The sequence below is a fragment of the Musca domestica genome, unplaced genomic scaffold (assembly GCF_030504385.1).
Source record: "Musca domestica strain aabys unplaced genomic scaffold, Musca_domestica.polishedcontigs.V.1.1 59, whole genome shotgun sequence".
Classification (NCBI taxonomy): Eukaryota; Metazoa; Arthropoda; class Insecta; order Diptera; family Muscidae; genus Musca; species Musca domestica.
This window is the reverse complement of record NW_026712362.1, coordinates 632,955-705,043: the sequence shown is the minus strand read 5'-3', so window position 1 is coordinate 705,043 and position 72,089 is coordinate 632,955. Positions and strand designations below refer to the sequence as shown.

The following is a 72,089-nucleotide window of genomic DNA, read 5'->3' as shown; positions in this document are numbered from 1 at the left end:
CGAGCTTCAGTCCAAGATTAATAATTCTTCAAAGTCTTCCCAATTTAAAAACAATTTTTTTGTTGGATTTTTAGTCGAAACATAATGGAGCTCAATCGACATGGCAAATTATTGTCCGATGGCACACATCAATGATTTTGCAAAGGAAATGTCAAAGGTCGAGTGGCTCTTCCTCTTAAATGATGGTAGGCAGATCTTCAATTTTCACCACCCAATCTTATAATTAACCCCCATTCAAATTTTCCACAGCATCTTAAGAAAATTTTCTCGATGCGTAGAAACTTGACCTATGAACTGTTATGTTTATGTTTAACTGATCAGTCATCACAGTTAAGGGTGTGGGGTCGATCTTCAGCTTTCACCACCTAACCAAACGTCTTTCAAATTTCCAGCATCCGAAATTAACCCCTAGTTTTGCATGTCTAACATCTTAAGACATTTTTTTTTTGGCAAAATAGGGAAAAGTTGACCTTTGACTGGCTGTGATAATTATCTAATAAACAATTAACCCCCCTCCTTGGCTCTTGGCAAAAGGTCAGAAGGTGGGATGGATGCTGGTTAGGTAAATTTTGAGATCAGATAATCTTCAAGATTGATGCAAATATTTTTGATATAAAATTAAGGAGGTGGTTAGGAACAAATAAAAGACTATCAAACATTTTCAAATGCAACAAATTCCGCTTTCCTTTGGGAACTAGACTTACCCTTATCTCTCCTTTAAGAATATGATGATCACTTGGATGGAGAGAAATTTTTAATTTAAATTTAAACCCAAGAAACCAGTTTCGAGGCAGCCCAATGGTCAAGTTTAAATCTACACCGTGTCAATGACCAAGTCACTGACCGATGATCGCTGAAAGGAAAAAAGGACTTCTTTTACAAAAGGGTGGAAATTTCTCTTTTGAAAAATGAATTCACAATTAAATTATTTTGAGACCTTCTATTACCTCCTTTTGATAAATTATAAGAAAAGGCGATGAAAATTTAGGTGGGAATAAGAAAAAGCAACCCTTTTTGGCAAAAAAAGAGAACTGACCATCTGTGCACCTTTTGTGTGAAAATATTTTGTAAATTTTGTCTTTTTTTACTGGGGATTAAAAAACCAAAAATTCAAAACAGGACTTATTATCATAAGAATGCAATGATTTCACCTAAAAACATATCCCTGCAAACCTGATTTTCTGGTTTTCTTTTCTATGACTTTTTTTTAAAGAAAAGAAATATAATTTTTTCTCAGAAAATGTCACGTTTTGGAAATTTCCTTAAAGTTGCAGTGTCCAGCAAAAGGATCCCATTGAAGGACATTAACTGGTTTTTGGAAACTGGACATGATAATGCTTTTAGTTTAGTTGGCTGTTTTTGGGATCGTCTTGGTAGTGATAATGTTGTGATCGGTTGTCATGGCCATTGTTTGTTTTCAATTTTTGAAAAAAAAAAAAGACAAGAGTTACGGCTGGACAATGGATTTTCCCACGGCAAAAGACATTGGTTTTTATTTAACAGAACTAGAATCAAAAATCCTTTTTTTATTTTTTTATAAAAGGGCTTCATGTATTAAATAACACGGAATAGGTCAGAGGTAAATTTATGCATTTCTATACTCTGCACCATAACTTGCCTGTTTGTCGGACTTTTTATACCCTTTCACCACTTGGAAAATAAGGATGTGGTCTATAAAAAACGTTGAGCTATATAGAATTTCTTCTGCTACAAACGAAATACAAAACCCGAATTTTAAGTAATTTCCTTACGAAAATCCGGTCAGGCCAAACTTTTTTAAGTAATACCCCGAAAAGCAATAATCGCGAATTGAAAACAGTGGTTTTCGCTTCTAAACGCTATAATAATGACTTTTAAAGAACATTTTTTCCAGGACCACCCAAAATTTTAATACCAGATTGAAATCGCATAATCAAGTTTTTTTAAAGAAATCATTTTCAAGGCCTCCAAAAACAGCCATTAATTTTGGGATTTTTAAAAAAATGTTTTTGATCATAGGATAAATAGCTTACCAGTGCTTCTCTAGGTCACCGGAGGTTCGCAAGAGGCTTACAAGCTCATCAGAGGCTCAATAGCTCATCAGAGGCTCACTAGCTCAATAGTGGCTCACTAGCTCATCAGAGGCTCACTATCTCAATAGAGGCTCACTAGCTCAACAGAGGCTCACTAGCTTACCAGAAGCTCACTAGCTCACCCGAGGCTCACTAGTTCACCCGAGGCTCACTAGTTCACCCGAGGCTCACTAGTTCACCCGAGGCTCACTAGTTCACCCGAGGCTCACTAGTTCACTCGAGGCTCACTGGTTCACCAGAAGCTCACTAGCTCACCAGAGGCTCACTAGTTTACCCGAGGCTCACCAGTTCACTAGCTCACCAGAGGCTTACTAGCTCACCAGAGGCTCACTAGTTCACCCGAGGTTCACTAGTTCACTAGAGGTACACTAGCTCATCAGAGGCTCGCTAGCTCACCAGAGGCGCACTAGTTCACCAGAAGCTCACTAGCTCACTAGAGGCTCACTAGCTCACCAGAGGCTCACTAGCTCACCAGAGGCTTACCAGCTCAAGAGTGGTTCACTAGCTCACCAGAGTTCCACTAGCACACAAGAGTCTCTATAGCTCACAAGAGGTTCACTAGCTCACCAGAGCCTCACTAGCTCACAAGAGATTCACTAGCTCACCAGAGGTTCACTTGCTCAACAGATGTTCATAAGCCCCCCAGTGGTTCACTAGCTCACCAGAGTTCTACTAGCTCACAAGAGTCTCAATAGCTCACAAAAGGTTCACCATCTCACCAGACAGTCAATAGTTCACCAGAGGTTCACTTGCTTACCAGAGGTTCACTTGCTTACCAGAAGTTCACTAGCTCACAAGAGGCTCACGAGTTCAATAGAAGCTCAGTAGCTCACCAGAGGCTCACTAGTTCACCAGAGCCTCGCTAGTTCACCAGAGGCTCACTTGCTCACCAGAGGCTCACTTGCTCACCAGAGGTTAACTGGCATAACAGAGGATCACTAGCTCACCAGAGGTCCCCTAGCTCACCAGGGTTGATGAACCATCAACACACCAGAGGCTCACTAGCTCACCAGAGCCTTACTAGCTCACCAGAGCCTTACTAGCTCACCAGAGCCTTACTAGCTCACAAGAGGCTCACTAGCTCACAAGAGGCTCACTAGTTCACCAGAGGCTCAATAGCAAAACAGAGGATCACTAGCTCACCAGAGGTTCCCTAGCTCACCAGGGGTTCATTAACTCACCAGAGGCTCAAAAGAGGCTCTATAAATCACAAGAGGTTTACTACCTCACCAGACTCTCAATAGTTCACCAGAGGTTGCTGGAGTCTAAGGGCTATAATTTGTGAGATTTTTCGACTGATTTAAGAAATTCCTGTTAGGTTTCTAAATTCTAAAGAATAACTTTTTTTAAGGCCTCATGGTTTTTTTAATATTTCATTCAAAGCCTTCCGGAGCTATGATCGTGTAATAAATGATGTTCAAAGAATATTTTCGAGACCTTCCAAAAGAGTTATAATCGTAGAGGTTTTAGGGAATATGTTTTTCAGGTCTCCAAGAAACATCAACTCGGACTTTTGAAAAAATATTTTAGTTATAATCAAGTATTTTTTAAAGAATAATTTTTCTATGCCTCTACGAAGAGGATGAAACACAGATTTAGTACAATGGCGCCCAACGAGGGTTTCCGTTATAAATACATCATGTTCATTTTTTATAAATACAGAGAATAATTTTATCCAGAACCGGATTTCATATTTAACATTCTAGAAGTTTAGCACCATTTTAGAACTTTTCGTAACCTTAAAGTTCGAATTTGCAAAATCTTTTTGATACATCTGCACCCTGCACTCTATCAGTGACTCTCATTAGAAATTTCAGAATTCTACTTCATTACGTTTGTCCAATATGCAATTTTCAATTCAAGCTCTTTTAAATCGTGAACTCAAAAAAATATTCAATCTTTTTATCCATGTAAACCTAAGCCATTTGGGAATCGTGGTTTAGAAAAAGAAAACAATTTTTCGAACTCTTTCAGAATCCCGAATCAAAGATTCAAAAGGTGTAGAAGTCCTTCAGAAGAACTTTTACATGTGGAAGACCTCTAAATGATGTTCTCTTGATAGATCAACACCTAGAAGATTTTCTGTATCTAAAACTAGAATCTCTTCTTTTTTTGGGAGTTCTGTAGGAGATATTTTCTAAGGAAGACCCTCTGAGTACGTCTGTGTATTCAACGGTGTGGATATCTTTCTAATCATTTCTTAATTATAAAAATGTTACTTTAATTTTTTTTTTAAATTTTGACAGGCATATGATGGCGTAACGGATGCCAAATGTCAACATCTAACATCAAGATTCTGATTAATGATCTATCTGTGAAGGCCATCGAACAATTATGGAAAATGTGCTCAATCATTAGCTAATCACTTTGGCCTCAAGAACCTTTGCACATTGAAGTTGTCCTTGGAGTTTCTGTTTTTTTTTTCAAAGAAAGCCAACATCAAAAAATTATCTGCGGGCTACCAGTGGAACAAATGCTATTCCACACAAAAAAAAGGAATGAAAAAAACAAATAAAGAAAAAAACTGTCATGCCAAAGGACACTTGGCCATGAGATGGCACAAAAACTCTTAAGTATGTGGTCCTTGGAACTGCTAAGCATCGAAAATAAAAACAAACATTTGCCAATATTGTGTAAAATTAGAAAAGGAAACTCCTCTAATAACCGAAAGAAAAAATACTCAACATACAAAGATTGTTAGAAAATTATGAAAATCTCATAAGAGCCTAGAGGAAGAAAAAGAGGGAGAGAGATGGAATTTGAAAACTGATCAATCATCTTTGGATAAGAAAAAAACAAAACAAACAATTGAACAGATGCTAAAATGCTCAAATGCTTTGAGAGCCAAATTGAAGTGTGGCAGCCACCAGAACCGCTGGCAGGAGCCAAACTGTTTCCATCGCTCACAAGGGGAATGTTAGGGATTCTCCTCTTTTTATTTGCTCCCTCTCCAGGGGGAATGAATGTTGACGCCTTCCTTGGGCCTTAGAGTAGCTGCGCAGCCTCCTACTCCGGCATGTGACAATTCAAGGCAATCCCACAACAATTCATAAAAATTTTCTGCTTTCCTTGCAATGACTATTCAAATTTCTCATTTTCAGAATTTTTTTGGTATTCTTTTCTTCGGTGGTTTTCCCCAGAAATTTATGACGACTTATTATCCTGTGCCCAACACACTTTTTCGTTGGCTTGTTCTCTTTTGAAATTGTCTCTTTTCTCGTGGCGAATTGTATGTTTTTTTTCTTTTCGTCATATTTGGTGGGAGTAGCCTGGCATATCCTTATACTATGCTCTCCTGAGTGTGGGTACGTTATGGTGTGGTGCTTGTCTGTGTGTCTGAGAGTGCGTTGTGCAAGTCCTCATTTCTGATTTATGAATAACAACAATGTGTCAATTGTTTGGTTTATTTGTTCTGAGATTAACCTTCGGTTTTGGTTTCATTTTTTTTTTGGTTGGACTACCACAAGCAGTTGGAACGCCCATTGGAGAATTAATATATTCATATTTTATTTTTGAAATTGGAAATTTTAAGAATTTTGAAATTATTTTTTTTTGATATATTACACATTATTATTAGTTGCGGATTTGGAAATGTGATGTAAATGTGGAAATATTTTCGAAAAAAAAACTCTATTCATTAAATTTTAAAAAAATCTGCTGTGTATAGAATACCCTGAAAAGTCTACCAACTGGTATTCCATGTATAAAAATTCTCCACAAGGTTTTCTATGTCTAGGGGATCTATATGATGTCTATTTGGTATAGAAGGCCTGCAGAAGGACATTTTGAAATGGAACATCTCCATAAAGTTCCATAAGTAAGGAAATATTACCGAAAGGATAATATGGATAGAAGACTTTCGGGACACACCTCCTCCCCTCACTTGTTAAGAAGACTCCAACATAGCTCTCAAAGATCTTCAATGTGTTCCTAAGAGACCCCCAGAATATTTTCTCTATAGAAGATATCAACAAGAAAAAAGCTGTAAGTTCGAACAGATCGAACTTTGAATACCCTCCACCATTAGGTACAAATTTGGCAATTTTCAAAATTTAATAAAATCCGTTAAAAATTCTGTTAAAATCTTAAAAATACCGAATGTAGCCGTATATAATGGTCAATACGGCGACGTGGACCTGCATAGGCAACTTTTATCACAAGCTATTACAATATTTAAATACGAAACTTGAAAAAACAAAATCTGTTTATATTGTAGCTAAAATCATCAAAATACCGAATACAGGGCGGTACCATGGAGGTTATAAAACGTGGACCTGCACAGACAATTTTCTGCCATAGGCTGTAGTATCCATTACGAACTTCAAATTCAAAATTTGAAATAATTTCGGTAAATAATGTCGCTAAAATCATCCAAATACCGAATATTGGGGGAGCACCGTTATATGGGGGCTATACGAAGACATGGACCTGCACAGACAATTATCTGTCATAGGCTGTAGTATTCATTGCGAACTTCAAATACTAAATTTAAAATAGTTCCGTTAAATAATGTCGCTAAAATCATCAAAATACCGAATATAGAGAGGTGCCATGGAGGTTATAAAACGTGGACCTGCACAGACAATTTTCTGTCATAGGCTGTAGTATCCATTACGAACCTCAAATGCGATATTTGAAATAATTTCGGTAAATAATGTCTCTAAAATCATCAAAATACCCAATATCGGGAGGTACCGTTATATGGGGGCTATACGAAAACGTGGACTTACATGGCCCATTTTCAATACCAAAAGTCCTGCAGATATAATACACATTTGAGTAATACACATTTGAGTACTTCATTTCGTTCGGAAATTGGAGTGATTTCCACAGAAGGACTGACAGATAGACGGACAGAAGGACGGACATTCGGCATTTCGGACGGAATCGACATAGAATTTGAAGGTGATCAAGAATATATATACTTTGTGGGATCTTAAACGTATATTTCGAGGTGTTACAAACGGAATGACAAACTTAATATAACCTCCATACTATGGTGGAGGGTGTTAAAAAAAAATAGAATATTTCTAGATTTTATGGGTATGGAGAACAAAAAATCCTCTCCATCTCTCTTAAGAAGAACTTTCTCACAGTAGGTCTTTTATTTTGGGAAAACGTCCAAAACAAAATCCTCAATGCCTTAACCCCTAAAACAGCCTCCATATCTCAATTTCAGATGCCAACAGAGATCTCAACATAAACTTTGAGGATTCCAGCCCTATCTGTTTTCCCAATACCATATTTAATACAATTTCGTACTTTTCTTACAAATATAGGACTCATTTTCAAACCATTGCCAAATTTCAAACACATATTCCATTAATAATCTAAATATCACAAAACACCAAATATAGTACCCTTTAGTACTATTCGTACAATTGTGGCACACATTTCTAGATACCCAGGCTATATATAAACAGTGTTGACCCAATCCCAAATTGTACCAAATATGATACTATTTAGTGCTTTTAATGCACTTGTGGTGCACATTTCCCCAACCACCTTTATGGCGCATAATACCAAACGATATCATTTTGGAAATTTGGAAGCATCTTAGAAATTTGGTAACATTTTAGATCATTTTGTAACCCTAAAGTTCGAATTTCTAAAAATCCTTTTACTATCTATCCATCACTCCATCAGTGACTCTTATTCTAAACGTCAGATTCCTAGCTCATATCGTTTGTTCAATACAAAGTATTTCATTTCCAGTACATGTCGTACCCCTTTAGTACGAATTTCCAAAATATCCTTATCACACACCTTTGTGAGACTGACCCTCGTGCAAAATGTCAAGGTCCTAGCTTGAGCCGTTTCGTCTGGTCGTTGAATCTCTGTCAATTAATCAGTCAGTTATAGATGAGTTCTTATGAAAAAAACACGTTCAATTTTGCTTCCTTTAAGAAAAACGGAAGTTTTCCTCTTGATCCAAATACTGTACAACACTGACTGAATAGAGATTTTTCCTTCGGAATAGTATATTCAGGTTGGACTGAATCGACATTTTCTTAAAACAAGTGGGCATGAATACAAAATTTTTTTCGGCACGCACTAGGCACTTGTTTATTTACTTCCGGAGTTACTTTGGTACCATATCATGGTAAAATACCAAGTAACGAAAATGGCGCCCAACGCGGGGTTTAGTAATCAAAATTGTCAAAAGCGAGTGATTTCCACAAATCTTTTAAAATAAAACCACAAAACCTCATCTGTTTGTCAAATTCTATGTTCAAAGCCGAATTTTAATATGAGGATGAAACAGCGATTTCATCCAATGGGGGGTTTCAGTTATAGTTTTAGCGATCGATACCACCAGGTCCAGGACTTGTTGTACTGTTTTCATCTATGTGACAAGTTATTGCTCAACAAATCTTCAAAAACAAAAAGTCAAACCGGATAATATTGTAATCAGATGATAAAAGCTGCATGGCGCCCAACGGGAGTTTTTGTTATAGAAACAGCCATCGATATTACCAAGGTCAAAATTTTCTAGGGAAATTATTTAATTTTGAATTTTATTGTAGGACTGACGAAAGTAATTTTTGCAACAATTGTCGCATTTTCCTCTTGTTAATGGCGCCCAACGTATGGCTGTTTGGCAAGAACTCAACTATTTCCTGCATTTTCATTGTTGTTTTCATTAGTACGATGAAACTGTAAAAAATATTCTGGAACTCGAATACCGAGATCTATCAATGGCGCCCAATGTGGGTTTTAGTTTCAGATATAGGCATTAATATGCCGCGACTAAGAAATGTTTGTACAAATCTTTAATATCAGGGTAAAATACAGATTTTGTACAAAGGCGCCCTACAAAAGGAAGGACATTTCACAAAGTTAAAAAAAAAATTTTCCAAGAAGAGAAAAAAAAGAAAAACTTATTATTTATTATTTAAAAAATTATTATTTAAAAAACAAACTTGAATAATATTTTCACCAAGTTTATTAAAGTCGCCCACAGCGGGTTTCAGATATGACCAAAAATAAAGTGATTTTCACAGACCAAAAAAATAAAAACTATAAAAACTTAAGTTAAAATTTCTTTTCTCATCAGTGGCGCCCAACGTGGATTGTAGAATTAAACACAACCATTAGCTGAGCTAAGACCTAGGAACTTTGTAAACATTTTCAAATATTATTTATAACTTTTTCAACCTTATTTTAAGGTAAACTGTCAATTTCGCCTAATGGCGACCAACAGCCTTCATTATGGCCAAGGTGAGATTTCAATATGATAATGAAACCATTCTTCCATAAATGGATATATATTTTCTAATGCAAAATACTAAATGGCCGGTTTCAATAGAAATTTGGATTTACCATAGGCCTTCAACTCTTCTTGCTATGAAATATCGTCTCGGTGTCCACATTCAAAGATGTCCTTTAGGAACTTTCTTTGTACGCGTTACATTTAAATGTTCGTCAATAATACATCCTAAAATTATTTTTATTAAAAAAGTTAACGTTTATCACAAGTAACATGTTTTGACCATGTTTTATCAATGGCGCCCAACGTATGGTCCAGTTCTAATGGTCAATGTTAGTAATCCGAAAAAATTTTGTCCAAATCATATAATTGAAACTTCAACCAGGGCTGTATTGTTAGCTAAAGGTAAATCATGATCAAGTTTGATCAATGGCGCCCAACGTGGGTTGCACCTATTCGTATGGCAAACACAAAAGATAATTTCAAAAAAGTGAAAAAATGGAACTAATAATTTTATCAATGGCGCCCAAGGTTGGGTCTCAGCCAATCGTATGTCAAAAAAAAAAAAAAAAATATTAAAAAAGTTAAAAAAAATTACCAAATTTACCAATGGCGCCCAACGTGGGTTTCACCTATTCGTGTGGCAAACATAAAGGGTGATTTCAAAAAAATGAAAACAGATGCTAAAATTTTTTTTAATGGCGCCCAACGTAGGGTTTCAGTCAATCGTATGGCCAAAATAAACAATTATTAAAACATTTAAAAAAAACTACCAAATTTATCAATGGCGCCCATCGCGGGTTTCTATTGTAGATATTAAGATACTTAGCCAGGATGGATTGTACGTTTTTATGATCGATCAATGACACCCAACATGGGTTTCAGCCATTCGTATGGTCAAAACATTAAACAATGAAGTTTCCCAATGGCACCCAACGTGGGGTTTCAGTTATTAATACAGATATTTAGCTCAGGCTGGTTCGAAAATTTACTTATGGACATTATACTACTCAGCTCGGGCTCTTTACTTGCAGAATTTTATGGTGGTCCTTTTTACACAGAAGACCTTCTGTTAGTCTTTTATACCAATAAGGACTTTGGAGGGTCTTCTAAATACAGAAAGCCTTTTGTGTTACTATAAACAGCCCTTCAGGTGCTTTTCTTCATAAAGGATCTTTGGAGTTCTTCTATACATTGAAGATCTTCCAAGGGTCTTCTATAGCTGTACCTATGCACAGAACATCATCAAGATATTCGCATCCATAGAAGACATATCCGGAATTCCTCTATGAACAAAAGTGTTTTGAGGTTATTCTTTATAAGGAAGAATATGGAAGGATGAAGTTTTTATTTTCTTTATACAAAATATTTATTTATATTTTCTTGGAGTGTTCTGAACACGGACGACCTGTTGGGGGTTTTTTCAACATGGAAGTCCTTCGAGATATTTTTATACCCTACACCACAAGGTGGGCAGGGTATTATGTCTTTGTGCATTTGTGCAGGCAAAAGGAAACGAGATAGACCCATAGTTCCTTTTGATGATCTGCATAGAATCACATTCCGAGTCGATTTATGCATGTCCGTCCGTCGGTCTGTCCATGTATTTTTGTAATCAAAGTACAGGTCGCATTTATTGTCCGATCCAGATGAAATTTTGCACAAATCATTTGTTTGGCCCAAGGACGAACCCTATTGAAATTGGAGATAATCGGTCAATATTTAAATATAGCTCCCATATATATCTTCGTCCGATTTATATTTTTGTGCACAAGACGTGTAATATCAGCCTGAATTGTATGGAATTTTGCATATACACCCAAAATAAGTATGCCAAATTTGATCGAAATCGGTTCAGATATAGCTATAGCCCCCATATATATTGTTCATCCGATTTGTTATTTTGTCCTCCGCAGCCGTAATATGCACTCTGTAACCATGATATTTGGGGAAATATATCAAATACAGCTCTGAAATATATTTGCCAAATTTTATCGATATCGGTTCAGATTTGGATATAGCTCCCATACATAACTTCGTCCGATTTACCTTTTATTGAGCACCAAACGTTTAGTGTTTACCCTAATGGGATGACATTTGGCACTTACGGCCGAATTGAGTCTAGAAGCTAGTATGTCAAATTTGGTGAGAATCGTTTCAGATATAGCTATAGCTTCCATATATATTGTTCATCCGATTTTTTGTATTTGTTACCCACAACCGTAATATGCACTCCGTAACAACGATATTCAGGGAAATATATCAAATACAACTCAAAAATACCTTTGCAAAATTTTATCGAGATCGGTTCAGATTTGGATATAGCTCCCATATATAACTTCGTCCGATTTACCTTTGATTGTGCACCAAACGTCATATATTTGCCCAAATGGGCTGAAATTTGGCACTTACGGCCGAATTGAGTCTAGAAGCTAGTATGTCAAATTTGGTAAGGATCAGTTCAGATATAGCTATAGCTTCCATATATATTGTTCATCCGATTTGTTATATTTGATCGCCACAACCGTTATATACACTCCGTAACAACGATATTCGGAGAAATATATCAAATACAGCTCAGAAACATCTTTGCCAAATTTTATCGAGATCGCTTCAGATTTGGATATAGCTCCCCTATATATATTTTTATCCGATTTTAAATTATTTGTGCACCAAATGGGCAACACAAGTCCGAATTTAAAAGATACAAATACTTCGGCATAACTTTAAATTATAATTATAGCGCGTGTGATTGAATTCTCCCATAAAAACTTTTTATTGTTATGCAGAGCTCTACTAAATTAGCAAAGTGGTGTAGGGTATCATAAAGTCGGCCCCGCCCGACTAAGACTTTCTTTACTGGTTTTTTATATAGCATAACTTCTAGTTTGTTAAGACCTTAGAGAGGAATCGCAGGAAAAAGCAGCCTTCTAGACACAGAACAGAATATGGAATTTTTATCTTCGAAGGAAATTTTTTTTAAATGACGTCTTTGTTCCAAATACCTCCAGATGACCCGCTATGCTAATAATACCTCCTCTAAATATTTATATTTAAATAACCTTTCTTAACCAATTATCCTTTTCCCCCACCTTTCTTCTTATCACCTCACCGATATCATTAGCCTATTATATTATTAATAAAAAAAATAACTACTTAACTGTTTATCGCCAAGATACAATCTACCGCTAACCACCTTATCTTGCCACAAAAATCACCTCGACTCAACTGCAATGACCTGACCACAGCTTAAGTCAAAACCTAACCCAAAAAACGTTTTTTTCTTTCATTTTTTCCCCCAACTAAGGAAGTGTGGCAAGCGCATGGCCATCCAAATGCATGATCAAAGGACAGCATCCTTTCTTTTGTGAAAACGACAAACAAAAGAACTGATCTTTTCTAAGATTTTTCTAATGCTCGCAAGCAAATGATCTTTGACGTAACCTTTGGTTTAGGGGTGGCTGGCTGCCGCATAAGGTAACCTTCGGGATTCGTTGTTGAAAGACATTGGCAGACGTCCAGCCATCATCAAGATCTCTATCTGTTGAAATTATAATTTGGAAATCATTCATGTGTTTTTTTTTTGGTCGGGGCAAAGGATGCTGCTGCTGCTAGTCGTCAAACAAATGTTTTTTTTTTCTCTTCGTTTTCTTGGGCATAAAAATGACCCCTGACGTTGGCTGAAAGACAACAATGGCCCGCAAAAGGTTCTAGGAGGTGGCTATTGTTTTTGGTTTGTTTTTGACCAAAATGCTAGATCCTTGTGATCTTATCTCAGCTTGTGGATTGTCTTAGTGGAAAAAAAAAGAACAACAACATGTTAATGGAATGTAAAGGACATGGGTGATTTTTGGGCTAAAGGACTAAAAACCAATTGAATGTTTTATTTTATTTTTTTTTTATTTTTTTTTTTTTTTTTTGAAAAAAAAAAGACAAAACATTGGCCAAAGGTGTAACTAATTTTGTTGCTGTTTTTTTATGGCCCAAGGACCATAGGAAACCTCCTATGCGGATTCTTCCTTTATTTTTCCTTCCTTTTAAATTAACATTAATGGCTTATATTTTTTCTACCACTTTTGCCACTTTTTCTGGCCATTATTGGTCTGTTCGTTTTTTTTTCAATTGAATTATGGATTTTCTTTCTTTCTTCCTCCTTCTCTCCCTCTGGGTGTTTATGAAAATCATAATTTTTGCACCTTTTCCTCTATTCTTTGGAAAATTGCATTTTAGTTTTTATTCTAATTTGTGAATTGTTTTTTTTATGGGCCTTTCGTATTTCAGTCTTTTCTTTCTATGACCGACCACCCTCAGAGATGTGCAACAATTTTCTGCTTTAATTTCCCATATTTGTCTGTGTGCGTGTGAGAGTGTGTGTGTGTGTGTGTTTTTTTTTTTTAGCATGACACATGAGATCTAATTGACAACAATTGGAAACGGAAATGAGTTAATCGAGTTCCGATACGTATTTTTTTTTGCACAATAACAGAAAAAAACTTGCATGGATAAGTATAATTCGCATGAAATGGCACACACACACACACCATGCTTAATGGATGAGTAGGGGAAAATGAGGGTGTGAGTGAGTGCTGTAAGGTGAAAATGTTACAGAAATAAAAAAAATAAAATAAATAAAAAATAAATAAAACCAGTAAAGAAAGTCTTAATGTCGGGCGGGCCCGACTTTATGATACCCTACACAACTTTGCTAATTTAGTAGAGCTCCGCATCACAATTAAAAGCTTTTATGGGAGAATTCAATCATACACGCTATGATTGTGATTATAATTTAAAGTTCAAAAGACTAAATATGCCGAAGCATTTGTATCTCTCAAATTCGGACTTGTATTGCCCATTTGGTGCACAATTAATTTGAAATCAGATAAATATATATACAGGAGCTATATCCAAATCTGAACCGATCTCGATAAAATTTGGCAAAGATATTTCTGAGCTATATTTGATATATTTCCCTGAATATCGTTGTTACGGTGTGCATATTACGGCTGTGGGTAACAAATATAACAAAACGGATGAACAATATATATATGGGAACTATAGCTATATCTGAACCGATCTTCACCAAATTTGACATACTAGCTTCTAGACTCAATTCGGTCGTAAGTGCCAAATTTCATCCCATTGGGACAAATATTAGACGTTTGGTGCACAATAAAAGGTAAATCGGACGAAGTTATATATGGGAGCTATATCCAAATCTGAACCGATCTCGATAAAATTTAGCAAATGTATTTCTGAGCTGTATTTGATATACTTCCCCGAATATTGCTGTTACGGAGTGCATATTACGGCTGCGGAGGACTAAAATAACAAATCGGATGAACAATATATATGTGGGAGCTATAGCTATATCTGAACCGATCTTCACCAAATTTGACATACTAGCTTCTGGACTCAATTCGGTCGTAAGTGCCAAATTTCATCCCATTCGGACAAATATTAGACGTTTGGTGTACAATAAAAGGTAAATCGGACGAAGTTATATATGGAAGATATATCCAAATCTGAACCGATCTCGATAAAATTTAGCAAAGGGATTTCTGAGCTAGATTTGATATATTTCCCTGAATATCGTGGCTACGAAGTGCATATTACGTCTGTGGGTAACAAAAATATAACAAATCGGATGAACAGTTTATATGGGAGCTATAGCTATATCTGAACCGATCTTCACCAAATTTGACATACTAGCTTCTGGACTCAAATTTCATCCCATTCGGACAAATATTAGACGTTTGGTGTACAATAAAAGGTAAATCGGACGAAGTTATATATGGGAGCTATATCCGAATCTGAACCGATCTCAATAAAATTTAGCAAATGTATTTCTGAGCTGTATTTGATATATTTCCCCAAAATATTGTTGTTACAGAGTGCATATTACGGCTGCGGAGGACAAAAATAACAAATCGGATGAACAATATATATAGGGGAGCTATAGCTATATCTGAACCGATTTCGATAAAATCTGCCATACTTATTTTCAGGCCTAATTTGGTTGTATGTGCAAAATTTCATACTATTCGGACAGATATTACACGTTTGGTGCACAATCGAAGGCAAATCGGACGAAGATATATATGGGAGCTATATCTAAACTAAACCGATTATCTCCAATTTCAATAGGGTTCGTCGTTGGGCCAAACAAATGATTTGTGCAAAATTTCATCTGGATAGGGCAATAAATGCGATCTGTACTTTGTTGACAAAAATACATGGACAGACATACAGACGGACGGGCAGACAGACGGACATGCATAAATCGACTCAAAATGTGATTCTATGGAGATCATCAAAAGTAACTATGGGTCTATCTCGTTTCCTTTTGCCTGTTACAAACAAATGTACAAAGACATAATACCCTGACCACCTTGTGGTGTAGGGTATAAAAAGGGAAAGAATTGAATCCTCAACTTCATTTTAATACGAAATTTCGAATTTTCTGGCTCTTTAGGCATATTACCAAGTATTAATGATTCATAAAAATTGTTAAAAAACCACAGTTGCATTCCTTGGCCCTAATAATCTTGATGATTATATTTATAACTAAATTTCTCGTTGGGCGCCATGGATGAATTTTAAAATTTACCCTCGGATAACTTTATAGTCAGTTTTCTAATCTTGTTTATTTATTTATTAATTATTTTTTTTTTTTTTTGAAAATTCCTTGGTCTTGGCTAATGCAAACTAGGGCAACGCGCCATAGGTGAATCTTGGTATTTTACATTTTTTTAAAATTCGTTGGGCGTCATTTGGTGAAATTTGAAATTTATACTCGGATAACATTGCAGCCCGGCTTCTAGTTTTGGTTTTTGCAAATTTCTTCATCTCCGCCAATTATGTTGCCTTAAAATCCCTAAATCTGGACATCCCTTTTAGTGAAACTCGGGTTAAGCGCCAAAGGTGAATCTTGGTGTTTTCTTTTTTTAAATTCGTTGGGCGCCATTGTTGAATTTGTAAATTTATACTTCGTAACTTTAAAGAACAGTTTTTTTTTTTTTTTTTTTTTTTTTTTTTTTTAATTTCCATAGTCTTGGCCAGATAGGGTGGCTAAAAAATCCTTAAAATTGTCCGCATCTTTAACACGAACTAGGGAAAAGCGCCACAGGTGAATCTTGGTATTTTACTTTTTTTTTTTAATTCGTTTGGCGCCATTGGTGAATACTGAAATTTATCCTTCGTATCTATAAAGAGCAGTTTTTGTTCTTTTTTTTTTAATTTCCGTCATCTTGGCCAGTTAGGTTAACTTAAAATCTCATAAAATTAGTCGAATTTTTAACTGAAACTCGGTTTAAAAGCCGTAGTTGAAGCTTGGTTCTACCTTTTTTAAATTCGTTGGGCGCCATTGGTGAAATTTGTAATTTAGTCTCGGATAACATTCATGCCCTCCTTCAGCTTTGTTTTTTTTTAATTCCGTGGTCTTGGACAGTTATGTTGGCTAAAAAATTCGTAAAATTGTCCGCATCTCTAACTCGAACTGGGGTAAAGCGTCATAGGTGAATCTTGGTATTTTAACTTTTTTTAATTCGTCATTGCGCCATTGTGTAAATTTGTAATTTATATTCTAATAGCTTTACAGCTCGACTTCTAGCTTTGTTTTTTTTTTTAATTTCCGTGATCTTGGCCTGTTAGGTTGTCTAAAAATCCCTAAAAATGGACGCAACTCTAACACAAACTAGGGCAAAACGCCAAAGGTGAATCTTGGTATTTTACCTTTTTTAAATTCGTTGGGCGCCATTGGTGAATTTTGAAATTTATCCTCCGCAACATTAAAGAACGGTTTTTGTTCTGTGATTTTTTTTAAATTTCCGAGATCTTGAAATTGGCTGCATCTCCAACACGAATAAGAACAAAGTGCCATAGGTGAATCTTGTTATTTTTCCTTATTTATATCCTTTGGGCGCCATTGGTGAAATTTGTAATTTACTCTCGGATAACATTCATTTTAAAAATTCCGTGTACTTGGGCAGTTATTTTGGCTAAAAATCCCTAAAATTGTCCGCATCTCTAACGCAAACTAGGCCAAAGCGCCATAGGCGATTGTATACCTCCAAATGACCGTCTGTGTCCTGAAATTCTTAGCATATAAATGTCGTTTGGAGACTCACAACCACATATATCAAGTTGTTTATATGGCGCCCAACGTTGGGTCCAGCTTGTAATGAACTTAGCTGGATATGTGCTTTTTCTCTTTTATTGATCAGAAGAATTTTACATAAATCAATAAAAACAAAAACTCAAGCAGGGCGGTATTGCCATCTAGAGGTAAACTATTAAGTTTGATCAATGGCGCCCAACGTAGGTTACAGCCATTAAATGATTAAAAGTAAGGGGCTACACAAATTTTGCAAAAAATAATCAATTCCAGGAACCAACTTTCAACTACCAACTACTTACCCCATCTATGGCGCCCAAAGCGGATTTCTCATCATATCGAGATGAGCTTAATGATCTGAAATTTGCAGTGAAAAGGAAAGCCAGATAGACAATATCACACACTCACCACTATGCGACGCATTTCGCCGTTGGTTAAGCAGGCATATTTGATATGGATGATGTCTTACAAGGGCCGTTCTCTGAAAAGTAGTATTTATTTCGAACTTATTGCGATTAAGCATACAGGGTGAGATAATAAAATTGCAACAAAGTCAAACGCCATAATTTTTAATTTATTTTTTTAAATTTTATTAAATGGAAGCAAAAATATCGGAAATAGCATCAAATTTTATAATAAGTTTTGATTTGTACGAATTGGTCAACTTTGACCGAATTATGGCCTTCAAACGGCCGATGAAACCGTCACACGTTGCCAGAATGTTGCTCTGCCATAACCATTCTTGGATAACGAGTGCTGAGTGCAATGGTGTTGAGTTTTGTTGCAATGTCCAAGGTCTGCGGCTTAAATGTTTGCATGGCTTTAATACACCCTCCAGAATATTTTCGCGATAATATTCGGCATTTATTCTGATGCCACGGTCGATTAATACGAGTAGAGAGCGACTACTCCATCAAGTACCTCCCCCGCAAAGGGTAAAAATTTTGAACAATTATAACACTTATAAAATATGATGTAAGTATCGATTGTCATTAATTTACACACATCACAATATTTTTATAGACCAAAGGTCTGGTGTGAAGATGCAATATATCGATCCACTTCTTCTGGTACCTCCCCCACAAAGGGTCAACATTTTAAATATTCATGAAGTTCATAAAACGCGAAATTAACATCCGATTCCATTCAGACTTGTTACATCTCAATATTTCTATCAACACAAAATCTGTTATAAAGATGGTAGAAATCGGACCATTCCTTATGGTACCTCCCCCACATAGGGTTCAAGATTTTGAAAACAAAACGCTCAAAGAGTAGCCAAATTCACTTAAAATTTCACATACAAATATTTTTGCTAACACAAGATCTGCGTTGGGGCCGATTTAAAGCTGTATCTTCTACGTTGGGCGCCATATAACGCCGTTGGCATTTTACAGCCCGGCTTGTGAACATGGCTCTTTGAAGAGTTATCCAAATTTCTCTGCTCTTGGCGGACATAACTTCCATAGAGATGTATCTGTATACCTGAAACTCACGTTGGGCGCCATTGAATGTCACTAAAACTTAAGGGTATACAGTCTGATTTGATCGATTTTTAAAATAACCATAGGTCGTTTCATGAAGCTTTGCTTCGGTATCTACAATTACAAGCCACGTTGGCTGTAACTGGAAAAATTTTCATCTATAAAAACGGCACATTCTGAAGTGGTATGACATTGAAAATACAGATGTAGAACTAAATTTATTACACACATTACATAATGCGTTGGGCGCCATTGAGAAAAAATGAATTATTTACCTATAGAAGACATGGATGACTATATATTTAATAATATACACTAATGTTAGTTTTTTTTTAACAATAAATTTTAATCGATGAGTGACTCGGTAAAATTGATCAAATTTTGAATATATTCATGTCTATATCTGAAACTAAAGAAGAAAAATGTGTAAAAAAGTCCATAGCTTACATTTAAACAAAGCATTTTTTTCTCTCTCCATGTTGGGCGCCACTTTTGACACATTTAATTTTATTAGCATAACAAGAAAAATCTTGCCTTTTGAAACCGCATTTATACTTACATTTCATAATTCCGACCCATTTTATCACCAACGCAAAGGAAAATAATCAGCAACACTCTTTTTGTTTTGTTTTGTCAAAATTTTTAAAAATTTCATATATATTTTGTTTTTCGTTTCTCTTCAAATGATTTTACAGTTTTCTTTATTATAATTTTCCACTTTTATTTCTCTGCTTAAGGATACAATTTTTTTTTTGGCTTCTTTTTTAAAAAATCATCTAAAATTTAAACTTAACCTCAAATAGTTAATAGATTTATTGATTTTAAGATAATACTTCCAAAAAGTAAAGAAAAAAAATCGAACTGAAAAAATTCTGTCTAAAGACGGGGAACTAAAGAATAAATATTTCTAAATTGGAATTTATATATACACATACATACAAACATACATGTACAGTAATTATGTGACATGTTTTTTTTATTAAATTTTAGTTTTTGTTTTATTTCATAAATCTACCAAAAATTCGTATTCTTTTTTCTTTTGCATCGAAAAACTTTCATTTTGGGAGTTCCATGATTTTATTCTTGGGTTTTAGTTTCTGGTTTTGAATTACTTGTTGTTTTCGGCTATAATAAATGTCTTGTGGATATTTCGTTTTCGAGTTTCAAAATTTTGGGGGGGTTTTTGTACTTTTTCTTGAGAGTAAATAAATAAATATTGTCGTTTCGTATTTTTATTTTTTTTGGTTACTGTTGTCGTCCTGCGCAGTATGTGTGTGTGTGTTTGGTTGGTAATTTTTTGGCTAAATTATTTCTAAATTAAAGAAAAGTTTTTTTTTGCTATTTTTTGGTGGTTAAAATTCGAAAATAATAGAGAATGGATAATTGTAAATATATGAACAGCAATGGAACAGGTTGGGCGCCACTTGTTGACAATTATGATAGCATGGAGAATTAATGTATTGTTCGTATTTGGCAGCAATTTCACTGCAATTTACTACATTCGATTTTTGTGTGTGAATCATTATCACGTTGGGCGCCATATTCACAAATCTGGCTTGTCTGATATGGAAATTGTCAGCCTAAATTCCAACCGAACTTTTGATAGAAAATCTTAACTTTATTTCATTTATTTCTTATTTTGAGATGTGCTTGAGTGATTACCACATTGGGCGCCAGTTTCAAATAATACATTTTTTAAAAAATAACAAAAAAAAAAAACAGATTTTTAAGTCTTTGGAATTCTGTTTCCAAAATAACTTCATGGCTTTTGTCAACAATTCAGCTTCCATGTTGGGCGCCACTTTTTTTTATAAAATTTGACTGAGATATTTGTACACGTTGTTGGGGCGAAAATTTGGTCTGATCTCATGGATTTATTTGAAGAAAAAAATATGGAGCCCTCGATTTAACTGTAGAGAGCTAAGGGTAAAGGAGGTCTATGGTCGAACTGTAGAGCTAGAGATCCTCTTTATCTTTGAGTGAGCAGAAGGGCTGAGAAATGTACAATCGTGCCAAATGACCAGGGATTCTCTATTGAGGGAATCTGTCTAAGGTTGAGCTAGAGGACCTGGGAATCGATCTATAGACAAGCCGATGGACCCGTTAATCGATCTAAAGGCGATTTGAAGAGCCAGAGAGTTGCTCTATGGAATAGATTTATAGACAGGACGAGTTGAAACTAGACTAACCGAAGGACCAGGGGGTCTCTTAAGAAGAACTGAAGATCGGGGGAATCCTATAATCGAGTTTTAGGCAAGGGATTCTACTTCTGTAGACGAACCGAAGGCTCTGGGAGTCTCTATAAACGAGCTATACCACCAGCGAATCTCAATAATAGAGCTGAAGGGCCAGGGAGTCTCAATAGTATAGCTGAAGGATCAGGGAGTCTGTATAGACGAGCTGAAGGTCAGAGAGGATTTTTATACGAGTTGAGGGACCAGGGAGTCTCTATAGACGAGCTTATGGGCCAGTGAGTCTCTATAGACGAGCTGCTGGGCCAAGGAGTCGCTATAGACGAGCTGCTGGGCCAGGGAGTCCCTATAGAGACGTGCTGGTGGCCCAGCTGAGTCTCTATAGAGACGTGCTGGTCGTCCAGGGAGTCTCTATAGAGAAGTGCTGGTCGTCCAGGGAGTCTCTATAGAGAAGTGCTGGTCGTCCAGGGAGTCTCTATAGACGAGATGGTGAGGCCAGGTAGTCTCTATAGACGAGCTGGTGAGGCCAGGGAGTCTCTATAGACGAGCTGGTGAGGCCAGGGAGTCTCTATAGACGAGCTGGTGAGGCCAGGGAGTCTCTATAGAAGAGCTGAAGGGCCAGGGAGTCTCCATAGACGAGCTGGTGAGACCAGGGAGTCTCTATAGACGAGCTGGTGGGCCAGGGAGTCTCTATAGACGAGCTGGTGAGGCCAGGGAGTCTCTATAGACGAGCTGGTGAGGCCAGGGAGTCGCTATAGACGGGCTGGTGAGGCCAGGGAGTCTCTATAGACGAGCTGGTGAGGCCAGGGAGTCTCTCTATAGACGAGCTGGTGCGGCCAGGGAGTCTCTATAGACGAGCTGGTGAGGCCAGGGAGTCTCTATAGACGAGCTGGTGATGCCAGGGAGTCTCTATAGACGAGCTGGTGATCGCCAGGGAGTCTCTATAGACGAGCTGGTGATCGCCAGGGAGTCTCTATAGACGAGCTGGTGATCGCCAGGGAGTCTCTATAGACGAGCTGGTGATCGCCAGGGAGTCTCTATAGACGAGCTGGTGATCGCCAGGGAGTCTCTATAGACGAGCTGGTGATCGCCAGGGAGTCTCTATAGACGAGCTGGTGATCGCCAGGGAGTCTCTATAGACGAGCTGGTGATCGCCAGGGAGTCTCTATAGACGAGCTGGTGATCGCCAGGGAGTCTCTATAGACGAGCTGGTGATCGCCAGGGAGTCTCTATAGACGAGCTGGTGATCGCCAGGGAGTCTCTATAGACGAGCTGGTGATCGCCAGGGAGTCTCTATAGACGAGCTGGTGATCGCCAGGGAGTCTCTATAGACGAGCTGGTGATCGCCAGGGAGTCTCGGGAGAACTGAAGGCCATCGCCAGGGAGAACTGAAGGCCATTGAGTCTATATAAGTCGGTATAGGAGACCTGACAGTTAAGTAAGGCCTCCCCCAATTCCGAAATGGCGATTTTGAGATTTTCTCCTAAGCATTTCCTAGATAGCATTTGAGTTCGCAGCTTAATCAGCCCCTTGTTGGGCGCCATCAGCAATTTTTCAATAAAATGAACACTTCTGCTGATCTAAACGTCCGAAAATGTTGAATATATCTGATTCTATGCCCATTGTAATAGCCAGGCTGTGTTGTGCCCTGATATTATAAAAAAATCATTCACATTTGGGCGCCACAATATTTTTTGCGTAAATACCACTTTGCACGTTGTTGTTGTTATTCGTATAATTTATTTTTCTCTTACCTTACCTTGACTTTCCATTTGGGCGCCATTCGTAGATCTCTCAAATTGTTTTTTTTAAACAAATCAAATTTATTTTTAGTGGGAAGGACGAAATATTCGCCCAATTTGCTCCATTGCCGATTTATATATAAGTATTTTCGGAAAATAAAAATTTAATTTTTTAAAACATAAAAATTGAATTTGTTTAATATTTTCATTTATATTATTTGTTTCTTTTTTCTCATTACTTCTTCACCACTTTTAAACATTTTCAATTTTTGTTTCGTGTATAATTTATAATACTTATAACTAAGTTACATTTATTTATCACTATAGGTATATATAGATTCGTTTCAAATTTAACTTAAATAAATTTTTTTATATATCTTTAATTTTTTTGTTATTGTTGTCGAAAAAACTTAAAAAAAAATCACAATTATTCTTAGAGAGAAAGTTGAATTTAAAAATTATTATTTTTTTTGTTTAAATCGGAAACCAAATTTATTTTGTTATTTTGGGACACATTGAAGTTTGGAGCAGTTTTCAATTTAAAATTTTGTATTTAAAAAAAATATTTCGAAATTCAAATTTTCATAATTGTAAATAAATGTATTTTTTTAAAACTATTGTTGTTGGTTGTTTGGGTTGGGTTGCTGTTGCTGTTGGCTGTTGTGATAATAAATGAATCTGTTATGAGTGGAGATCTTAATGAATAAATAAATACGAGTACTTATTACTGGTCTATGGTATACTATTGTAGTTGTAGTTGTTGTTGTAATTCTTGCTTATGGATCTATGGTCTATTGTTGTTTTTTTATGGTTGCTGTTGTAGTTTAATATGGAATAATATGGGGCAATAATAACAAAAAGTCAAGCTGGACTTTAATGGTATTGCTTTTGTGGGTGTTAATTTGGATAATTTCTTTCGACAATCAGGATTTTTAAAAATATTTTTTCAAAGGCCAACAATATTATAATTGTTGAGTTTTTAAATAAGATATCTCAGTCTGGGATTTTTCAGTTGAAATAGTCTCAAAAATTAGTATGGTCTTATTGTCAATCACTTCATACGACCAAAATGCGATTCATCGGAAATACAGTTTTACAACATAGATCTCGCTGGACGAAATAAATTTCAGGACACTTATAGTCGGCATAGCCATGTCCGATGTTTGATTCACACGATAACTTTCAACTGGAGTATCCCATTTAGTCTGAACTTGGGACATGGTAATATATCTATCAGACTTTGATCGATCTCAGAGATGGCAATATCGACCCAAAGGTTTTGGTATAAAACAAATATTTACCCTAAAAGAGGAAAGAGAGTCCACTAGTAAGTCCTAACATTGCACATGCTAATTTTTCCAACAGATATAGGTCTTGTGTGAAAAGCAAGGCAATATCGGTACCAAAATCGTAAGCTAGTGGCACTGGTTATACGTGTATTATCCTCGCTCTTTTTTCTCTCTCTTTCGATTGTGAATTCTAAGTTACGAACATACACTCACTCTCAATTGTACTCTTGACTCTTACAAGTGTCTAAGTATTTTGTGAGAATCTCATGCTACCTCATATAGATATTATTCAGAGTCCTTGATGGTGCAAATGAGTAAAAAAACAAGTTAAATAGTATCAGTCGGTTTTGCCCGGCAGATGTATACCCCCAGCCTTGAGTTATGATTATCCTATCTTTTGACCCCTTTTGGGGGAGGTTTCGAAGCACTTGCCCAATATTGTCATTTTTTTACATTTTCATATCAGATTTCTGGCTAAGGGAAATATTTAGATATAGCAAGTGCTATAGAATCGCCGACTTGTTTCGCAAGTTATTACAGATATATTTATTGGAAATTGTGACCATTTGTGGTTGAGGTACAAGAACGGGTAGGTCGGCAGTTATCTATCATATCCACAGCAGATTTTGCGTTAGCAAAAATGTTTGGATATGTAAAATTTGAAGAGAGTTGGATGCTTATTTCATGTTTTATGAGCGTTTTTTTTTTTCAAAATTTTGAACCCTTTGTGGCGGAAGGACCAGAAGGAGTGTCCCATTTTCATAGCAGATCTTATGTTAATAAAAACAATGGCATGTGTGAAATTTGATGAGAACCGGATGCTTATTTTGGATTTTGTGTTCGTATTGGTTATTCAAGATGTTGACTCTTTGTGGGGGAGGTGCCAGGAGAAACGATCTAATATCTGCCATCTTTATATAACATATCTTATGTTGATTTAAATATTGAGATTTGCTAACTTTGGATGGAATCGGATTTTAATTTCATGTTTTAGGAGCTTCATGGATATTCAAAACTTTGACCCTTCGTGGGGGAGCTACCAGAAGGAGAGGACCGCTATATACCATCTTCACAGCAGATCTTGCGTTAGTAGAAATAATGGGATGTTCGAAATGTGAAGAGAACCGGATGTTTATTTCGGATTTTTTGATCGTGTTGGGGGGGGTACCATAAGGAATGGTCCAAACTCTTCCATATTTATTACAGATCTTGTGTTGATACAAAAATTGAGTTGTGCCAAGTCTGAATAGGATCGAATGTTAATTTCGCGTTTTATGAGCTTCATGGAAATTCAAAATGTTGATCCTTTGTGAAGGAGGTACCAGATCTTGAGATAATAAAAAAACATTGTAATGTGTGTAGTTTGAAGATAATCGGACTCTTACGTCATATTTTATAAGGGTTATAATTATTTAAAAATGTAACCCTTTTGAGAGGTATTTCCGAGCTGTATCTGATATCTGGTACCATATAACGAATATTACGAATATGGGGGACTTAAACACCAAATCGGGTAAAACATGTATATGGGAGCCATTGAAATTCCAAAAAGTGCTTCGCTTGGCCGAAAGTGGTGAACTGCCGAATTTGGTTTTCTCCGATGACATTCCGAAAACATTCCTTGTCCAGCAGTTTGTAAACAACAAGAAAACAAAATGATCGTGTTTACTTGCCAAAGAGGTCAGCAGAAAATGTGCACCTTCGGTTGGCCACCAGAACTCAAGCGCCGGCCATGCTGATGGTGTGGGCCGCCATAACAGCCGATGGTCGCTCTCCGCTCGTGTTTATAGATCGTGACATCAGAATAAATGCCGAATATTATCGCGAAAATATCGTGGAGGGTGTATTAAAGCCTTGGGCACGCAAAAATTTGGCCGCAGACCTTGGAAATTTCAACAGGACTCAGCTCCATCGCACTCAACACGCGCCACCCTGTCTGGCTGTGAGCACAATAACTCTCGAAGGGAATATCCGATTTAATTTAAAGCTGATTGATTATCAAACTTAGATCGAATATGGAGATGGGCAATATCGGTCCACTCCTTCCGGTACCTCTACCATACTACAACCTATGGAAAAAAATGTCGTATGCAGGTCCACGTCTTCGTATAGCCCCTATATAACGGTACCTGCCGATATTCGGTATTTTCATGATTTTAGCGACATTATTGACTGGAATGGTTTAAAATTTCGTATTTGAAGTTCGTAATGGGTACCACAACCTATAGCAGAAAATTTTCGTATGCAGGTCCACGTCTTCGTATAGCCCCCATATATCGGCACCTCCCTATTTTCGGTATTTTGAAGATTTTAGCGACATTGTTTCGTATTTGAAGTTTCGTATTTGAAGTTCGTAATTGGTACTACAGCCTTTGACAAAAATTGTTGTATGCAGGACCACGTCTGCATATAGCCCCCTTATATCGGTACTTCAAGATATTCGGTATTTTGAAGAATTTGGCTAACCGGAAGGTTTTAAAATTTCGTATCTGCACTTAGTAAATGGTACTATAGCCAGTGACATAAAATGGTCTATGCATATCTTCGTATAGCCCCCTATATCGGATTTTTTTAATATTTAAAGTTCTTGATGGGTACCACAGTCTATGACACAAAATTGTGTATGTGGGTAGAGGTCTTCGGGTAACCCCCATATAACGGTACCTTCCTATATTCGGGAGTCATATGACAAAATTGCCTATGCCCATTGTATGGACCCACTGTAACGGTAACTCCTTATATTCTGCATTCTCTAGATTTTAACAGAATTGTTAACGGATTTTTGTTTTGAAAATTTCTAAATTCGTTCAATTTGGTTGAGAGTATTTAAAGTTCGACCCGGCTGAATTATCTGCTTTTTTACTTGTTTTTATAACCTACAACACTATATGTTGGGGGTGTTATAAGTTTGAATGGGCCAAAAATTATGCAACACCTTTCCCACATAGGAGTCGATCTGAGTCTGAGTCGATCTAGCTATGTATGTCCACCGTCCGTCTGTCCGTCTGCCCATGTTAATTTGTAATCAAGCTACTGTTCGCAATAATAGCCCGATCCTCACCAAATTGAAAATGTAGATGGGGTTAGGGTCAGAATATTTAGGGGTTAAAATGGACCAAAAACAGAAAAAAAAATTTGATTTTTCTTTTGCTCTACAGGCCACAATTATATACCGATGGACGTGAAATTAGGATGGAGTTAGAGTTTAGGACTGGACACAAGCCTACCAATTTGGGAGGCCATCGGAAAATAATTAGCGGGTAAAATAGACCCTAAGTTTTATGTAAGGAAATAGAAAACTGTCCAATAAACCTAGAACATTTTTAATCCCAGCAAAATCACAAAAATACATTAAAAGATCACTTCTGACCATTAAAGTGATGCTGATAGCCAAGAATTCGGATGTATAGCAAAATAGGTACAATATATATGTAAAAGAAATGGATCTTATTTATTCTGCTTATAAATCAAGAACCGCTGGGGCGATTTTCACAATTCCAGCAATTCGAAAGGATATTTTGCCAGACAAGGATAAAATCTAGGGAAATCGCGCAAAAATATACCAATTTTTGTCACATTTTTATCGCATGAGATTTTTTCAATTTGACTTACAATCTTGAATTGTAAATTTGAGGGTATTATCTAATCGACACGAAATTTCGCAACAGAAGAGAGTTAAGGACAGGGGCATTATTTTTGATATTATTTCAAAAACGAAATCTTCCAAAATGGATTTGGACACAAGGGGACTTCGACAAATTGTAGTGTTGTAGGGTATCATATGGTCGGCCCCGCGTGACTATAGCCTTTGCTTACTTGTTTTTTAATATTTTTTTTCAACGTCCCAAAAATCCCATCTGTCCAAGCTTGACTTTTTTCAAATTATTGCCATTGAAGAAAATACTTATATGATATCTATGGCTATTGGTAGAGTATGTGGTTTTTTTTTGAGTTTGAGTGGAGAACTTAAAATCATTGGATTTTTTGTTTATTTCTTTTGTTTTTGTTGTTATGGATTGATTGAATTTTTTTTTTGGTTTTGAGTTTTTACAAAAAAAGAATTCATTTGAGATTCTTTTCTTTTACTGTTCGGTTTGGTTGGTTCTATGGTTTATGGTATGGCTATTGTTTTTTATAGTGGTATGGCTGTAGGTTGAATAAATGTTATATGGCTTGGAAAAATTAAAAAATAATAATAATAATAAAAGAAAAAAATAAAAATCCATTAAAAAATTATTTGTTTAAAAAAAGATGTGATTTCTTTTGTTTTTATTTGTAAAATAAAATTTTCTTTTTTTCTTAATAAAAAATCATGGACTTAAAATATAACACAAAAGTTGAGAATTTTGGTATATGTTTTTTCTTATTTTTCTCTCTCTCGAATAGATGATGTCCCTTCGTTTACATAAAAAAAAAAATTTATAAAAATAATAATAATAATAACTATTTTATTATTTAACTAAAACTAATGACTTGGCTTTGTTTCAGGGTTTTTTGTTTGATTTTGATTTTCGTTGAGTTTGTTTGGTTTGGTTGATTGTTTTAAACTTAAAATTTGTTTTTTTTTTTAAATAAAAGAATAGAGTTTTTAAATTTTTTGATTTGTTGATTATTATGGAAAATAATAATAAAAAAATAATTATTTTTATGTGCTAAGTAATTTAAAAAATTATAAACTTATGACTAAAGAATTTTTAAACCTTTCAAGGTTTTTGTTAAAATTAGAAAAATTAAAATTAAAAGATATAAAATTAATTATTTTTAAAAACTAAAAAATTTTAACTAGTTTTGGGGCATGGGTTCGGTTTGTTCGTTTTTGCTAAAAATTAATTATATAATACGTCATATTGTTCTGGTTGTTTTTTTAGAGATATACAAATATTACAAAAATATAAATTTTTTTGTTGTTGTTGGAGAAGGAACCTTTAAAACTTAAAATTATTAAAAATTAAAAAAAAATATTTAACTAAAAACTAAATGTTGATTTTCATATTTACAATTCATGACAACGATTCACTTAGGTGACCTGGAGTCAGGCCCCTCCTAAGCTACTGAGAATTTTTTTGTTGGGGGGTGGGATAATTATTTACAATTCAAAGCAACGAAAAAAAGGATAACAAAAATAAAAAAAAAAAAAAACAATTTACAAATTGTGAGTCAAGTCGGGTTGAGCGAGACCGGGCCCCCCTTACGAGTGGGCATTGCGGGCCATGTGCACAAAGAGACCCACCGGCCCATCACATTTCTCGCCACACATGTTGCACTTGAAGACATCGTCACAGCTGTGATAGCCCATGTGAATGGTGTAGAGCACGGCATCCTTGAAGAAGATATCACAGTATTTGCACTCGTACATGGTGGTGTTGGGACTGTTGCCCGCCGAGCTCGAGTTGGAGTTCGAGGAGGTTGAGGTGGAGGAACTGTTGGAGCTGTTGCCCGATGAGGAGGCCGTGGAACTGGCACTGGTATTGGCGGTGGTGGGATTGTGATGATGATGATGATGCCCCGTTTCCATGGACTCATCGGCCGAGGAGTGATCAGCAGCGCCCGCGGCCACACCATTCACCTGGCTGGGATGTATGGGTGAGGAGGTGGTGGGTGGCATTTCATTGTTGTGATGTAGATGATGTTGGGGAGATGTGGGAGCCGAGGCAATTTGCAAATGTCCCGCCGTTTTCTCTTGATCCAGTTTTAGTACCCTACCCTTGCGCCGGGCCGCAGCCGAGGAGGAAAAGAGTGGAGTCTCACCAAGCTCCTCGCTGAGTTTCAAGTTCATGGCCAATTCAGGGGTTTGCTGTTCCTCTTTGGTGGGGGTACCCTGGGACAAATCCATGGCAGAATCCACAGATTTGCCATCAAATTCCTCCTCATCTTCATCGACTTCGTCATTGTCTTCCTCATCCTCCTCGCCATGATTTTCGCCATTTTCATTTGCCTGCTTGTTTTGTTGTTGCTGTTGCAGTTGTTCACGCATGCGCGGCGATAGCTGGGCCAAGACGGCCGCCTGTTGCTGGGCAGCCAACATTTGCAGGTTTAGGTTCCAGTAGGGGAAGAAGGCCATGTTGCGGTTTTGCTGCAGCAAAGAGGCCAAAGGAGGTAGGAGATTATTGATTTGTTGTTGGCTGCTGTGGCTTTGGGCTCCAGGTGACTGCTGTTGTTGCTGCTGCTGTTGGGCCAGGTTTTGTTGCAATGACATGTTAAGGGTCAAGGCAGGCAATTCCGAGGCCACAGAGCTGGAACTTTTGGCCGGAGAAGCAGGCTGTTGCTGCTGCTGTTGCTGCTGGAGAGGGAAACCTTGCAGGGCAGCCGACAGCTGAGAAGTGGGAGGAATTTTCAAATCACTACAGGCCTTTTTCAAAGCAGCATTGGCAGCCGACTTATTTTTGGGTCCTCGCCGGGTGCCATAGACATCAATGACCACCGAGGGATTGGGAATACCCTCCTCATCCAATACCATGCCGGGCTTGTGTTCATATTTACGCAAATGCAGCTTGAACGAGTGGCAGTACTTGGTGGCATAGTCACAGTCGGCACAGCGATACTGATACACCGAAGAGTGGGATTTGCGATGCGAATTCAACATGGACTTGTTGACACAGCTGTAGGAGCATTTGTCACACTGGAATGGCTTGAGATTCTTGTGTTTGCGTATGTGATACTCCAGATGATGTTTGAGTTCGGTGACAAAGGGACACTTGGGACATTGCAGGATCTTTTCGGGTTTCATGTGGGTCCTGGCATGTTCCCAGAAAGCCATTTTCGTGATGGCCACCATGCCACAGGATTTGCATTTGTGATTCTTCATTTTGCCATGCGAATTGTAGATGGGCATGCGTATGGACTCATCATCTTCGGATTCGGCAATGTATTTGAGATCTTCACTGGAATTGGAAATCAAATCCTGGTCTTCTGGGTGCTGTTGGTGGTCCATGGCTTGTACAGCGGGCTTGGGCGATTTGGGTGGGGTAATGTCCATGGGAGGGGTATGGCGTGGTGTGAGGGCAGAGGACTTTTCATGGGCATCACTGAGGCAGGCTGAGGGCGAGGGGGTTTGTTGTAGCTGACGTTGTTGTTGTTGCTGTTGGCTGTAGTAATGATTCATGCCCGGCATCACGGCATTGGGCAGACCAGGTGGCGTCAGGGGATTAAAACCCAGGGGCAAGTGAGAGCTAACCTGATTTTGGGCCGCTGCCTGTTGGGCCTGTTGGAAATGCTGCTGATACAGCTGATGTTGTTGCAGACTGGGATTCAGGGCAGACGATGTGTTCGACTCAAAACCAAAATCTTGACCTCCAACATTGGTGTTGGGTGAGGGAGTCATGGCACCGCTGTTATCCGAGAACTGCAAATGATGGCCACCACCGCCATTGTGGGCATGTTGCTTGAGATAGTTCTCCAAATGATTGGCACTGTGGGTCAGGGGAGAATGTTGAGGCTGGGAGGCCATCATGCTGCTGTGCTGTTGGGGGTGTTGGTGATGTGGGTTTATTGTGCCGGGTTCCTGTTTGATGTTGGCGGCAAACATTTGATTGTACCATGTGTTGTGCTCCAGGAAATTGTTGCTATTGGCGGCTGTTTGTTGCATTGTGAGGGCTGGTGATTTGTTGTTGTTGCTGTTACTGGTGGCAGTGTCCCAATTTTGCATGATTTTTTTTGGGAATTCGAAAATCCCTTTTCTTTTGAAAAAATTTTCACTCTATGCCTTGTCTAGTTTTCCAGCTTTCCAAAAAAGGGGGGAGGAGATCTAAAAAAATAAGAAAAAAATTACAAAATTAATAAAATAAAATTTATAAAAAATTTTGAGGCAAAAAACAACAAAAAAAGGCCAAAGCAAAAAAAAATCCAAAAAAAAAGAAATCATTTTTCCGTGATTTACAGCGCAAGCGCTAAAATTTACGCGTTACAGCGAAAATCAATGGCGGGGAAAGTGGGAGCCCCAAAGGACAAATGGTTGGTGTTGTTATTGTTACTGGCTTTGGCAGGGGAAAGACAGCAACAAAACAAGGAAAGACTCTCTTGAAAACAAAAAAAAAATAAAAATATTTTTTTTTTGTGATTTTTATTTTCCACAGAGAGAGGGAGGTAAATCCTTTTTCCTCCGTTTTTTGAGGAGGATATTTTTGTGGGCGATTTTTTGTTGCTGTATTTTTTTAACACTGTAATCCAAATGTGGTGGTGTTGGCGATAGGTACCTTAACAAAGAAATCCAAAGGGGGAAAGTGGGGAATCCAATATTTCGCGGTGTTTTGTTAAACAATTTCGTTGTCACTTTTTGTTAATTTTTTTTGTAAAAATAAATTTTTAAAAATTGTATTTTTTTAATAAAAACTTCTTGGAAGTTATAATTTTTTTGATAATCCGTTTAATTTTTTTTCAATATTTTTTTATAAAACTCGATTTTTTGAAAATCTTGTCGTTTACACACTAATATCTCTTCTTCGTAAAATTTTGGTGTTTCGAAATCGAAAGTAAAAGAAGAGATGGGAGCGTGTTTATGTTTCACGTTTCGATGCTGAAATGCAACTGATGCTCAAACCAAAAAACCCTCAGATATTTAAACGAAAACAGAGAAGGCACCGTTGTGAGGGAGAGCAAGAGTGAGAGAGAGAGAGAGAGAGAGAGAGAAAACAACAGAGCAAGAGAATGAGAGTGGTTAGATGGGTGATTGTTCTAAGCAACAAACAAGCGAACAAAAAAGGATGTGGAAATACACACATACAGCCTCATTTACGCATCTAAACACACACACAGCCTCTTGCAAAGGCACACACACAAGATTAGAGGGAAAAGTCAACATTATGGTGTGCGTGTGTGTGACACGCACTCACACACACACACACAGGTAAAAAGTAGGCTTTTCTAATCTACTCTGGCTCTCAGACACACACACACACTCACGCGAAATTTTCAACCAACCAACCAATCCCGCCGCCATCGTCAGCATCCTTCTCCGACTCCATCCAACCAGGTAGGTCAGGTACGTAAATGTGTGTGTGCATGTGCGTGCGTGAACTGTTAGTCCGGATCAAATCCTTGTTGATTTTTGAGAATGGATTAAAAACATAAGTCCTTTTGCCTTAGCTAAGCGCGTATGCAGATATTTTCTTTTTTTCGTTAGAGCGCTAATCTTGGCGATTTAGCGTTACGGCATATATTTTAATCGCTTACTTAACGGCAACACACAACTTGAACCTTACTTAACTTCGAAGCGTGTGTAGCGTATGTATGTACACACTCGCCTCGGGGATTTTATGAACGGAATTAAGAAATGGATTAAATGACTTTGTAAAAAAAAGGGATCAATGCGCCGAGATTTAGCATAATATTGCCACCATTAAGCTGGAAAAATATTTTTGCTAATAATTTACGCGACGAGAGAGGCCAAGTGTCAAATGTCATGAGGTATGTGACAAAAAGAAGAAGGTGATTTGAAAAAAAGATTTGCCGATATGGGCATAAAAAATCCCATAAAGAAATAAAAAAAAGAGTTGCTGGCCAAAAGGTGTTGGGCCAGCCGACTGGCCGGTGGATGTGGTTTTCCGAAAATAAAAAATTACAACCCAGAGTAGAGTTTTGAAAGGCACTTGATTGCACAATATGACATTTTTGGAAGGACAATGAGAGCAAAAAAATTGATATTTTTTAAAGGACAACAACATTAAAATTTTCGAATTTTCAAATTTTTTTAGTACGGAATAGAAAAACTAAAATTCTACCCAGAGCTTCAAAATCTATGTTTAGGGAAAAAATAAAAATAAATAGATTTGCAAAAGGATATCAAATTTTAAAAATTGAAAATTATTTTTACAAACGATTTCAAAATTTTTTTTTTAAATAATGAAGAGACACTATTATGGGGATTATAAAAAAAAAACTCAGTGGACTCGAAGGACTAATACTCTTTAGATGTTCCAAAGGACATTTTAAATTTTATTAAATTTTTTATACATTTTATACATTTTTTTATTTTTATAAATCTAAGCCTTAAAACCGATTTTTTTTTTAATATTTCAAGAAGAACAATCCGAGCTGATATTCTGAAAATATTTTCAGTCTTTCAAATATATAACCTAATGATGTAGCTCTTATTATTGTTTTAATATTTTTTTTTGTTGTAGATCCGATGTTATTCCATATATATTTTTTTATTTCAGTTTTTATATTTTGAAAATATTTTCAAATATTTTTTTACTTCTTGAAATATCCCTAGAAATCAGGGATTCTTATTTTCATATTTTTACAAAATATAATAAAATTAAATAAAAATTATATAGAGATTTTTTAAAGGATTAAAGGACAATAACATTGAAAAAAATATTTTTGGATAATATTTAAAGAATATAACTACTTATTAGAATATTTTAGGATATTTTGAAAATGGCAATCAAAGCTAGACATTTTTAGATAAATCTTAAAATTAAAATCTCTAGAAGAAGGATAAAGCTAAAACCATGGTAGAATTAAGAAGGTAAAGTCATACAATCATATGTTTATTTTTTTTTTTCAAAATTTATTTGACAACATTGATAAAATTAATATTCATATGTTATATTCATTATATTTATATTCCATTGTATATACACAAATCAGAGATGGGAACCTGTTATCTGTGTAGTAAAATTTGCCAAGGTAAATTACAGAAAAAGCAGAGATGGAAATTTTTTTTGTTGAAATGACTTTACCTTGTTGATTTTACCATGAGTGGGGTCTGAAAATATTTTTTTTTTAAATTTTTTATTTCAATTTTTTATTAATTTTTAACGTATATAAATACTTTTTTGGAATAAATTTTAAGGACGTCATAAGTTGCGCTTTTTTTAAAAGAACAATCAAATTTAGTAATTTTTATATTTTCTACATTTGGTAAGGTATATGAAAACTGAGGTATATGAAACCTGATACCTTTAGAACGACAATCAAATTGGCATTTTCGGAAATATATATTCAACTATAATTTTGGGGTTTTTGGTATACTATCAATTATGAAATTTGAGTTTTTTATCAGAAAATAAAATATACAATTTTTGGAATTTTTTTAAAGGAATTTAAAGCTGAGATTTTTTAGGGATTTAAAATTGAAAATCTATGGTTTTTTTAGTATTTTTTAAGTTAGAGCCATAAACATGGATTTTTTTCGAAACTGCTGGAAATATGAGTTAAAAAAAAATAATTTTAACAAAAAAAAAGAGAAATAAAAACTCAACAAATTCCCACAACGAAGACTTTTGAAAGGCAGTTTAAAGAAACTCATATTTTCTATTCATTTTGAAGGAATTAAAAAAATAGAGTTTTCAAATAGATTTTAAGAAATTTTTAAAATAACAGTCAAAGGTGGAAAATTGCATTATTTTTTTAAAATATTTTACTTTAATTAAATAAAAATATTTTACTTTAATTAGAAATAGAGCCATAGTGTTTAAAATTATTATTATTATTATTATTATTTTTTTTTTTTTTTTTTGTAGAAAATCAGTGCCTAAAATCTGATTTTATTAAAAAAGCCAAGGCTAGAAATTTAATCTATGAAACATTTTCGGAAGAACCGTCAGATCAGGACTTTCTTGAGAGGACCATATTTATATAAAACAGTGCCTTAAAAGTTTCAAAATAGATTTTCAAGAAAAAGAATTAGGGAGACAAGAAATTTTTCCAATTAAAAATAAAAAAAAATTAATTCCAAATAGATTAACTTAAAGTAAAAACTGCAATTAAAAGTACATTTCCACAAGGAAAATTAGATTGACAAGCCCTAAGGATGTATAGGAGACAAGTTTTTTTTTGCTAAAAACTTGGGATTTGATGATATATTGTGGCAGACTATCAGGCCGGGTAGATTGGATGAAATTGTGAAAAATTTCCTGATTTTGCAGTGGCTTCACTATACATAGTATTAAGTTCGTCATTCAGTATATAACTTGTCGAAATAATAATTTTAGACCCTACAAAATATATATATTCTTGATCAGCGTAAAATTCTAAAACGATTTAGACCTGTCCGTCCGTCCTTCTGTCCGTCAGTTGTAATCATGCTACAGTCAAAATGAATTAAGATAGAAAGCTAAATTTTTGCACAGGTCAATATTTTATCTGCAGGCAGGTCAAGTTCGAAGATGACCTATATCGGTCTACGATATCATATAGCCCCCATATAACGGTACCCCCGATTTTGATGATTGTAGCCAAATTTTTTCAATGAAATTGTATGAAGAGCCAACAAAAAAGGAGTCCTTTCTGAGTATTTTGAAGTTCCCAATCCGTACCATAGCCTGTGACAGAAAATTGTCTATGCAGCTACAGGTCTTCGTATAGCCCCCATATAATGGTACATCCATATATTCGGTATTTCGATGATTTTAGCTACATTATTCGCCGGATTTTGTTCAATTTTCGTGTTTGAATATTGTAATGGCCTATGCAGGTCCACGTCTTCGTATAGACTTTAATATAACGGGGACTTCATATAGTCATTATTTTTAAGATTATAAAAAGAATTGTTAACGACTTTTATACTTTTTTTTTTTGAAAAATTTCAAATGCGCTCCAAATGGTGGAGGATATTCAAAGTTCCGACCGGGCCGAACATACCGCTTTTTTACTTGTTTTTTTTTTTTTTTTTGTTTTTTTTTAATAGATAAATATAGGGCTAATACCACCGGTCAAAAAGAAAAGGGAAACATTTTTCCTGGGCTGTATGGCATTATTTCGAAAACGCAATCTACCAAAAAGAATTTGGACGTCAGGGAGCTATGTAGAGTATAACATGGTCAGCCCCGAGCGACTATAACAGTGGCTTAGCTATTTATATTCATTTTTTATAAATGAAAACAATTTTATTTTGATTTTTAAACATGAGTTATTAACCAATTTGTTAAAAGGGTCAATAAGAGCCCTGATCTTGAGTTTATTAATATTAATTTTCTAGAGGTCCTTAGAGGCATACTTTCATAATTTTCAAAAAAAAAAAAAAATATTTGTAAACGGATGTAAAGATTTTGTGAGAAAGATATTTTCGATTATATATTTTGATTACTTTGATATTGAGTTTTTTATACAAAAAGTTTCTAGTTCTAAAGAGTGTTGTAAAATTTCTGAAGAAAAACTTTTTGCAAAAATAGAAAATTTGAAAAAAATAAGAAGTTAAATAGACGTAGAATTTTTCAAGAATATTTGTAAAGGACAATTGATTTATAACCTCTTAGACAAAGTCTCCAAAGGGTAGAAGCTTGGATTTAAAAAGGATATTTTGTCGAATATATTTAGAGTATTGATCTATTTTTTTTAATAATAAGTTTTAAGTTTCTATTCGTTGGATTCCGACTGGATTTTATTAAAAACATTTTTTTTGGTTGAAATTAATAGCATATTTTAAAAAATATATTCCAAAGTCCTGTGGTAAGTATTAAATGAGAAATTTTTTTTTTTGATTTTTTTAAGCAAACATTTTTTAAATCCTAACGGCAGATATATTCCCGAAGTATTTGAAATATTTTTCAAGGAATTCATCAGAGGCGAAATTGTGGAATATTGTAAAGGACTATCTGAAAATTTTTCAAGTCTATTTTTAGAATAGGTGGATTTTAAAAAAAAAATCTTCTAATGACCCATGAGAGCCAAAATCTTAAAGTTTTTCAAAGGCAATTATAAAAATATATATTTTTAATAGATTTTCTAAAAAGTTTCGGATTGGATTTTTTTTAAAAGACATTTTAAAACAAGTATTGTCAAGAATTTAAAAAAATATCAGATTCTTAATAACTTTTTTCAAAATTATCAAAACAGATAATTTATTTTACAAATATCCGAATATCAAACATGGGCTTTAAAAAACTCTTCCAAGATCCATCTTTCTGAAGAATAGTAAAGCGATGTCATTTATTTGGAATACAGAATTTATTTTCTTGTAAGCCTGACTATTATTAGAAGAATAATTTTTACGGATCTGGCATAAAGGGACACCATTCTTAAGGTCTCGTATGAAAACAGGACCTCTACTGGCCTTTCGTGCCTTTGGGAATATCTCTTCTGTGGATTAAGCCTCTGCAAGTGCTCGATTATTAATGGAAAGTCTTTTACACATATTTTATACCTAGAACACCATCATCTATAGGTCCTTATATTCTCTTCTTCAAAGCGCCAAATACACTTCTCTTCAATATCCCTTCAGAACTTTTGAATTCAAATTGAACACTTCCACACTACTACGAAGGAAAATTGTTCTCCTTCAAGCCACGAGTATATGAGTATAGAACACACATACATTTAAAGGTATGGTGGGTGGTAGGGTAGGTATATAATATCCCCCACCTCTAACCCCACGATGGCTTGGTATAGGCTTAACGTTTGCATGCTAAAAAATTCGCTGTAAAACGCTGCTCTAAGCTTCGCGAAAAGAAGTTCCACCAACACCATCGTCGTTAAATACGCCGTCAAGAACTTGCGCTCTGCCGCGCAACACAACCCACCTACCTCTCACATCAATTGTTGACGCCTTTGTCGTCGTTCACGCTGGCAGCGTTCGTTCGCGTTCCAACTTCGCTGTCATGTAAAATTCAAATCAAAGAAATTTGTCTTCATCCCGGAGAAAAAAAGGGGTAACAGCTTGCCAAGGCAGCATCTCAAGATGACGCTGCGGCGAATGAGGTTGGGAAATGTAAATTTTTCGCACCAAAGGAGAGAGAAAAGTCTGAAGCGAAAAAGGACGAAAAAAAAACAACAACGGCAACAAAAACAAAAACACAAGAAAACGCAAAGCGAGTTTCAATTTTAGAGGGTTGAAATGAGACGTTGAAATGTGGCTGTGGCTATGGCTGTTGGATGCTGTTGTTGTTATTTTTGTCTATGAATAAAGAACAACAACAACAACGACGACGACGATAAGGGAACGACAACGGCAGCAGCAACAGCAGATGATGATTTAGGCGTTTTTGTTAAAAATCCTTTACATGAGTTTGAGTTTTGAATTTTTGAAAACTCCTGCAATGTTGGTGTCGTCGTTGTTCGTGTTGTTGTTATTTTTTGTCCGTTCCTTTGCCAAGGCAGCGAATTTGAGCAAAAGAAAGAGAATGGAAAAAAAAGATGTTGCGAGGGAAGAAAGGTGGTTTTGGTGTGGCGTAAAGGTTTTCGTAGTACATAAGTGTTTGGAAGAGGGAATGTTGGATGGTTCGCTCGCTCCCTTTGCTTGAGCGAAAGAACGAACGAACGAATAAGACATCCAGGTTTTTGAATAATTAATGACGTTTTTTTTCGCTTCCCCTTCGCTCTGTTGTTGGCGGTGGGTGGGTATTTTTAAAAAGGGAAAACAACAGCAACAATACCTTGCAAGGCAATGGGGTTTGGAGGGCATTGATTTAGAGTGAGTGCGTTAAGGTGTGGGAATTATTTTTGGAGATTGGGTGGCAGGAAAGGACTTTTGTTGTAAAAGATTTAGATGCGGGTTTTTAAGAAGAAGTTATTTTAATTATTTAAATATTAAAAATCGGCTAAAAATTAAGGGCTATAAAAATCCACATTCGTCCTTCGAAAAAAAAAAATTTAAAAATCCCTAATGGTAATTAAAAGCGTTCATGACTTCTAAGATAATATTAAACAAGTTAAGAAAAGTAAGTTCGGCCCGGCCGAACTTTGAATACCCTCTACCATTTGGAACGAATTTGGAAATTTTCAAAAAATAAAATCCGTTAAAAGTTCTGTTAAAATTTTAAAAATACCGAATATACCTTGAGTTCTCTACGTCGCGAACCTTCGTATGCTTCGTTTGTCATAAGCCATTACTATATTGAAATTCGAAACATGAAATAAACGGTGAATAATGTAGCTAAAACCATCAAAATACCGTATATAGGAAGGTTCCGTTAAATCGAAGCTATACGAAGACCTAGACCTGCATAGACGACTCTCTGTCACGGTCTGCAGCATCCATTACGAACTTCAAATACGACATCTCAAACAATTTCGGTGAGTATTGTACCTAAAATCGTCAAAATACCGAATATAGGGAGGTACTGATATATGGGGCCTATACGAAGACCTGGACCTGCATGGACAAATTTCTGTCATGGGCTGTAGTTCCCATTACGAACTCTAAATGCGTAATTTGAAACTACTCCGACGAATAATGTTGCTGAAATCATCAAAGTACCGAATATCGGGAGGTACCGTTATGTGGAAGCTATACGAAGACTTGGACCTGCATACAAAAAATTTTGTCATAGGCTGTAGTACACATTACGAACTTCAATACGAAATTTGAAAAAAAATCCGGTAAATAATGTCGCTAAAATCATGAAAATACCGAATATCGGGAGGTATCGTTAAATGGGGGCCATACGAAAACGTGGACCGACATGGCCCATTTACGAACTTAACCTGCCTACTGGCAAAATAAACATGTATGCAAAATTTAGGCTTCTATCTCTATTCGTTCGAAATATGGCGTGATTATAACAGACAGACTGACGGATAGACAGACGGGCATCCTTATATCGTCTTAGAATTTTACGCTGATCCAGAATATATATACTTTGTAGGGTCTATTATGAATATTTCGAGAGGTTACAAACGGAATTTTAAAGTTAATATACCCTCCATGGAATGTTGGAGGGTATAAAATATAATATTAAAAGAATTACTTAATTATTCCGAAAAAATTGGAAATGTTTCGAAAACCCTTAATTTTTTTTTTTTCAAAGATAATGAAAAAACCCATTTTCCTACCAATTAAAAAAAAATAATTTAAAAAAAAAATTACTTTTTTGTCATTATTTGATATAAAAAATATATAATAATAAAAAAAAATTAAGTAAAATAATAATATTTAAGGATAAACGAGGATTTTTTTGAAAGAATATTGTTTCAAAGACCCAACGTTTATTTTCTGCTTTCACCACTGCCGTGTATTAAAAACAATTTCCAAAAAATTAATGAATTAAAATAATTTTGTCATTATTTTTGGCCTAAAATTCATATTTAATTTTATTTTTACACAAAAGAAAAAAGTTGAAAAAAAAAAAATGTTGTGAATTCATGTTTTTCGTTGTATTTCGACGCATTTACATATTTTTGCGGAAAATATCTAAAACAATTAAAATTGGCAATTAATTTCTTTCTTTTACTGGCTGGCTGGCGGTGAGTGTGGACATAATATTTTGTTAAAAATATATATTTAAATGTGACAAAAAAATACAAAAAAGATTGTGAAGAATAGAAATTGTCGGCCAGCAGAAGAAGGAATTAAAATTTAACAAAACTGAATGGCAGGCGGACAACATGGCCCACAAAATGCCAAAATATCCACTGTTAAGTTTCAAAATTATGATGTTGACAAATATGCAATTTGTTTTTGTTGTTTTTGTTTTTTTTTTATTTTGGGTTTCTTTGTAAAGAAAATAAGTAACAAAGACGATATCTTAATATCAAAAAAAAAAAAAAAAAAAATTATTTATTTATTTTTTTTTTTTTTTTTTTTTGAAGGCATATATATTTCTTTTTCTTCTCAAGAATCAACATAGCAACCTTGCCTATTTAAAGATTTTTTTCAAGGACTGGATTTAAAAAAATATTTTTCCAAGAGCTTTTAAAGGAATATTTTTTCAAAGATCAAACCTGGATTTTTTTAAGTATAATTTTTTAAGCATTGAAATTGGATATTTTTTAAGACTATTTTTCAAAAAGCAAGAATTTTTTGATAGAATTATTTTACCATGATCAATAGACCATCAAACGTGCATTTTTAAAGAATAATTTTTAAGGATGAACGCGGATTTTTTTGTGGTTTGAACTACCCAAAGTGGAATTTCTTGAAGACATTCTTTGAAGTGCCTGGCCATCAAACGTTAGATTTTAAAGAACCAACCTTAATTTTCAATGATCTATTTTAAGGATCAAATGTAGATTTTCCGAAGAATATTATTTCAAGAACCATCATACCACCAAACCTGTGTTTTTAAAAAAAAAAATATTTTTCAAGGACCAAACTTGGGGTTTTAAAGGATATTTTGTCAATGTTCAAACAATTTTTCAAAGACCAAACGTGAATTTTTTAAGAAATATTTTTCAAGTACCAACCGTGGATTTTCTGAAGGAATATATCTTCAAAGACATCCGGCCACCAAAGGACATTTTTTAAGATTATTTAGGAATTTTTTTAAGGATCGGGTTAAAAAAAAATCTCCAAGAGCTGGATTTTTTAAATCATAGTTTTAAGGAGGTAATAGTGAATGTTTTGAAAGAATATTGTTTCAACGACCCAGCGTGGTTTTTCTAAGAGATTTTTTTTCAAAGACCATCTGACCATTGGACGTTGTTTTTAAGGAATATTGTTTCATCAACACAATGTGGATTTTCTCGGAGAAATTTTTCAAGGATCATCAAACGTGGATTTTTAAGGACTACTTTTTCAACGACCAACATCGGTTTTTAATGATTTTTTAAAGGACCAAAAGTAGATTTTACGAAGATTATTTTCTAAAGGACCATTAGACCACCAAACGTGGATATTTAAAAAAAATATTCTTTCGAGGGTTTTGTAAAGAATATTTTGCCAATGATCGATGTTGGATTTTTAAGAATATTTTTTCAAGGAGTAAACATGGATTTTCTGAAGGAATATTTCTTCAAAGACCATCGGACCACCAAAGGATATATTTTCAAGACCGTGTTTATTTAAAGAAAAGATTTTCTGAGATTTTTTGGGATCAGCTGACGATCACACTTTGATTTTTTAAAGGATATTTTTTCAACGACCAATCTTGATTTTTAATGACTTTTTTTCAAGGATCAAATGTAGATTTTTTCGAGGAATATTTTTTTCAAATATTTTTTGGTATCAAATATATTTTTTTGTTGTTTTTAAAGAATATTTTTATAAGGATTAAGGGTAGATTTTTTAAATAACATTTTTCAAGGACTAAACGTGGATTTTCTGAAAGACAAAATTTTTAAGAACTTTCTGACCATCAAACATTTGTTTTTTTAAGCAATATTTTTTAACGACCAACCTTGATAGATTTGTTAAAGAATATTTTTTTCAAAGACCATCAGACCTTGAAACTTGTTCAAACATGGATTTTTAAAACATATTTTTTAAGGATTAAGCGTGGATTTTCCGAGAGAATATTTCTTCAAAGACCATCAAATGTAGATTTATAAAAGAATACATTTTCATAGACCAATGAATTTTTTCAAGAACAAAACGTTATTTTTTTAAGGATTATCAGACCTCTAAGCAAAAGATTTTTCAAATAATTTTTTTAAGGACCATCAAATCACCAAACGTTGATCTTTTCAGGGCCTATCACACCACCAAACGTAAATTTTTTTAAAGAACAAATTTGGTTTTTCAGGACTAAAATTTTAGATTTTTGGAAGAAGGACTTTCAGGACTAAAATTTTAGATTCCTTAAATAAATATTTATAAGGATTTGTATAATTAAAATGGGGGAGAAAATATTTTTAAAGCTTTTTAAGAGTAACATTTTAGATTCTTAAAAAATAAGGACTTGCAGGTCTGAACGTTATTTTTAAGGATTTTCAGAAGTAAAATTGTAGTTTTTTTAAAGAATATTTTGAGGATTTTTCTAATAAATATATTTTGGATTTTCAGGACAAGGACGTGTTTTAAGAATTATTTATCAAGGACTTGTTTTAAGGACTTTTTGGACTAAAATTGTCGATATATTCAATGAACATTTTTAAGGATTTTCACAACTAGAAGGGCGGATTTTTCAACAAAAAATATTTTTAGGCTTTTCGCGAAAATAAATTCCAAAACCTACGTCAATTAATGCGCCGCCAAGAACTTGCGCTCTGTCACAGTTAAACGAGCCCGCTGACAAATCTCTTCATTGATAATGCCGGTTTCGTCGTAACGCGTTAATTTTAATGATTTTTTTAGGGACAAACAAGGATTTTTTCAAAAGGATATTTTTTTCAAGGACCATCAGATCATCAAATGTAGATCTTATTTAAGAACATATTTCAAAGCCAATCACATCGCCAAACGTGGATTTTTTAAAAAATATTTTTAAGGATTTATATATAAAAATTGTTGATTTTTTGAAGAATATTTGTTTAGGACTTTCAGGTAGATTTTTTTAATAAATATGTTTAAGGATTTTCAGACCTAAATTGAGAGATTCCTTAAGAAAGTATTTTCAAAGCTTTCTTGGCTAAAATTTTAGATTTCTTTAAAAAAAATAGGGACTTGCAGGACAAAAATTGTGGATTCTATGAAAATTACTTTTAAGGATTTTCAGGACTAAAATTGCTGATTATTTTAATGAATATTTTTAATGATTCCAAAAAATTGCCAAGCATTTTTTTGTTTAACAGGGGCTAAGACAGGGAATACCTAGTTTCCGCCAAAAGTGGATTTTTTAAAGAATATTTTTTAGGATTTCAGGACTAAAATTGTTGATTTTTTGGAGAATATTTGTTTAGGACTTTCAGGACTTTATTTGTAGATTTTTTTTAATAAATATTTTTAAGGATTAAATTTTAAATAAAATTTAAATTTTAATTAAAATTTTTAAAGGGTTAACATACCAATGGACAAGGAGTTTTTTTTAAAGAAATGCTTAAAGGATTTTCAGGACTAAAATAGGAAAATTTGTAAGAATATTATTCCTGGACTTACAGATCAATGTTAAAAAACTTTTAGTCTTTCAGTACTAAAACTGAAGGAGTTATATGGCAAAAGCTGAGATTTTATAATTTTTTTTAAAGAATTTCAAGGAAAAAATTTTAGAAAGTAGAAAAAAAATTGAGAACCTTCTTAAGTGTTTGGCAAAAGTTGGGATTTTATAACTTTTTTTTTTTGAAGAATTTCAAGAAAAATGAAGTGTTTAGAAATTTGTTATCACTTCCCACACCAAAATCTAATTTTTAATTTCAAAATATTTTTTTGTTTAAAAATTTCCCAAAAAATAAATATTCGCCCCCAAAATCAAAATCATCGCCTGGGATATCTGTTAAATATCAGCTATTACTTCGTAAGGCTGTTTTCATTATTTATTAAAAAGGCATTCTTTCAATGATAATGAAATGAAAGAACTTAAAAATATTTACATGTTTTTCACAAAAACCAAAAAAAAAAAACAAAGAAAAACAATAGCAACAACAACATTACACCGAGAGATATGCAGTTTTTCCTAATATTCACTCGTTGAATATTTATGTTTGAGTTGTTGTTGCTGTTGCTGGCGATTCAAAATTTAGAGGCCAAGTGTAAAATTAATATTAGGACGTCAAAAATGCAAACAAAAAACGCTGCTGCTGCTGAAACCGAAGAAAAAACCGCGGCGCACACAAAAAATATCGACATTAATATTAAGACAAAAAAAATTAGAAAACTGTGGGTTGGTGGGTGCACTGAACGTAGAGGGTGGGCCGGCCAACCTGCCTGTCGGTCAGTCACTCAGTCAGCCAGCCATTCAGTCCTTCTGTGTGTATGAATTACTGCCCCTGCTGCCTTCATTCTCTGTAAATATTACACAGCACAAGGAGGAGGTGGGCGAGAGAGAGAGAATATGCAGCAGATAATGGCAACAGTTGCAGTATTGAAAGAATTATTTCGTTTAGATTTTCAAAAAATTGTTGGTGTTGCTGTTTTCTTATTTCGCACACACCGACACACACACACACCCGCCGACATACGCTCGCCCAAAAAACTCAAAACATGTGCCTGCAATTTTCTTTCTTAAAAATGTTCTACGTGTGGTGTTTGTTGTTGTTGTTTTCGATGAGAAATAGTTTTTCCTTTCCGTTGTTGTAAATTTTCTTCCAAAAAAAAAGAAACAAAAAATCGAAAAAAACGAAGAATGTATTGACTTGAAATGTAAATAAATGATTTTTAGATTTAGAATGGGCACCTTGCATTGCTAAAAAATAAATATCCATTGGGAGACAGACGAATTTTAGAAATAATGGTCGGAATTTTAAACATACTACAGATGGAAGACTTTCGGCGGATCATAGGTAGATAAAATATCCTTCAGAATTTTTCCCACATACATTTAATAGCCTTCGTAGAGGTCTTTGAAAACAGAAAATCCCTTAAAAGTCTCCGGTAAAGTCCAGAAATTTAAATACAAACTCTAGCCTTCCATACAAGCCTAACAAGCCATGTTCAAATCTCCTTTCAAGCTTTCCAAAAGAGACCCAAACCCTTCCTTTAAAACGCAAAATTGTGAAGTTGAAATCCTATTTCGATTTTTAATCGATGGATTTTTCTTAACTTCCTAACAAATCCAAATTGTTGATCAAGCCATTTTCAAGACTGCCCAACAAGTCGCACAATGCCTTACAAGCCAAACATTGTGGCACCTAAATCGTGAATTCTTAATTCAAGATCAAGCTTTCTTAACAAACAGTAAGTCGTAAAAATCAGACCATTAAAAACAAACCGTTTATTTAATTTTGGAGCCTTAAAAACAAAGCCCCATGTCTAACAAGCCATAAATGTCATGTCATTTTCAAGCTTTCCAAAACAAAAAAACCCTAAAACTATTTATACTCAAAAATTGAGGATTTGAAATAAATTTATTTTAAAACCCTTCATAAAAAATCCAAATTCGTTACCAAGTCATAAATGTTTAATTTATTTTTGCCAGAATGCCTAACAAGCCGCACAATGCCTTACAAGCCAAACACTGTCACACCTCAATCGTGAACTTTGAATTTCACAACAAGTGAAATTCGCGAAACTCAGACCATTAAATGGCACACCTTCAATTTTATTTCCCAGTCTTAAAGCCAAAACCAAGCCTAACCAGACATAAATGTCATGTCATTTTCAAGCTTTGCAAAGTAGTCCTAAAACTATTTTTAAATTTTTTAAACTATTTTTAAAAATTTAAAATTGAGTATTAATTAGTAACGTCTTTCAAAAAATTGATTTTAAAACCATCGTTACAAATCCAAAATATTTATCAAGTCATAAATGCTTAAATAAATGCTAGACAGTCTAACAGGCCGCCCAATGCCTTACAAGCCAAACACTGTGACACTTTATTCTTGATTTTTTTTATTTCAAATCCTCTAAAAAAAATCTTAAAGCTAAGACCATTAAATGGCAAACCTTTCATTTCAAATGTCATGTAATTTTCAAGTTTTTCAAAGAAACTCCAAAGCTATTTCTGCCCCAACATTGAGGATTTGAAATGCCTATAGATTTTAAATAAATTGATTTAAAAGCTTTGCAACAAACCCAAATTAGTTTTCAAGCCATAAATGTTTAATTAATTTCAAGGCTGCCTAACAAGCCGCCCAATGCCTTACAAGCCAAACAATGTTACACTTAATTCTTGATTTTTAATTTTCAAATCAAGTGTTCTTAGCAAGCAGCAAATCTTAAAGCTAAGATCATTAAATGGCAAACTTTAATTTCATTTTTTGCCTTTAAACCAAGCTCCAAGCCGAACAAGCCAAGTCTAACAAGCCATGAAATGACATGACACACTTTCAAGCTTTCCGAAGAATCCCTAACACTCTTTTTACTAGAAAATTGAGGATTTGAAATGTATATAGATTCTAAATAAATTTATTTTAAAATCTTAGTAACAAACCCAAATTAGTTTTAAATGTTTAATTCATTTTCAAGGCTGCCTAACAAGCCATGTATTGTGAACTAATTCATGTGAATTGTTCAAATACTAGATCAGGGATGCTTGAGTAAACTTTGAGGATCTTAAGAAAATAAAGCCGTAAATGTGTTATCTATGTCCAAGACTGCCTAACAAGCACTACACGGTGACACATAAAACTTGCATTTTTAATTTAATGTTCAAATGTCCTTAAGAAACAATAAATTGTAAAAGTTATACCTTTAAATGAATTTTCTAGTCCTAAATTTAAACTCAAGCCATTAATCATGTTATTTTCAAGTTTACCAAAATCGAGGAATTGAAATCCACATCAAGTTTGATTCAATTGATTTGTATGACATTGTAACAAGCACAAAACATATTATCACGCCATAAATGTTTAATTTATTTTCATGACTGCCTAGGCATGATTTATGTCTCAAGCCTATCAAGCCATAAATCATGTCATTTTCAAAAAACCCTCTATTTTAACATCTTGCTAATAAATCTGTAATTGAGGATTTGAAATTCTTATCAAATTATAATAAATTAAGTGTATATTTTTAAAATAAATCCAATTAATTAATGTTTAATTTATGTCCAAGACTGTCTTATAAGTCCTCTACTGTGAACTAAATCGTGAATATTTCAAATAGCCTTGACCAGCTTTAAATCGTAAAGCGGCAGCCTAACTACATTTTTAGGCATTTATCCAAGCCTAACAAGCTTTAACCTGTGTAATATTCAAACTTTCTCTTCAAACCCAAAATTGTAGATTTGAAATTAACTTAGATTTTCATTAAATTCATTTTTCAGTTCATTTGCAATCATGTTTTACAAGCTCCCAATCGTGATTTTTATAAACATACACTTTTAAGTCTCCTTAGCAGGTCCTTCACGCAAGTTCTTAAACAATTTCTCGAAGCCATAATAGCGAATTTTTAATTTATTTTCAAACATGTCTAACAAGTCCCTAAAGTGCATGTTTTCAATTCATGTTCAAGCCTAGCAAATTAGCCATGTATGAGTGTATTTTCGTGTCTCCCGAACACAAATTAACATTGCAATATAAAATAAATTAAACTATAGATTTTTAAGAATCTCAAAGTCGTGAATTTGACTCTTGACTGTCACACCTGCCAAACAAGCCATTAAAGTGGATTAAATTTTCAATTCATATTCAAGCCTTCCAAACAATCCAAAAACTGTACCTCAACATGGCTTCCTAATAAAATAATATATAATAAATTTAATGACGAATTTAAACAAATTTAAACAGTAGGTTTTTTATAAACTCTAAGTCCTGAGTTCTAAACTTTGTCAAGCCTGCCAAACAAGCCTTTAAAGTGAAATTTTTAATTAATTTTCAAGCCTTCCAAACAAGCCTAAACTTGTAATTTAACATAACTCCCTATTAAAAAATTAATGGCGAATTTTAAATAAATTTAATTGTAGCTTTTTAACGTTCCCTAAAACTAGAATTCTACTCTCGATTGTCATGCCTGCCAAACAAGCCCTTAAAGTGCAATTTTCAATTCATTTTCAAGCCTCCAAACAAGTCTTATCCAGTACATTAGCATAGCTCCCTATTAAAAAATTAATGGCGAATTTTAAATTAATTTAATTATAGATTTTTTTACAATCTCTAAAACGTGAATTTAACTCACCATTGTCATGACTGCCAAACAAGCCCTTAACGTGCAATTTTCAATTCATTTTCAAGCCACCCAAACAAGCCTAAGGCAGTACATTAGCCCAGCTCTCTATAAAAAATTAATGCCAAATTTTAATTAGATTTAATTGTAGCTTTTTAACAATCCCTAAAACGTGGATTTAACTCTCGATTGTCATGCCTGCCAAACAAGCGCTTAAAGTGGAATTTTCAATTCATATTCCAGCCTTCCGATAAAGCCTAAACTTGTACATTAGCATGGCTACCTATTAAAAAATTAATGGCGAATTTTAAAAAAAATTAATTGTAGCTTTTTAACATTCAATAAAACGTGAATTTCTTAACGTGCAATTTTCAATTCATATTCAAGCCATCCAAACAAGCCTAACCCTGTACATTAGCACGGCTCCCTATTACGAAATTTAATGCCGAATTTTAAATTTTTTAATTGCAGATGTTTAACAATCCCTAAAACGTGAATTTAACTTTCGATTGTTATGTCTGCCAAACAAGCCTTTAAAGTGAAATTTTCACTTCATATTCAAGCCTTCCAAACAAGCCTAAACGCGAATTTACCTGGCTTCCTAACAAAAAATTAATGGCGAATTTAAACAAATTTAAGAGTGGATTTTTAAAAGTCTTTGAATGGTAAATTCTAAATTTATTTCCAAACTCTCCGAACAGGACCTAACCTGGGTAATTTTCAATAAATATTCAAGCCTTCCCAATATGCAAGTCTTGGTATAGGTTTACCGAAAATTCTTTATTTTCTTTTATAAATTTAAATTATTTCCAAATGTGTCATATGCCACTCCCTCCCATCCATGACCTTGACTTAGGGTAGGGTGCCCATGCAATATTCTGGTGCATTAAAAAAATATTTACGCCTTTGGCCTGCTGTTGGCGAAAAAACAGGCGGCATTGCATTATTAAAACTATTTTTCTTTTTTCATCGGGATCTTTTTGTTTCTGGTAATTTTCCCACAAAAAGTTCCCATACACTAGTGAGCCCCTACAATCCTTCTTACATATGAACGTGTTCGCTATATATTATAAATAATATTTTGTTTATTTTAAAAAAATTCTATATTTTTTTCTTGTTTCTGGGTGGGGTGTTGGGAGGATTTAGAAGATTTTTTTTTTTTTTGTAAAATTTCTAAAATAAACCTCCCAAAAGACGTAAATGCTGAAAATTTATGCATTTTTTACAATTAGCCAAATGCAGAAGCAAAAAAAAAAAAATTGCAAATGAAACAAAAGAAATTGGGAATGTGTTGGGTTTTAGGTTTTTTGTTGATTGAAATGATGGTGATATTGGAAAAAATGTGGGGTGATGGGAAGAAAATCGTTTTGCTGGGAAAGTGGCAGGAGAGAGAGAGTGTTTATTGGAAAAAGTAAGGAAAATGAGAGCTATTTGAGATGAAAAACACGAAACTGGGATATAAATTCATAAAATTTGGCATCAAAGAAATAACTTTCTAAGGATAGTCAGGAATATAATTTTAAATACACTTTCTTGGTAGTCATGAAGAATTAAGTCTTAAAAAGCCCTTCAAGCCTCCAAACAAGCCATTGATCGTATTTTTATATCCTCCACAATACATAGTGTGGTGGGAATATAAAGTTCGTCATTCCGTTTGTAACTCATCGAAATAATAATTTTAGACATAACAAAGTATACGGGGTGAGATTAAAAAACTGCAACCCACTTCAGACTGCTGTCATTTCTAAGCCACCCATCCGACAGCTGTTAAAATTATTCCAGTGACAGCTCATCCTATTGTTTACAAGCGCACAAAAGCATTTTGCTGAGAATTTTACAGAAAAAAAGTTATTCGATAGATGGATCGAATACAAGCGCGATAGTGCGATTTCTTTATATTTGGCTGGAAAATCGCAAGTGGCTATCGTTAGAGCACTCCAGCATTTAAATGTGAATAAATCTTTTGTGTCTCGTATCATCGCTCATTACCGTGATACTGGTAGCGTAGTCCGACGTCAAGGACGGAAGAAAACAGCAATATCAGCAGAAATGAAAAGAAGCAGTGACTTGATCGAAACTCGCGTCGCAATGGCCGAAAAAATGGCTCGTGAGCTGAACATATCGCAATATTCCATTCGGTAAATATTGAAAAATTAGCTTGGGGTGAAGCCATTGAAATTCCAAAAAGTGCAAGAACTTACACCGCAACTAAAAGAAAATAGACTCAAAAGAGCTAAAGATTTGCTTCGCTTGGCCTAAAGAAGTGATGAGCCGAATTTGGTTGGTTTGGTCTCCGATGAGAAAACATTCATTGTCCAGCAGTTTGTAAATGATCGTGTTTACTTGCCAAAGAGGCCAGCTGAAAATGTGCACCTTCGGTTGGCCACCAGAGCTCAAGTGCCGGCCATGGTGATGGTGTGGGCCGCCATAATAGCCGATGGTCGCTCTCCGCTCCGCTCGTATTAATCGACCGTGGCATCAGAATAAATGCCGAATATTATCGCGAAAATATTCGGGAGGGTGTATTAAGGCCTTGGGCAAGCAAACATTTTGGCCGCAGACCTTAGACATTCCATCAGGACTCAGCACGCCCCATCCAAGAATGGTTACAAAATGAGGTTCCTCGCTTCATTTCCAGCGCACAATGGCCACCAAATTCTCCGGATACCAATACGTTGGACTATTGTGTCTGGAGTATTTTTTGGAAAGCAAGGTAGGCACTAAAAAATACCAAAGTGTCGATCACCTCAAGCAAGCGCTTCGCCGGGAATGGCCCAAAAAACCGCAGAGCAATATTCGGGCAGTGTGTGTGACGGTTTCATTGGCCGTTTGAAGACCATAATTCGTGCCAAAGGTGGCCTTTGTTGCAGTTTTTTTCTTATCTCACCCTGTAGAGTTCGTAATGGGAACTACAGCCTATGACAGAAGATTATCTATGCAGATCCAGGTCTTCGTAAAGGTCGCATATATCTGTACCTCCCGATATTTTGATGATTTTAGCGACATTATTCACCAGAATACTTTCAAATTTGGCATTTGAAGTTAGAAATAGATACTACAGCCTATGACAGAAAATTGTCTATGTAGGTCCAGGTCTTTGTATAGGCCCCCATATAACGGTACCTCCCGATATTTGGTATTTTCATGATTTTAGTGACATTATTCACCGGAATTATTTCAAATTTGTTATTAGAATTTCGAAATGGATACTACAGCCTATGACAGAAAATTGTCTATGCAGGTCCAGGTTGTCGTATGGGCCTCATATATCAGTACCTTCCTATATTCGGTATTTTGACGATTTTAGCGACATAATTCACCGAAATTGTTTCAAATTCCGTATTTATAGTTCGTAATGGGTACTACTGTGACAGACAATTGTCTATGCAGGTCCACGTCTTCGTATAGCCACCATATAACGGTACCTCCGGATATTCGGTATTTTTATGATTTTAGTGAGTGATTATTCACCGGAATTATTTCAAATTTGGTATTTGAACTTCGAAATAGAAACTGCAACCTAAGACAGAAAATTGTCTGTGTAGGTCCAGGTCTTTGTATAGGCCCCCATACAACGGTACCTCCCGATATTTGGTATTTTCATGATTTTAGTGACATTATTCACCGGAATTATTTCAAATTTGTTATTAGAATTTCGTAATGGATACTGCAGCCTATGACAGAAAATTGTCTATGCAGGTCCAGGTTGTCGTATGGGCCTCATATATCAGTACCTTCCTATATTCGGTATTTTGACGAGTTAAGGTACTATATTCACCGAAATTGTTGGAAATTTCGTATTTCAAGTATCTAATAGGTCCTACAGCCTGTGACAGAAAATTGTCTACGCAGGTCCAGGTCTTCGTATAGCGCAGATATAACGGTAGCTTCCTATATTCGATATTTTGATGATTTTAGCTACATTATTTGCCGGATTTTTTTTTTAAATTTCGTATTTGAATGGCTTATGAGAAAAGATGCTTATACAGGTCCATGTCTTCGTATAGACCCCAACATAACGGGTGTATTCGGTATTTTCAGAATTTTAACGAATTTTTTTTTTTTGAAAATTTCTTTCGTTCCAAATGGGTAAGGGTGTTCAAAGTTCGGTCCGGTCGAACTTATTGCTTTTTTACTTGTTTTAATATAATCCTTCTCGAATTGATACAATGTTATATAGTATTAAAGATAAAAACATCTCCGTCAAATTTAGGGAAAGTCGACTCAGAATTGGTTCGACTCCCATATATTGGTTCCCCCTGAAACCAAAGTTTAACTGCTCTAAAGCCAAAGGGTGATAGGTGGTACTTCATCTACTTCAAATAAATTACATAATTTGTTACGGAAGTTCTACTAAAAATGCCAAGAGGGTGTAGGGTATCATAAAGTCTGCCCGCCTGACTTGAGATATTTCCTTACTGGTTTTCAAGCTTCCAAAATAATTTCAACTATTTCAAGCTTCCAAAACAAGCCTTTGATAGTCAGTTTTCACAGGCATTTCCAAATCGTCACAATTCCCAAAATTTTCTATTTTTTTGTTATTTCCCAACCTCCCAAACAATCGTCAGTGTTGGAATACGTTCCCAAGCCTTTTAAGATATTATAGAATATTTTGTAGATTTTTGTAGAATAAAATACCTCGGTCTTTTCTACTTCGGTATCCTTCCCACAGGTAGTTTTCAGCAGCATATTACACTTGACATTTTTTGGCAATCAAAACTGCTCATATAATTTTCTACTGTTGATGCGATTAAAGAGCTGATGATAGCATATTTAACATAATTCAAGGAGCAGGGATGGGGAAACGGTTATGGTGGGGATTACATCAAAGGAAAGTACAACCGCAATATTACCATTTGTCTTTATTAAATTTTGACACTAGGAACCCTGAACTTTTCATATATTTTCTTAATATCCCACCCCCTTGTTGGCTACGCCCCCCAATTTTACAAGTTTTCAATCTTTCAAAAATTCAACAAAGAAACCCAAAAAGTAAACAAAAAATATTTTTTTTTGCAAAAAGAAAAAAAAAGTGAGGCAGCTCTTTAAATATGATTAATTAGTTCCGCCATATTTTACCCAAAAAATCCTAAAATTAAATATACCCTTCCTCCTCCCTTTATTACCACCGCCCTGCTATACATTTTCTCTCTTTACGTTATTTTTGTTTGCAATTTTAGATTTGATCAACACGTCAACGAAAAATTGAAACAATTAAATTTTAAGACATTTTCATAAATACTTTTTGACGAAGACACCAAAAACAACAATAACAACAGCATCATCATTGTAAATTTTACAAAAAAAAAAAAATAAAAAAAAACCAAAAACAAGAAATAGAAATAGAAACAAAAAACAGTGAGGAAAGCTCAAAAGTCGGGCGGGGCCGACTATATGATACCCTACACCACTATGCAAAAATAGTAGAGCTTTCGTAAAAGAAAGGTTTATATTGGGCATTGCTGAGCTCAATGAGATATCTGGTGTAAAATATGAGAGTGTATATTCCGAAAGTTGGAGATTTAAACACCAAATCGGATGAAACATATATATGGAGCTAGAGCTAAGCAAATCTGAACCGAACTTGATAAAATTTGATCTTTGAATTGCTAGGCTCTATCCGATATCTGGTACTAAATATCATTTTTGTGGAGTGCATATAACGAATGTGAGGGACTTAAACACCAAATCGGATGAAACATATATATAGCTATATTTGAACCGATTTCGACCAAATTTAAAGTTTTTATTTCTATACTAAATTCGGTCGGAAGTGCCAAAATTCACACCATTTGGACTGATCTTAGACATTTGGTGCACAAGAAACCTAAAATCGGATGAATATATATATGGGAGCTATAGCTATATCTCAACCGATTTTCACCAAATTTGAAATACATGCTTGTAGTCTGAATTAGGTTGGATGTAGCAAAAATCACACCATTTGGACTGATATTAGCACAAGAAACCTAAAATCGGATGAAGACATATATATGGGAGCTATATCTAAATTTGGACCGATTTTCACCAATTTCAATAGGGTTTGTCCCTGAGCCAAACAAATGTTATTTAGAAAATTTTATTTCAATCGAATAATAAATGCGACCGGTATTTTATTTTCAAAAATAAATGGACAGACAGACGGACGGACGGACAGACGGACTGACATGCATAAATCGACTCAGAAAGTGATTCTATGAAGGTTCTCAAAAGTAACTATGGGTCTATCTCGTTTCCTTCTCCATGTTACAAACAAATGCACAAAGACATAATACCCTTACCACTATGTGGTGTAGGGTATAAAAATCGACGTTTGAGGGTCAGATGGTGCAAAATCTTTTCTTTAAATGAACACGGTCTTGAGAAATTATCCTTTGGGTGTCCGATGGTCTTTGAAAAAATCGACTCAAAATGTGATTCTATGCTGATCACCAAAAGGAACTATGGGTCTATCTCGTTTCCTTTTGCCTGTTACAAACAAATGCACAAAGACATAATACCCTTACCACCTTGTGTTGGAGGGTATAAATACACGAAAAGAACTGACAAAAATTAAGGCATTTTTCGGACACAACAAAAAAGAGGCGCGCAAAATTTTTACATTACGGCCCAAGAAAAAAATTTAAAAAAAAATTAAGAAAAAATAAAAACTACTGGCAGGCGCTGTGAGAATGGCAAAAAAACGATAAATCAACTTTACAGCAAAAAATCAAAAAACAAAAAATACAAAAATGAATTAAATAAAAAATCCTATGCATGTGTGCAGCACAAAACACAGAGAAACGAAGATTACCAATTTTAATAAAAATAGCCAACTGATAAATGTTGTTTTAAATAGTGGCCAAATGTTGTTGTTGATGTTTTTTCTTTTTTTTTAATTTTTATAAAAATATTCATTATCAATGACTAAGTAAATGTGGCCTTCAGAAGGTCTTCTATATTAAAGAACGAATTTTTTGTTATCTTTAGATGCAGGAAAGACAGGTACGATTTTGAATTTTTTTAGAGGACTTTTGCACAAGAAACACCTTCTAAGATGATCACAGGTGTCTCTCATAAACATAAAGCTATTCTGCAGATATAACTTCTTCATGTCGACGGTTAGGAGTTATTATAACACCTTTTAGATAATAAAATGATAAAAAAATACAACAAAAAAAAACAGTGAAGAAAGTCTTAAAGTCGGGCGGTCCGACTTTATGATATCCTACACCACTTTGCATATTTAGTAGAGCTTCACACCACAATTCAAATGTTTTATGGAAGAATTAAATCAGACAAGCTACAACAACAATTATTATTTAAAGTTCAAAGGACTAAATATGCCGAAGCATTTGCATCTTTTCAATTCGGGCTTGTATTGCCCATTTAGTGCACAATTAACTTGAATTTGGATATAGCTCTCATATATATCTATCTATCCGATGATAGATATATATGAGAGCTATATCCAAATCGGAACCGATCTCGATAAAATTTCGCAATGATATTTCTGAGCTGTATTTGATATATTTCCCTGAATATCGCTGTTACGGAGTGCATATTATTGCTTCACCAAATTTGACATACTAGTTTCTAGACTCAATTCGGTCGTAAATATCAAATTCCATCCCGTTTGGGCTATTATTACACGTTTAGTGCACAATAAAAGGCAAATCGGACGAAGTTATATATAGGAGCCATATCCAAATCTGAACCGATCTCGATAAAATTTAGCAAATGTATTTCTGAGCTGTATTTGATATATTTCCCTGAATATCGTTGTTACGGAGTGCATATTACGGCTGTGGGTCATATTTGTTACCCAATCGGATGAACAATATATATATGGGAGTTATAGCTACATCTGATCCGATCTTCACCAAATTTGGCATACTACCTTCTAGACTCAATTCGGTCATAAGTGCCAAATTCCATCCCTTTTGGATGAATATTAGACGTTTGGTGCACAATAAAAGGCAAATCGGACGAAGTTATATATGGGAGCTATATCCAAATCTGAACCGATCTCGATAAAATTTCGCAAAGATATTTCGGAGCTTTATTTGATATATTTCCCCAAATATTGTTGTTACAGAGTGCATGTTACAGCTGCGGAGGACAAAAATAAAAAATCGGATGAACAATATATATGGGAGCTGTAGCTATATCTGAAACGATTTCGATCAAATTTGGCATACTTATTTTCAGGCCTAATTTGGTTGTATGTGCAAAATTCCATACTATTCGGGTTGATATTACACGTTTGGTGCACAATAAAAGGCAAATCGGACGAAGATATATATGGGAGCTATATCTAAATTTTTACCGATTATCTCCAATTTCAATAGGGTTCGTCCTTGGGCCAAATAAATGATTTGTGCAAAATTTCATCTGGATCGGTTAAAAAATGCGACTTGTTCTTTGTTTACAAAAATACATGGACAGATGGACGGACAGACAGAACTAGGAAAGGACGGACAGAAGGATGGACAGACATGCATAAATCGACTCAGAATGTGATTCTATGCAGATAATCAAAAGGAACTATGGGTCAATCTTGAGGTGTAGGGTATGAAAATTAAAAAAAATCTTGTTGAGCCTAATCTGAGACAAAAAAAATACAAATCAGACTGTAGGTTTTAATTTATTCTACCCTCCACCTTGGAAAGGAGGGTATATTAAATTTACCATACCGTTTGTAACACCTCTAAATATTCGTCATAGACCCCATGAAGTATATATATTCATGATCAGCATAAAATTGTAAGTCGATTTAAAAGTGATTTCCGTGTGTCTGTCTGTCCGTCCTTGAAAATCATTTTAGCTTCCAAACGAAATGAAATAGGTTGATAAAAATTGGACTCAGATGACCTTTGGAATTAATAATTGACTATAAAGGTCCACGATTGGGCATTGGCCCCATATAACTGTACCGTCAGATTTAAAGTTTTTTTTTGCTGTTTTTATCACAATTGCAGACCGTTTTTGCTGTAAATTGTCAATTTTTGTTCCCAGCATGTAGGCAACATCCTTGCATAGAAGTGTCTATATAGGTCCACGATTTGCTACAGTCCCCAAATAACTGAACTGTCAGATTTAAGTTGTTTTTGTTGTTTTAATAACAATTTTAACCCGAATTTTCCGTAAACTGTAATTTTTTGTACCCAGCATGTAGGCAACATCTCTGCATAGAACTGTGAATATAGGTCCAAGTTTTGGTATAGTCCCCATATGACTATACCTCTAGGTTTTCGGCTTTTTTTATGATTTGTGTCACACTTTTCATCGGAAATGGTTCAAATTTGGTATTTGGAGTTGGAATACTATATCATATGACAGAAAATTTCCTACACAGGTCCACATGTTGGTGTAGCCCCCATATAACGGTACCTCCCAATATTCGGTATTTTGATGCTTTTAGCGACATTATTCCCCGGAATTGTTTAAAATTTCGCATTTGAAGTTCGCAATGGATACTACAGCCTAAGACAGAAAATGGGCCATGTAGGTCTACACCTTCGTGTAGCCCCCATATAACGGTGCCGCCCGATATAGGATGTTTTGATGATTTTAGGTACGTTATTTACCGGAATTGTTTCAAATTTGATATTTGAAGTTCGTAATGGATACTACAGCCTAAGACAGAAAATGGGCCATGTAGGTCCACGCCTTCATATAGCCCCCATATAACGGTACCTCCCGATATTCGGTATTTTTATGATTTAAAAGACTTTATTTAGCGGAACTATTTCAAATTTCGTATTTGAAGTTCGTAATGGGTACTACAGACTATGACAGAAAATTGTCCGTGCAGGTCCACATCTTTGTATAGCCCCATATAACGGTATCTATTAGGTAGTTGGATGATTTTAGCTTCGTTTTTCAACGGAACTATCCTAAACTTGCACGCCCTTTGCTGGCTGTAGAGGTTCGCATTTTCGTATAGCCCCATAACACCTGATATTGGGAATTTTTAACGGATTTTTTTTAAATTTTATTTTTTTTTCCAATTTGTAGAGGATATTAAATGTTCGGCTCGCCCGAACTTAGCTGTTTTCTTTCTGTTCTGTTTTTTTTTTTTTTTTTTTTTTTTTGAAACCAGTTTTTATTAATTTTTTCTCCTTAAATTTTTGAAATCAAAAAATCCGATTCCGATGTTATCGCACATTTTGCAACATTACTATGATTTTTCAAAATAATGTCGCCATATTCTCCCGTATATTCAGCCATATTCCTTCAATTTAAGGATACAACTATTTATTCTTTCAATCGGAAATGGGCCATTTACGAAATAAGCACTAGTAGAGAAAAAAAACATTAGATTGCGGAAGCTTTACAATCTTAGATCAGCCTTAGTATTTTAAACCAGGGGCGTATCCATTTATTAAGAAAAACATTCGAGGGGTCAAAATATAAAATTTTCCACAAAAAAAATCTCTAAAAAAATATCCATGGGCTCTCACCTGGAATCTAAACTAAATTTTTATGTGGAAGACCTTTTGATTTCGTTGAGTTGAATCTGAGAAGGAATTTTTTGAGATATAGAGACAAATTTTTGATCTTCGATGTTGAAATTCCAAAAAATTCTCTTTGAAACTGAAGCTGAACACAAAGATAATCTGGTCAGATATTATAAATCATGGTTGAAAGCCATTTCCCAATGACCTAGATTTCCACACCTGGTATGTGATCGAAACGCATAATTTTTCTGATTATTTAAAAATTCGTTGACCAACAGCTTTCATTGAGGTCCTTATGAGAAAGATGCCAATAGTTCAAATAAGGAGCGATTTATTTGTCCTTTTTATACCCTACACCACAAGGTGGTCAGGGTATTATGTATTTGTGCATTTGTTTGTAACAGGCAAAAGGAAACGAGATAGACAGATAGTTCCTTTTGATGATCTGCATAGAATCACATTCCGAGTCGATTTATGCATGTCCGTCCATCCGTCTGTCCCTGTATTTTTGTAAACAAAGAACAGTACACATTTATTGCCCTATCCAGATGAAATTTTGCACAGATCATTTGCTTGGCCCAAGGACGAACCCTATTGAAATTGGAGAAAATCGGTCAAAATTTAGATATAGCTCCCATATATATCTTCGTCCGATTTGCCTTTTAATGTGCACCAAACGTGTAATATCAGTCCGAATAGTATGTAATTTTGCACATACAACCATATTAGGCCTGAAACTAAGTGTGCCAAATTTTATCGAAATCGGTTCAGATATAGCTATAGCTCCCATATATATTGTTCATCCGATTTGTTAGTTTTGTCCTCCGCAGCCGTAATATGCACTCTGTAACAACAATATTTGGGGAAATATAGTAAATACAGCTCAGAAATATATTTGCCAAATTTTATCGAGATCGGTTCAGATTTGGATATAGCTCCATTTATATAACTTCGTCCGATTTAGCTTTTATTGTGCACCAAACGTCTAATATTTGTCCAAATGGAATGGAATTTGGCACTTACGACCGAATTGAGTCTAGAAGCTAGTATGTCAAATTTGGTGAAGATCGGTTCAGATATAGCTGTAGCTCCCATATATATTGTTCATACGATTTGTTATATTTGTTACCCTCAGCCGTAATATGCACTCCGTAATAACGATATTCAGGGAAATATATCAAATACAGCTCAGAAATATATCTGCCAAATGTTATCGAGATCTGTTCAGATTTGGATATAGCTCCCATATATATCTTTATCCGATTTCAAATTAAGTGTGCACCAGTTGATCAACAGCCTTAATTGAGGTCCATATGAGAATGATGTCAATAGTTCAAACAAGGAGCGGTTTATTTGTCCTTTTTTTATTTGTCCACCTCTTAACCTAAAATTGCATTTCGAAAAAATTTAATATTTCAAAGTTTGAAAATTTTGATTTCGAGGGAAGTACGGAGATCTTTATTCCCCTACCTGATACCGTTATTAAATGTAATTATATTTTCCTAATTATTCATATAATTTTCCGAACATTAACAATTTACTTATTTAAGTTCCCTCCATACCCCAAATACAGGGTATTGAACTTGAAACAAATTAAAAATTTTATGGGTAATCTCTAAATATTTCTATGCCACAAAGTTTGGGTTTGAGTTCGATGGTTGTTAAGGTGTCTGTCTGTGCTGTCTGAAAAGAAACTAAATGTCCAAAACGAAAAAGCTTTGTTTTTAGAAAAATCAACATTTGAAGGTTAACCTGTTCCACACAGGATCGAAGGCAAACACAACCAAACGAACATGCAGGCAGGCAGTCAAAACACAAGGCAGCAGACAAAGGACAGGCAGAACGACCAACCGACCAACAGATGCATGTTGTGGCCAAGCAGCCAGCCGGTCAGTGTGAGTGACCGACTGACAGACAGAGTTCGGTTAGGAGGATGATGTTGGAGGAGAAGCTAAGGACGATGATGATGAAGAAGGAGTTAAATACAATGTCGATGATGAAGAGAGCAAAGAAGAAGATGATGATGTTGTTGATGATAATAATGATGTTATGAAGTAAAGAATTCAAAATAAAGTTTTCGTTTTTTTTGTTGTTGTTTTGAGAAAAATGTGCTCATGTTTTTAATATTTACCTTCTTGAAGAGTCCAGGAGGAAAGTTTCCTTGACTCTCTCTCTATTTCTGTGATGTTGTGATTTATTTTTGTTGTTATGTTTTTTTTTGCTTGGGTACCGGACACCAAATCCTTTTTTTCCTTTTACTTTCAATGTTGTTGTTGGGTTTACAGCCAAAGGGGGTTGTTTTTGCTTTCTTCAATGGAACAAATTTTCAAAACTTAATTTTCTGCTTTCTTCGTAACCTCTGGCATGTAATGAGATTTGTTTTTGGCTTTTTTGAGATTTTTTTTTGGTCCCAAAATGGAAAGGTTTTTTTTCTTTGGGGTTGCTTGAGAATCTCAAGAAGCAAGGGAAGGGGGATTACAGCAGTCCAAAATTTGAAGAGTTTTCCATTTCAATGTTTGTCAAGTGTCAAAAACAAGTTTTCTTGAGAATCTTTGAATTTTAAGTTTTGGCGTTTTGTGTTTTTTTTTTTTTTTTTTGAAATTCTATTCCAAATATTTCCTTTTTCGTTTAGTTTCTAGTCTCACGCATGACCGGACAAAAAGGAATTGCCACAACAACAACAAAAAACAGAACTTTGCACACCAACAAATTTTGCGTTTTGTTTTTTCTCAAAAACAGCGGCACGAATAGAACGCGGGGGGAAAGCGAAACACACGGTTAATGGCAGCAGCCGCACCACCAGACTCTGGGACTCGACAAGACTCACACACGTAGGGCAAACAATGACAAGGGCGGGAGCGGGGGGATCCCGGCGCACAAAACACAAACTAACCGCAGACAAAAAAAAATTTACTGTTATTTTTTTCCAAACGAGGGAAATTTCAATAAATTTCCTCTTTTTTTTGTTTGACAACTTTTTTTCGTAACAAAATTTTCAAAATTGTTTATTTTTCTGGTTACAAGGACTCACATAAAATTTCAAAAAAATTTTTAAATAAATAAATATTCGATTTTTTATTAAATTTTATATTTTTGTGTTTTTTTTCTAAATTTTTTTTTGTATTTTTTTTTAATTTTCGTTTTGTGTTTTCTCGGTTTTTTGACTATTTTTCCTAATTTTGTCTGCACATCCTTAACGTTTGGAGGCTCTGAGCGCGACTAATGCCAAGTTTTGCTCAACGCCGCTAAAAGTACGGAACAAAATTAACTAAACACAACTAACTAATGTGTAATGTGAATTTGCTCCCAAAACGTAGCCAAAAACATAGACGACAACAATAACAAAAGGCTGCTTGTTCTCTTCCCCCATTGGATGCCGACAATGAAAAGGCAAATCTCAACTCATGGCATCTCAGTGCAGAATTAGTTATTTCCCCCCTGAGCCCCTCCCCAAAGAAAATAACACACAGTCATAAGGCCCACAAATGCAGTGCTCAGCCAGCACCACACAAATGCAGTCGCAGTTAACTTAGGCAGCAAAGTTCTTTCGCTCTCTCTAAATGTCTCTGCTCTCAAACGCACAAAAACTTAATCTAATTTCTAATGCAATGCAATGCATGGTTTCTCTGTCTCAGTGGCGGCGGCGGCAGCAGCAGCAGCAGCACTGGCTCTCTGTCAACATCAGCCCCCCAACAAAATCAACAACATTACATTACTCACCACCTTTCGCCTCCCCCACACATTCATTACACTCCCTCGCAAACAGGCATGCTTCTCAAAAGCATCAACAGTCAGTCAGTCAGCCTCAGTAGTCTCTCATAATTTCCATATGGCGAACACCAACATTCCTCGAAACAAACTTACAAAAACCATCCCCACAACCCACTACCACTTCCATTGCTCCCACACTCTTTCTCTCTCTCTCAGTCTCATCACCACCACATCATTAAGATGCTACCCCGTATTCTCATTGAATTTCTTGCTCTCATCTTTGGCTTATTATTCTCATTCTTTTTGTTCGGCCCGCCAAAATAAAAATTTCTTTTAAATTTGGCAGAGAAGCCATCCCCAACCGAAGGCATTTGCCTTTTTGGTAGGCATTTTGAAGCTTACACCATGTTGGCGGGGATGGATATGTTTAATCGGTGGGAAATAATTGGGATTTGGGGAATAAAGTGAATATTTTTTTTTAATTATGAAAAAATAAATGGAAATAAATCAGAGGCGTAATTACAACTTTTGAGGGACATTATTAGGGCAGAACACTAACCATAAAACCAGACTTAAAATAGATTAAAATATCTAAAATTATATAAATCCCTTTAAAAATATTTTAAAAATTCAAGTTTATGAAAAATTTAAAAAAAAAATATATATATATATATATTTGGAAAAGTGTTTGAAAAATAGAAAATATTTTTTTAATTAAAATTTCAATTTTTTGTAGCACAAAACATATTTTAAAAAATCAAGTTTATGAAAAATTTAAAAAAAATATATATTTGGAAATGTGTCTAAAAAATAGAAATATCGTTTTAATTAAAATTTTAATTTTTTGTAGCACAAATATAGTGAAATTACTGACTGACCCAGACGAAATGGCTGAAGCTAGAATCTTGAGTTCTAGTGTGTTATAAGCCTGGGTGTTTGAAAATTCGTACTAAAAGGTTATGAAAATTACTAAAATTTGTACTTCATATTAAATACTTTGTATTGGACAAACGCAATGAGCCGGAATTGAGAAATTTGGAATGAGAGTTACTGATGGAGCGCCGGATAGATTTGCCAAAGGATTTTAATACCCTCAGTCATATGGCTAGAGAGGGTCTATATCATTTGATACGGCCAAAACGTGCCTCCTCGAGATAACAGTTTTAGATCCTAGGTCTCTTTGGACCAAATCCGTTTTAAGACATTTAGAGTCGATTTAGCGATGTCCGTCCGTCTGTCTGTCTGTATGGTTTGGAATAATTATATCTCTCATGAAAAGCGCAATGTGCAACCGATTCTCTTTAAATTTTGCACATCCAAACATTTTTATTCACACAAGATCTGGTGTAAAGGGGGGAAAATTCGGGCAATTCATTCTGATACCTCCCCCACAACGGGTCAAAATTTGGAATATTTATATATCTAATAAAATGCTAAATAACCAACCGATTCGCTTTAAATGTTACACATCTCAATATTTCTACTAATACAAGATCTGCTGTTATGAAAGGTATATCGGCGCATTCCCTCTGGTACCTCTCTCATAAAGATTCCAAAATTTCGAATTAATTCTCTTTAAATTTCAAAAATCTTAATATATTAGTTATCACAAGATCTGGTGTGAAGATCTCAGTACCTCAAACACAAAGGGTCACAATTTTCAATAATTATACCTCTCATAACTTGCGATACAAGTCAGTAATTTTCTTCAAACCAGGTATATCTAAATATTTCTCTCAACCAGAGATCCGATGTGAATATGGAATTTATTTTTCCGCTTCTTCTGGTATCTCACCCGCAAAAGGCTAGAGGTCATTCGCATGAAAATGTGTTCGATTTTCTTTAAATTCCAAAATGAAATATTTATATTTGACATAGGTCATATACGAAATTGACAGTATTGGTCTATTCCTTTGGAACATTCACCTTAAAGGGTCAATAATTTAGCACAAAGGTATACATCTATCGGCAAAACCGACTGATACTTTTTTACTTCCTCCTAGAATTTTTTTATGTTTTCTAAATAAATATACAAAAAACCCCTGAATTAAGGTAGTTTCTCAAAAAATAAGTTTAGGGTAAAAATGCCAATATTATGCCTCTGATAGTCCCTCAAAAATATTTTTTAAAAATCCCCGTTTATGGGTCTGGTATACCATTATAAAATATTCCTCAAACAAAGTATTCTTGAAAAGCCTCGTAGATTTGGAGGGTTTAAACATTCTCGATTATTACCAAAAATTCGATAAGAAATATTTCTAAAATCCACGATTCTTCAAACATTCACGAATCTGCTACAGATGATACCTTATAAATCCTTTTTTTAATCCACGATACCCAAGAAGAAAATACTTCAGAAAATGTTCTTAAAAATTGATTTTGGTCTAAATAGTCCTGAACGTATTCAGAATGTTCTGAAAAAATTTAGGACTATATGAAAAAAGTATTTCTATATCTAATAGTCCTAAAAGAAAAATATTTTTTAAAGAAGGTACACATTTGTACACCTTTAAAAAAAATCACATTTGTTGGGCTCTTAGTACTGGAGAGGATATTTGGAATACATTTTTATAGCTCTGGTAGTTCTTTAGGATAAATTTAAAAAATGTCATGGTCAAAGCTTTTGTATTTGTTGAGAAAATACTCCTAAAAAAAGCTATGATGAGAGAGTATACCTTAAAATCCAGGTTCAATACTCAAATAACCCCTAAGAATAAGCATATAAAAATATTTGAAACTCCAGTAGTACTCGCGGAAATTTAAAAAATACATGTTTGCTACTTTGAACAACCCACGTTTAATTCTTCTAATGACCGCTGATAATATTTCAGAAAATATTCCCTAAAGAATCCGTGCTTATGGTTCTGATAGTTTCACAGACAATATTTTTAAAATATCAAAGTTTATAATCCTGAAAATGCCCCAAAAAATGTTTATAAAAAAATACACGATTGGTCCCTTTAACTTCTGAAGATAATTTTCTGAAAAATCCTCTATTAAGATCTTAACAGGCCATCAGCAAATATCTGTAAAAAGCTAGCTTAAAAAAGATATTCTCCATAGTTTATCACATATTCTTATATATTATGTCTCTATAAATCCTTAAATCTCTTTTTTAGAAATATTCATGATTTTCCCCCCGATAATATCCACTAAATATACCAAATTATACTCCCTTTTTTATTATTTTAGACAATTAAAAACTCCCATCACTGGCCGCCTTTTATCACACTGTCACAAACAATGGCTCTTTCCATGATTTTCTTAAAATTTCGCCTCTCCCCACAATTTCGTTGGATTCAAAGCACACTGAAACAACAAAAAAAGAGTCGCACATACAACGCACACACACAACAGCACACTGCGAGTGTCTCATCGTGTCGTCGATTCTCCTCATTAATTACAATTATGTGGCTATCGTCGGCCGTAGTCGTCGTCGTTGTCGTACTTTTGTTTTGATATCAAAACATGTTTGCATCTCCGTTGGCAGAGAGCAGAGAATACGGCGACTCTCTGTAAGTTTTCTCTGTTGTGTGTTTCCACTTCTTCTCGTTTGTTACACTAATAATAAGCAAAACTTGGCTCTGCTGCCGGCATTTGTGACGACGACGACGACTTTGGATACTTTTGTGCAGAAGTGCATTTTGTAAAGAGGCTCTTTCTCTCTCTCGACGAAGTGCTCTTCTCTTTGGCAAATGGCATCGCATGGAAGTGTAACACATGTGTGTTTGTGGGGGTGTGTGTGTGTCGGGTGAGTGCGTGTGTTTGGTGGAGCTGTGATGTTTCTTTTTGCATTTTCGATTCGATTCAAGCGCCACTGACTGATGTTTGAACGAACAAAACGCAAAAAAGCAACAGCAGCAACAACAACAATCAGTCGTACACATTGACTGTTGAGTGCGTTGAGCGTTGCTTTTTTTCGTTTTATTTTTCTTTAGGATTCCTGTTGTTTATCCTGTTTTATGCGTGCGTGAGTCGTTCATTTGTTGTTGTCGTGGGTGGGTGGTGGGTAGGTATGAGTACTATCCCCCCTGCCCCCTTATAGAATGCATTTGTGTGCGTGTTGTGTTGTTGTTGTTTGTTGTTTTTGTGCTTTTTTGTTGTATAACAAAAATACACAGAGTCAACCAGCCAGCAATGGTGGCTGTGCGTTTTTTTTTTCCGTAGGATTTTTGCCGATGTCGTTATATTTTTTTGTTTGGTTTGATTTTTTGTTGTTGTTGCTGTTGTTGCTTTTTGGCGTTTGTGTATCCACACAACAACGTACGCCTATTTTAGAGACAATTTTTTCGCAGTTGTTGTTGTTGTTTATGAAAATAGTTGAGTTTTTTTTGGGTTCTTCTATTCCTATTTCTAGTTGGTAGGTATAATAAAATGTTTAAATTTTATTTTCTATATTTCTGCGGAGGGAATTTATTTAAAGTATTTGAAATTGAGAATAAATTTTAGGAATGAAAACTGGAAATAAAATGGAAAAATAATAAATATTTGAAGGAAAAAAGGAGTTTTAGAAGGTCTTTAGAGGAAGAGTTATTGGAAGGATGATAGGCTTTTCAGAGGAAATTTTAAGAATTATATATTTTAAGTCTCCATATTTTTATAAAAATAGATCTTGAAAATTTATTTTGAAAATTAATGATAATCACGAGACTTTAGAAAAAATCCTTTAAAAAAATTCCTAAGATTTTGAATGGGACTTGAAAAGATATTGAAAAACCCAATTATGATGGATATTCTTTGGGAAAAATATTTTAAGAAACCTATGCTATGGCTAATTTTTGAAAAATATTGAAAAAAAGAAGAGAAAAAAATATTGAAAAAAATCATGATTACAGATAAAACTTGAATATTTAAAATTATTTAAAAAAAATCTTCTTATATCCTTTGAATTTGCTAGCCCTTAAAGAAACCATTTTAAAAATATTTAGAAAACCATAAAATTTAAAATCATCCTTATAAAAAATCGGACATCTATAACCAATTTTTTAGAATAATCTGGTGTCGCAATATAGATATAAGTATTCCAAAATAGATATATGTATCCGGAATAGGTATAAGTATTCTAAAATGTGAACATTTGTGGGAGAGGTACCAGAAGGGGTAGATGGATGTCTATCATTCTCACACCGGAACTTGCGTTGGCAATAATATTGGGATACATGAAATTTGAAGAGAATCTAATGCTTATTTGGTATTTTATTGGAGATATAATTATTCGAAATTTTGACCGCTTTGTGGGGGAAGTATCAGAAGAAGTAAACCGATATTGCTCATCTTCACACCCGATCTTGTGTTACTAAGAATATTGGGATGTGTGGAATTTGAATATAATCTGAGGCTTATTTCGCATTTTATTAGCATTTTGGTTATTCAAAACATTGACCCCTTTGCGGGGAAGGTACCAGAAGGAATGGTCCAATCTTTACCATATTTATAACATATCTTGTGTTGATAGAAATATTGAGATATACAAAGTCTGCATGGAATCGGATGTTAATTTTGCGTTTTATGAGCTTCATGGATATTCAAAAATTTGACCCTTTGTGGTGGAGGTACCAGAAGGAGTGGACTGATGTATCCCACATTCACAGCAAATCTTGTGTTAGTTGAAATAATGAGATGTGTGAAATATGAAGAGGACCGGATGCTTATTTCCGATTTTATAATCGTTTTGGTTATTCGAAATTTTGACCCCTTTATGGGGGGAGGTACCAGAAGGAATGGTACGATCTCTACCGCCTTTATAACACATCCTGTGTTGATAGAAATATTGAGATGTATCAAATCTGAATGGAATCGCATGCTAATTTTCCGTTTTATGAGCTTCATGAATATTCAAAATGTTGACCCTTTTGTGGGGGAGGTACCAGAAGGAGTGGACCGATACATTCCATCTTCACAACTGATCTTGTGTTAGTAGAAATAATGGGATGAGCGGGGGAGGTACCAGAAGGAATGGTCCGATCTCTACCATCTTCATAACAGTTTTTGTTTTAATAGAAATATTGAGATATACTAAATCTGAATGGAATCGGATGCTAATTTTCCGTTTTGTGAGCTTCATGGACATTAAAAAATTTTACCCTTTGTGGGGGAGGTACCAGAAGAAATGGTCCGATATATTCCATCTCAACACCAGATCTTGAGTTAATAAAATTATTGGGATGTGTGAAATTTGAAGACAATCGGACTCTTACATTACCTTTTATAAGGGTTGTAATTATTCAAAATTTTGACCCTTTGTGGGGGAGGTCCTTGATGAATTGGACCAATATTGTCCATTATCTCACCAGACCTAGCACTGATGGAAATATTAGGATTTGCAAAGTTGGAGCAAAATCGGGTTATCGTATCTTTTTCTGTGCAAAAAATATATTTTTTTTGAAATTTTGATCTTTTATGGGGGAGGACAAATATATTCCATCTTAACACCAGATCTTGAGTTAACAAAATTATTGGGATGTGTAAAATTTGAAGACAATCGGACTCTTATATCACATTTTATAAGAGATATAATTATTCAAAATTTTGACCCTTTGTGGGGGAGGTACTTGATGGAGTGGACCGATATTGTCCATTTTCGCACCTGATCTAGCACTGATGGAAATATTATGATTTGCAAAGTTGGAGCAAAATCGGATCATCCTTTCTCTTTCTGTGCAATAAAATATGTTCTTTGAAAATTTCGACATTTTGTGGGGGAGGTATCAGAAGGAGTGGACAGATATTGTCCATCTCCGAGCTCGATCGAAGTTTGACAAAAAATATTACTATGTACCAAGTTTGGACTAAATCGGAAAAACAGACGGACGGACGAACGGTCTTCGCTAGATCGACCCAAAATGTCCTGAAACGGATTTGTTCCAAAGAGATCAGGCACATTTTGACCATATCAAATGATATATACCCTCTCTGGCCATATGGCTAAGGGTATAAAAAAATAATAAAACATATTTTTAAATCCATGATTATAAAATATCCTTTGAGAATCCAAGATTAAATGTAGTCCTAAAAAATAATAAGAAGCAAATCTGATCCTTGATAAAAAAAATATTTTGTGTTTTCTAAATGTTGCAAGTTGCAAGACATTGCAAAAAATTATTTAAAAAATCCACGATCCTTGACAAAAATATTTTTTTTCTACTTTTCTAAATTAAAAATAAATAAAAAAAATATTTTAAAAAAATCCATATTTATAGTCCTTAAAAGAAAAAAATGTCCACCATTAAATCCAGCCATTAAAAATATTTTAGTCTTTAAGATATTTTTTTTAATCCACGATTTTAACTTTTTTTAAATAACTCCTTAAAAAAAATTATTTGAAAAAATACTGAATTATAATTAGTCCTTAAAACATATCTTTATAAAAAAAATTCTCAATTGAAACTAGTCCCTCGAAAAAATAAATATTTTTTAAATCCAATTTTAAATCCTTAGAAATATATTTTCTTAAGTCAATAATCATGCTTAGTCCTTGAAAAAATGTATTTTTTTTAATATTCAAAACCATGAGGGCGCCTTGCCATTTTTCAGAACAATGCAAACCTCATTAGCCACCACAAAACCCAAGATGGCATAAAAAAGATGTTTTCTATAGAAATTTTCATATTTTTTTAAAGAATGGAAAAAATCCCTTTAAATCGGCTTAAATCTCAAGATGTCCTTTGAAAGGAAAAAAAATCTCCTCTTGACAAAAATATTACCAAGTCTATGGAAATATTTAACAAATTATGTACTCTACTCTCTGTACTTTATTCTCTCATTTGTTCTACTTTTTTAAAATACTAAAGGATCTCAAGGATCTTAAGTGAGTACTATAAACAAATTAGAAAGAATTAGAAAAAAACATCTTGTTTTGCATAAAATTGAATAATCTCTTGTCAAAGGCCATCGAATACACAAAGGACACTTAAGCATCTTAGGGAAATACAAAAAAGAAGACCGCCTAAACAAAACATACACATCAACATACTTTCTCTACTATCTCTCTCTCCCTCTCTCTCTTTTTTCTTTGTTGCTTAAGAGTCTTTGCCCTTTGAGGTCACAGAGAGATTTGAGTTCACGTGGATGCTGTTGCTTTTTATTTGAAAATCTTTGAGAGCCGTTCTTTTGGGGTGGCTGAGTTAAGCACTCAAGTGTTGACTAATAAGGAGAAATTAGAATAACATTTGATATGATCTTCAGTTTTTTTTTTTTCGTGACACACTTCAGGGTTAAAGTTCAAGGCAGAAAGGAAATTAAAAATTTGAAACATCTTAAGTGAGGAAAATCTTGTCACAAAATAAAGTGGAGGATGTTTAAGTGTGGAGTACTTAAGATAAATTTGGAAACAATTTAGGTTTCTATTTATGGAAAAGTGTAGTAGATTATAGGTGATATGATGAAAAGTGAATGAAAATATATTCATGGTAGGAAGCAAGGTCAGAAGCTTTTATATATTGTTCCTTGAGCTTTTTTTTGAAAAATTCCCAAGTATTTGTCTTTTGGTCTTCGATTTTTTTTAATTCAGTATTGGTATATTGATAATTGACCATATTTTTTTACAAAATCCACCCGAATTATTCTTTAAAAAAATACTCTATTTTTATTCAAATGGTCCG

The 72,089-nt window shown here is 34.7% G+C and overlaps 1 protein-coding gene across 2 annotated transcripts; it reads right to left on the bottom strand.

Moving 5' to 3' along the window:
• Positions 1-28,502: 28,502 nt before the first annotated feature.
• LOC131800391 (protein hunchback-like) lies at positions 28,503-62,331 on the bottom strand. 2 transcript variants are annotated; one of them, XM_059129038.1, is made up of 2 exons: positions 61,910-62,331; positions 28,503-31,846 (listed from the first exon to the last, which is right to left on the bottom strand). In XM_059129038.1, the coding sequence occupies exon 2, from the start codon at positions 31,745-31,747 to the stop codon at positions 29,291-29,293; it is 2,457 nt and encodes an 818-aa protein (XP_058985021.1). In that variant the 5' UTR covers positions 31,748-31,846; positions 61,910-62,331; the 3' UTR covers positions 28,503-29,290. The 2 variants fall into 2 exon arrangements, with proteins under 2 accessions (XP_058985021.1, XP_058985022.1); XM_059129039.1 differs by lacking the exon at positions 61,910-62,331 and adding an exon at positions 32,295-32,416.
• Between the last annotated feature and the right edge of the window lie 9,758 nt (positions 62,332-72,089).

What these genes read in the sequence shown, in the direction of transcription:
- LOC131800391 (XM_059129038.1), bottom strand. Translation starts at nt 31,747, where the DNA reads ATGCAAAATTGGGACACTGCCACCAGTAACAGCAACAACAACAAATCA.